The sequence below is a fragment of the Cantharellus anzutake genome (assembly GCF_015039405.1).
Source record: "Cantharellus anzutake strain C23 chromosome Unknown EI90scaffold_15, whole genome shotgun sequence".
NCBI lineage: Eukaryota > Fungi > Basidiomycota > Agaricomycetes > Cantharellales > Hydnaceae > Cantharellus > Cantharellus anzutake.
In genome coordinates, this window is record NW_024066965.1 from 10,103 (window position 1) to 81,113 (window position 71,011).

The 71,011-nt window shown below is 49.4% G+C and overlaps 7 protein-coding genes across 7 annotated transcripts; 1 reads left to right on the forward strand and 6 right to left on the reverse strand.

Moving 5' to 3' along the window:
- Positions 1 to 15,316: 15,316 nt before the first annotated feature.
- On the forward strand, positions 15,317 to 16,396 carry EI90DRAFT_3014871 (uncharacterized protein; the record flags this gene model as incomplete). Its single annotated transcript, XM_039056827.1, has 6 exons — positions 15,317 to 15,340; positions 15,374 to 15,488; positions 15,581 to 15,666; positions 15,832 to 15,884; positions 16,075 to 16,163; positions 16,302 to 16,396. The coding sequence occupies 6 exons, from the start codon at positions 15,317 to 15,319 to the stop codon at positions 16,394 to 16,396; spliced, it is 462 nt and encodes a 153-aa protein (XP_038918089.1).
- Positions 16,397 to 18,260: 1,864 nt separating this feature from the next.
- On the reverse strand, positions 18,261 to 20,126 carry EI90DRAFT_3120975 (uncharacterized protein; the record flags this gene model as incomplete). Its single annotated transcript, XM_039063351.1, has 2 exons — positions 18,261 to 19,097; positions 19,209 to 20,126. 2 exons carry the CDS (start codon positions 20,124 to 20,126, stop codon positions 18,261 to 18,263), a joined length of 1,755 nt encoding a protein of 584 aa, XP_038918090.1.
- Positions 20,127 to 25,684: 5,558 nt separating this feature from the next.
- EI90DRAFT_3014873 (uncharacterized protein) lies at positions 25,685 to 26,431 on the reverse strand (the record flags this gene model as incomplete). Its single annotated transcript, XM_039056828.1, has 4 exons — positions 25,685 to 25,762; positions 25,815 to 25,844; positions 25,896 to 26,053; positions 26,137 to 26,431. 4 exons carry the CDS (start codon positions 26,429 to 26,431, stop codon positions 25,685 to 25,687), a joined length of 561 nt encoding a protein of 186 aa, XP_038918091.1.
- A 902-nt stretch (positions 26,432 to 27,333) lies between these two features.
- On the reverse strand, positions 27,334 to 27,750 carry EI90DRAFT_3120976 (uncharacterized protein; the record flags this gene model as incomplete). Its single annotated transcript, XM_039063352.1, has 1 exon — positions 27,334 to 27,750. The coding sequence occupies one exon, from the start codon at positions 27,748 to 27,750 to the stop codon at positions 27,334 to 27,336; it is 417 nt and encodes a 138-aa protein (XP_038918092.1).
- Positions 27,751 to 30,098: 2,348 nt separating this feature from the next.
- On the reverse strand, positions 30,099 to 30,950 carry EI90DRAFT_3120978 (uncharacterized protein; the record flags this gene model as incomplete). Its single annotated transcript, XM_039063353.1, has 7 exons — positions 30,099 to 30,193; positions 30,248 to 30,327; positions 30,406 to 30,488; positions 30,541 to 30,552; positions 30,609 to 30,720; positions 30,772 to 30,838; positions 30,890 to 30,950. The coding sequence occupies 7 exons, from the start codon at positions 30,948 to 30,950 to the stop codon at positions 30,099 to 30,101; spliced, it is 510 nt and encodes a 169-aa protein (XP_038918093.1).
- A 1,003-nt stretch (positions 30,951 to 31,953) lies between these two features.
- EI90DRAFT_3120979 (uncharacterized protein) lies at positions 31,954 to 32,832 on the reverse strand (the record flags this gene model as incomplete). Its single annotated transcript, XM_039063354.1, has 3 exons — positions 31,954 to 32,025; positions 32,078 to 32,597; positions 32,663 to 32,832. The coding sequence occupies 3 exons, from the start codon at positions 32,830 to 32,832 to the stop codon at positions 31,954 to 31,956; spliced, it is 762 nt and encodes a 253-aa protein (XP_038918094.1).
- Positions 32,833 to 34,449: 1,617 nt separating this feature from the next.
- Positions 34,450 to 36,313, reverse strand: EI90DRAFT_3014876 (uncharacterized protein; the record flags this gene model as incomplete). Its single annotated transcript, XM_039056829.1, has 8 exons — positions 34,450 to 34,574; positions 34,627 to 34,879; positions 34,954 to 35,001; positions 35,052 to 35,195; positions 35,251 to 35,885; positions 35,968 to 36,103; positions 36,145 to 36,165; positions 36,218 to 36,313. 8 exons carry the CDS (start codon positions 36,311 to 36,313, stop codon positions 34,450 to 34,452), a joined length of 1,458 nt encoding a protein of 485 aa, XP_038918095.1.
- Positions 36,314 to 71,011: the final 34,698 nt, after the last annotated feature.

Below are 71,011 nucleotides of genomic sequence, written 5' to 3' on the forward strand. Positions count from 1 at the left end.
TTACATTGAAAAATTTGGATTTCATGACAGTTCATGACAAATTGTCATGAACTGTCACCAAATTTCATGAACCGTCATGAACCGTCATGTGCTGACAAGGTTCATGACTGCTGGTGACACAATATGACATGATGCCTCATGGAGGTTCATGAATGGTCATGATATTCATGAGTGTTCATGAACCTTCATGACCTTTCATGACAGGTCATGAAAGGTCATGGAGTGTCATATGTTTATTTTGACCTTTCCCCATCATGTAAAATGCTATAATGTCCCATGATGCATCATGGACATTCATAATGCTCCATGTGTCAGGGACCAGTCCGGGGTCGAGAGCGTCCGGGTATATCGCCTGGCACTGAGGGCCTGGTAGGTATGAAGCGAGTGCGTGCAGCAGCGGGTCCAGCGCAGGCAGATGTCCCTGAAGTGGGAATAGTGAGAAGAAGACTGCTTCTCTGGTTCCCACCTGTCAGGGACGCGTCCGGGGTAGAGGGGGTCCGGATGTATCGCCCGGCAGAAGGGCCCTCGCGGGGTGCGAACCGGGCATGTGTGCTGGCGGGTCCGGGAAGGGACAGCAGTCCCTGGCCACTTAGACTGAAGTGGAGAATGTGTTATTGTTATTAAAAGGGAAAACTATACTACTTACCTGAAGTGGAGAATGTGAGAAGAAGGTTACTTCTTTGGTTCCCACTTCAGGTACATTTATGTACATGCGGCTTGAGTCACATGACGAGTGCCACGTCACCCTCGGAGACAGCCGCAGGCATCCGGGTATCCCCGTGGGGGATCCCGAGAGCGTCCGCTGCATGCGCACGTGCTGGGCACAGCGGGGAGCCGTCCGGGGTGTGTGGGCCGGACGGGTCAATAGTACATTGATACAAAGGAGGGTGGTCCATGTAGATAGAAGGAAATAAACAAGAAAAGGAAGATGAGAGGAATGAGATAAAGAAGGGGAAGAAAGAGAGAAAGGAAAGAGGAGGAGAGACAGAGGAAGGAAGAGGGAGAGGGTTGGACAGCGGGGAGCGGGTGTGGTGTGGCCGGGTGGGTCCGGGTGGACCTGGGTCAGGCGGGTGTGCCCTGACACCACCCCAGGTATGTTTATATACATGGCGCTTGGGTCACATGAGGATTGCCACGTCATCCTCATGCACAGCCCCAGCCATCTGGGTATCCCCATGGGGGATCCCGAGGGGATCTGCTGCAGGTGCGCATGCTGGGTACACCCAGGGGTCATCCAGAGTATCCAGGGCTGGGCGTGTTGTGCATGGACTGTGGGTGGGTCAATGGTACATTGATCAAGGAAAGTCGTCCGTGTAAATAGAAATAGAAAGAATAAAGAATGATACAGAGGAAGGATGGAAAGAGGGGGGAAGTAGAAGGAGGAGGAAATAGGAAGGGGGAGAAGGGGGTAGCGGGTGGAGTGGAACCGGGTGGAGCTGGGTGGAGCCGGGTGGGGCGGGTGTGCCCTAACACCATGAACATGTATGATGAGTCATCAGCATGCATGAATATGCATGAGATGTCACAAGCACTTATGTGACAGACCTTCAGCACTGACTGATCAACCTCCAACTGATGGACTTGTGTTGGCACTGCACTGAACTCCACTTTTCCTCCAGCCACCTTTGCTGCTTGGTGTCAGAGACAGTGTTCAAGGGTATTCATGGGAAGTGGAGTGGAGTAAGGCATTGTGAGTGATCACTTAGCTGATAGGTTACTCCATTGCCAGGTGTCAGGGGGTTGGGATGTTGGTCCCAATGACTCAGTGGGAGCATTGTGCCACATGCTCCAGGCTATCCTGTATTTCAGGTGTAGTGGGGGGAACCTGGTGTAAGTACCTAATACATTTATCTATTCACTTAACTCACCAATATTGGCACTTGATTTGTTTACTTATTCATTTTTCACTTCCCATTACCTGGGTTCTTGTCCTTGATTCAATTTAACAATCCCCACTCATTTCTGCACTGGACCAACTGGCCCTTCCCATGATTTCTCTCCCTTATTTATACCTTGTAAATACTTTCAGGGACCTTAGTCTGAAATCAACTAGAGCAACCCCCCCTGTTTGGACAGAGTCTCAACTTCTCCAAAAAGGGGGCTTCCCCCCCTCTGAGTCTGTCCCTGTCAGGGCTTGGCCTTGGACTCAGGGGCTCCCTGACCTCCTCACACTATGTGGGGCATGAGATGAGAAGAAGGGTAAAGGTCTCATCTCCCCACATGGTTACTATATAAAGGGATGGGTCACATGCCCACAACTATACAGTTCCTAGAGTTGTATAATATGACCTGGAGGGAACATCCAGGTGGCAGTGCCCAGAGTGTGGGAAGATTCTGGGCAAGCTGCTTGCTCAGAAAGTTCCCACACTACCCATGTGCATGGATACACAACACACAGAAGCAACAACAGGGCAACAATGAAGGAATGGGAGGAAGGGAGTGGTTGGGGAGTCTGGGGCACCCTAGGGCAGGGTGCTGAACCCTGACAGTCCCCACTGAGTTTTGCCCTATCTCCAACAGGCCTGCTCCATCCACAAGTTTGCTCAAAGTCCACTGTAAGTCTCTGCTCCACAAATAAGGGAACTCCCCCAGATGTCAAGCTCAGGGCACAGCACTCCCCTTGAGTTGCTGAGGCTGCAATCCCATTCCGCCAACACTGAACAGCACTTCCAGACACACCACTTGCTTCCACCCATACCTCTGCACGTGCACACTCTGACAGATGGGATTCATGACTTTCTTATGTGATGCTTTCATATCACTTTCAACTTAAGGGTAACATGTAATTACCCATTATGCCCCCAATTGTCATTGTTGTACCAAGAATCCTAATTTATGATCAATCACAATGATTCTTGGGAAGACTCATAGTGATTCATGAAGGTCCATGAGGGTCCATGAGGGTCCATGATCCTTTATGAAGCCCCATGAGGGCTCATGACACTTCATGACACTTCATAGACAGGCATGTAACCACTCAACACCTGCCTGGAAGAACCACTTAAGTCATGAGCAATCATGACCCCCCATGCAGGTTCATGACATCTCATGAAATTCCATGATGGTTTGTCATGAACCAGCATGACTGTGTATGACACTTCATGCTGCTTCATGAAGTTTGGTGACCATTCATGAAATGTCATGACTTCCATGACAGTTCATGAACCACCATTACACTTTTTGCAAGTTACTGGCATTCCGCACCCTCTGCCCACTCCGTGCCCTCTGCCCATCTCTGCACCCTCTGGCCACTTCTGGTTGCCCTTGACACCTCTGGTCAGGTCAACACTCCCACTCCCCTCTGTACCTCTGTTGGCCTTCATGCTGTCCTTGTGTGATGGTGCTGACAGATCAACCTCTGTTCGCGGACTTGTGTTGGCACCGCACCAACCCCGCTTATTTGCGGACTTGTATCGGCGCCATGCGCTGACCTCTGCTTTTGTCCTCTGGCCATTTTTGTCACTTGGCAACATAACATTCATTCCTTGCCGAGTGCCTATTATGTTCACCCCAATATTGGCATTTGATCCGTGTGCTATTGCACTTTCCTATTCATTCATTTAATCTGTCAATATTGGTACTTGATCCGCTTTGACTTTATTCATTCCTTGCCTCCCATTTCCCAGGTTCTTGTCCTTGGTTTAGTTTGACAAGTCCCCACTCATTTCCGCTTATTTCCGCACCGGACCAACTGGTCCCTCTTTTGATTTCTCTTATTTACTTATACCTTGTAAATACTTTTGGGGACCTCAGTCTGAAATCACCTAGAGCACCCCCCCTGTCTGGTCTGAGTCTCTCCTTCTGCAAAGGGGGCTTCCCCCCTCTGAGTCCATGCTCGCGGAGTCCGCGCTCCTCCTACAGGTCCGCTCCGCCTGCAAGTCTTGTTTGAAGTCCGCTGTGAGTGTCAATCCGTAAATATGGGATCTCCCCCAAACGTCAAGCTCAGGGCACAGCGCTCCACCTGAGTCGCTGAGGCCGTGATCCCAACTCTGCTAACCTTGAACAGCGCTTCCGGATGCGCTGCATATTTCCACCCGCATATCCGCGTGCGCACTCCAACAGACCTCTGCATCACCTCTGACCTCAACTCAGACAGAACCCAATCCGCCTTCTATCCACCTTCTGACAGTGTTCCGACTCTGACAGTACTTCCGACTCCGACAATAATCCCATCTCTGACAGAAGGTTACTTCTTCAGTTCCCACCCCAGGTACTTTTATTATAGGTTAAAAACACCCACTGGTTCAGGTTGGGGGGGACCCTCAGGGCCCTCTCAAAATCCCCCCTATCATACACAACTTTGAGCTATTGAAACGACAGAAGCCAAACCAAACAACATGTATCATTGGATTTCTGTCAGGGCACACACCCTGACTAGCCCGGACCCGGACCCGCGTCCGGACCCGCTTCCACCTGCTGTGCTTCCCGCATGCGCGCACGCTCCGCGCGCCGCATGCTCCGGGCCCGGTTCCTACCCCTTCATGTGACTTCCAGGTATCCCTGGTGTAGGAGAAATAATATTCAAAGAATAAAACAATGATCTATCAGAATAGTCAACGAACAGGTGACAAGTTCAGACGTTTAACAGATCTCATGATCTTTATGAGACTGGACAGACATTAGATCATTATAAATTATCTACACCCATGTAGTATGAGATTTAATCTACTACAATCATGCCTAGAACTTGGCATAGGTGTAATATTCAAAGAATATAACCCTACAACAAGAAAATAGCACATAGACGGCAGAATAAGAAGGAACATTGGGAAAGAAATGTGAATATCTCGGGAACCAGTAAACTTTTGACTGTAATCTTTTTACCATCTGAAAGGACTGTTTCTTAACTTTATCCACGGTTTTGTTTCATTCTAAAAGCTTCAAAACTGACGGAGATATCGCTCAAACGGCGAAACACCTTATAATTCATATATATTTATTTGCTAATTCTTACAAAAAGTAATGTGACTCAAGGGAAATATATTGGCGCCCGGAAGTCTGGCGGACCGAATACCATATGATAGAGTATTCCCCGGCGCGGGCGGACAGTTTTTGATCGCATCAGAAGAGGAGAAAATGCTAAAAAAACGGATCTTGTATATTTTCCCATGATTCATCAAAACTTTTTGATTTTAAGCTCAAATAAATCGGAACAAAGGAATGATTGATGATCTGGATCTCGGATCATAAGCATAAAGTGATTCAGAAGTCCGCGGATCAGTTAATTAATTGGGAAGGCTCTAGAACATTAGTAATGATGCGGCTTCACAAAAAGGGGTCAATTAGAGAACAGCCTAGAAAGTTCCTTTATAGCCGAGTCATTTCTAAAGATAACCGTTCGTAATTAAGGCGGTGTAGAGCATAGCTTCAGCGCTACAATATCCCGCTGAGATCGGCCCAAAAGACAAAGAAATGAATTACTTATTGCTGAGTCATGTCCTAAGTCCATTATTAAGCTTACACAGCCCAAGCCCCTATATCATTCTAGAACTATCTATAATACAAATGTAGCACATGTAACTAGTGCGAGGCGTGGGAGTAGAGAGGCCTCTGAAAAGCATAAAAGGCCACCGCTTCTGCCCCCTCTCAAACCTCAGGTAGAAATAAAAGTTTAATTCTCCTCACCAGTGGTTGGTTCGTTTGCTCCAAAAGATAAAAGCAAATATTAGTTGTTAGCTAATATAAAACTAACACGTCACTCTAAGCGTGAGTTAGGGTCAGTTAGACACAGCTGAACAAAAGTGTCATAGTGAGAATTAGTGAGAATTTGGTGGAGGGACTTCTTAATTGAATAATCTCTCAGCAATTTTTGGTTATCACACCACAGGAGAAAAGTGAGCGATCCTGAACCTGCTAGATAACTAGCACGCACTCTAAGCGATAGAACGAGCAGTTTGGTCACTCCTGTATTGAGTAACATTTATTGCGGAATTATTTTATTAGCAGTTTTCCTTCAGTAAATTATCAGGAAAATCACATCCTACTGAAAAGTGGTAAATATAGGTGTAATATTGACTAGAAATCATAGTAAAGTCAATATAGAATGTTATCCGTAGACGATCTATACGTCAGGTGAGATCGTTGGGGGTGTTTATTGTTGTTTAGACAGTGAACAATCATATATTTGGCAACCAAAACACGGTCAGTACGCAAATCAGCACAAAACTCTAATATCGTTATTGGACGTAGGAAACTGGTTACATAAGGTGATCCAGCTCCGCTCCTTCACCGGGGAGCAAGGCTCCCCAGAACAACAACAACACCAGGCGCAGATAAGTACCATGGACTACATGACGCACGCAGCACAAATGAGTGCTGTGAACCAACAACCATCCGCGTTGCTAACAGGCACCGCATACCCTCAGCCTCCTCAGAGGGGCTTCCAACCATATGTGGTGCAAACTGCACCGATGGTGCAACAAGCGCCATTCCAGGGGCAGCATTTGCTGCTGCAGCCCCAGGCATACTCCCCAGGGAACTTCCCTGGCCAGATTAACCCCTGGATCGGCCAATTCGGCCCAGGTCCAACAACACCCCAGCCAAATGCAGGCTGGGAATCAGCCATCGCGTCAGTGGTAGCTGCTCAGACAGGTCAGCTCCACGAGGAGCTGAAAGAAATGAAGTCCCTCATAGGAGGGAGACGAGGGAGCGACAGCGGCTCCTCGTCCGGGCCGTCCAAATGGGCATGGTCTGATAACTCGAGGGCGTCAGAAGATGCCTGTGACCATTGCACCCACTGGAGGTGCGAATACAACAGAGCACGAAGAGATGCTGAGGGCATCTTTGACTCTCTGAAAGACACAGAGAGAGAAGTCGATCTCCAAAAAAGGGAGATCGAATTACTGAAACGCGAGCTCAGAGAGGCACGCGCACTGGCAGACCTCGCTGCCAAACCCATCATGATGGGGGCCTCCCAGGTCAGGGGGAGGGGATACGGTGCCGGGGCACCAACTATCCTGCCACCCCATGGACAGGCGACCCTGTCTGGGTTGCATAAGGGCCCACCCTCAGAAGGGCAAACCCATGTCGAGGGGAAGAGGGAGAGCGGTAGGCAACCGACGGCAGACCCTAAAACGGGGACCACTGCCAGAGGTGGCGGGCCGCTGAGTACCTCAGCACCCTATGGGCAAGCTACCCTGCAGGGAAGTGTCCACATGCTATACGAGACCGCCGAACTCAATGAGTTCGGCAAAGTCGAAGCTCCAGTCGACGTAACATTCGACCCCAACTTCCCCATGAGGAGAATAGCGGGGTCAGAAGCGGCGCACGATGCCACATACGCTTGGTGGACAAGCGTGAGTGGGAAAGAATTCGTACACTGGTACGAACAGGCCGAAGCCGCCTTCAAAAGCGGCAAGGTACACAGAACCCTTCGCGATAAAGCGAAGGAAACTGAGAAATACTTCTTGGGACTCCCGAGTATTGCAAGACTCGCGGAGGAGTATAATTCCCCGGAGAATAAGGGAAAAATCTCCTGGGAAAGTCTAGGCAAAGCCGCCTATCTAAAGTCCCAGTTCAAACCACTCAGGACTCCTGAGGAACGTGCCGCAAGAACTGCGGAACGGGAAGCGAAAGCTTCCAAATACTGGGAAAGAGACGCAAGTCTCCGCGCTGGACAACCAGCCCAACGACCACCCTTCCCCACAGGAAGAACGGTAGACCTACCATACTCCACACCTGAGACAAGTAGCTCAGGAACACAACAACACACTCCCACCCAGGGAGCGCCCACTTCGTCGAGCCCACAGCCTGACAATGTAGCCCAGGCTACGTCATCGCATCCGACGCAGCAATCGGATGTCCAGATGAACAACCCGGAGGAAAACCCTCCTCCGGGGCAATGACTCCACCCTTGAGAAAAGGGAAAGTGACACGGTAATACGCCATCGAGGCACCCGTGAAAACACCTTCCCCCAACTTGAGGCCCCGCACACAATACTGTATGCGAGGAACCGCAAGTAACAATTGCGGAAATCTCCACTCCACCAAAAGACCCACATCCACCACCGCTCATGTGTAAACACCACTTACACACGAACCCTCACGGAACAAGTGAGGAACACCAAAGACATACAACCTTTGGGTCGAAATTCACTTTCGACAAACTCCACTATTTTTCTCCCTGCGATACCCATGTATCGCCGTTCACTTCAAAGTAACGGCCCACACTCATTTATTTCTTAAACCCTCCCTCTCTCCTTCACCGACATGTATAAAATCGCCCACTTTAAAGTGGTGACAACAAAAAACACTCATTGACAATTCCAAACTCAAGTAAATCAATTATTAAAAATTTGTTTTATTTCACTATCAACCTTGTATGCATTGCAAATGCAACGCAAGGGGGGAGAATGTCAGGGCAATAGCCCCGAACCCCGAGTCATATGTAAATTAGATACATATAGTCACGTTGTAACGGGTCTATCCAACTAGACTCGCAACAGGAAAGAGGGGGGGATAAGGATCTCACTGAGGGTCAGGGCTGAAGTGGGGTATATTGGTCCTCTAGAGTGTGGTGCTGATACTCTCTACCAAACTGTACAGCAGGTCACGGAAGAGTCCGATAGATAAATAAGGAAAGAGTATCACATGACAATAAGAAAATGGAAACATCTGGCTCTAGACACCGGAAATGAAATCAGAAAAATTAGGAAAAATAGGAAATATGTGTAAGGAGTGGACATGGGTTACATGTGATGGATGTGAGGTGCTTGCTGAGGGTAGTAGAATCGCGGGATTTGGCCCGTTTAGGGTGCACCGGCAAATCCCCGTTACAACGTGGGTAAGCGGGAACCTCCGGGTAACTGCTTACACACCACCGTAAAATACACATACTTGTATCACTTACGGCTTTGTGTGCTGAGCTACCCAAAGACCTCACAAGGTCTTACACAGCAAAGTGCTGACACTGTCAGCCCAGGTCTGACTGCAACCAACCACCCACTATGGAGGTCCTCTGGGCAAAGTGCTGACACTGTCAGCATTTTCTGGACCAGGTCTAACTACACTACCACCCACTATGGAGGTCCACTGGGCAAAGTGCTGACACTGTCAGCACTTTCTGGACCAGGTCTGACTACACTGTCACCCACTATGGAGGTCCAGTGGACAAAGTGCCAACACTGTCAGCACTTTCTGGACCAGGTCTGACTGCACTGCCTCCCACTATGGAGGTCCTCTGGGCAAAGTGCTGACAGTGTCAGCACTTTCTGGACAAGGTTTGACTGCACTGCCACCCACCATGAAGGTCCTCTGGGCAAAGTGCTGACAGTGTTGGCACTTTCTGAACCAGGTTTGACTGCACTGCCACCCAATATAGAGGTCCACTTGGACAAGTGCCGACAGTGTCGGCACTTTCTGAACCAGATCTGACTGCACCACCACCCAATATGGAAGTCCTCTGGACAAAGTGCTGACACTGTCCGCACTTTCTTGACCAGGTCCGATTGCACTGCCACCCAATATGGAGGTCCTGCCAACACTGTCAGCACTTTCCAGACTGGTTTGACTGCAGAATATGGAGGTCCTCTTGGACAAGTGCCAATGCTATCATCACTCTCAGGACTGGCACATGTTAGTTTCCATATCGGGCCACTTTCACAGTATTTTCACCATATCTCCCCCAGTTCTTCTCCGATCCAGATGGATCTAGTATCGTTGGAAAGCTATTGTCAAGGCGAGTCCAACGAGTCCAAGCTTGGGAGATTTAGTACAGCCCTTGTGGAGATGGTCATATTCTATCCATTGTGTTGCTACTCCCATATATCTTTCATATTTACTTTGTTCTTATGTTGTTCTTGTAATAACTGTGCAATGCGATACTTGTATTAGTAAAGTATCGGCTGCCAGAGCAAGTCCCATCCTTATATACATAAATGTGGGCTCTACACCACTGAGGTGAAACCGAGAGTATCAAAGTGTGAAAACAATGGTGAGTAACAACACAAAGGGAAAGAGAAAGGTTGGGTGGTGATCACGCCTCAAAGCGCTCCTGCCTCCCAAAGCAAGTGTGTGCAGCCTGGGTACCTTGCCTTGGCAACCTTTGTGCCAGGCAACCTTCGGCCCTGACCGCAAGTGGCGTTGGGCTGCAGTTTCCAACAGTTCTGTCCATTTCTGTCTGTCCCCAACAGGATCAGATCCCTTGGACATTAGCTTGGATCAGCTTTGGTTATATGTATCTATACAGTGAGTCAACACTGCAGTTTCACTCCCCCTTTGTTGCCTGTGTGTGTGAGGATGGGCTGATGAGCCTCCATTCCCACTATGGAGGTCCTCTTGAACAAGTGCCATTGGGTCATAGTGTCATATCCATACAATCCCGACCTCCGCTCCGGGCTCCCGGAACTCCGAACTCCGACTTCCGGAGCCCTACTTCCCTTCCGTCACCTTCTCCTTGCCGACTCCCAAGAGGTTATCCCACCTCCGGCTCGGACACCACCTTCGGTCCGACTCCGGAACATTCCGGGTCCGACCCCAACCTCGACACCTTCCAGACGAGTACGCAAAACCTATGCTCCCGACTCCGGACCTCCGCTCTGGTATCCCGTTCACGTCTCGTCTCCGGAACCTCTGGTCTTAGCTCCGACCTCGGACTTTGACCCCACCTCCGCTTATACCCATCGTATTGGTTAGCTCATTCCATTTAATTACCTTTGCCAATATTCCGGAGTTTAACCTCCGAGTTTGGACTTTCCGGACTTACTCCGGACCTTGCAACTATTGCATTGTCCATTTCAATTCCGCTATTCTCCCTCATTCCTATTTGGGCTGCTGCTTCCTTTCTATTCAGTCAGCTAGCCATTCCCGACTCCCATCCTCCTTCCTTCCTTCTTGGGCCTTGGCCCTTCATTCCTCCTTTGGGAAACACCATTGAGTCAAACACTTGACCCTCGGTGTTGTTCCTCTTTCCATCTCCCTTTGTCTCCTTTTGTCCTACCCTTGTTCCTTTTGATTCCGGACCCCTCCTTATATACAATGTACCTAGTAACTTGTAACCTCAGTCCGAAATCGACATGAATTCCCCCAAGAGACTTTCCCTCTGCTAGATCCGAAATTAGGGACCCCTAGGACAACCAGCAATGGCACAGCGCTCCGCCTGAGTCGCTGAGGCCGAGGTCCTTCCACGCTAAGTCTCCGATTCCACTCCGGAGTCGTCCGAATCCGCCCATTCTAACACATAGTGTTATAATTGTGGTGTTATAACTTATAATTGCCGCATTGCAGCCTGACCTCTCTCTGAGTGCGATATCACAATGTCAATAGATATCGCACTCAGCTCTACACATCATACTTATATACATCTCTGTGTGGCACAAATGAACAAGGCTAAAGCATTAGGACAACAAAACTTCCCATAAAAATCATAACAACAAGGGCATCCGAATGCCACTTCAACACTTCCCCTCATTCCGATGACCATACATTCCTCCAGTTCTGTTGGCAGGACATATCAAAGTCGCATGCAGCAGTGGTGGCCATGGGTGCATAGATCAGGAAGTGTAGCAGGCATGTTCAGTGGGGGAATGGTGACATCAGCATGTACAGTGATGAGCAGGAATGGGTAGGAAAATGGGTAGTGGCAGACAAGACATCATGTTTCGATTGGAAGAACAAGCAGTGTCAAAACACAGACAGACAGCCAGCAAAATGCAGCTAGCATCGGCAGCCTACAGGGTAATTTTCAGAGATTACACTCAAGTCACCCAACTGGCAAGGCAGGGTGATGTCAACACAGGCAGTGCATGAGCAAGCAGCTAGCAAACACAACTAGCAAGGTGGTGTTGACATCGGCAGTGAAAATCGCAAGCCCAACGGCAGGGCACAGGGCAGTTACAGAGCTTTATCCTCAAGTGCCCAACATTTGATCACAAGCCCACACAGAACAGTCCAATCATCGGTGAGGTTACAGGACACTCCGATCGCTGTAAGCAGGGTGGCATAATACATCAGCGCATCATCTGCAGTGCGTTTCGATTTTCCCTTCAGCAACATTGGGTTTCTACCAACTCTTCCCTCAACACGATGTCCTGGCCTTTCCTACTTCAACAACATCGGGTTGCTACATCAACCCTTCCCCTCAACCCGACATCCATACATCTCACTTTCTCCACTGTGGTGTCAACAGGCACAGGTGATGCGGGTACAGCAACTCGACAATGAGGGGGGAATGGCAAGAGGGACAGTGGAACAACGGGCAGTGACAGTGCTGACACACAGACAGTGGACAGTGGAAACAGCAGGGGGGACAGTGCAGAGAATGGCACAGACAGCGCTTGAGCAACACAGCAATACTTCCCCTTGCTCAAAGTGCCTATAGCGTACAGCGAGTACAGCCCACAGTGACAGCGCTATTACAGCGCATAAACAGGTCTAGATGACTAGATGACAACAGCACAGTGGTGCTTATCGTCAATGGGCCTCCTCAAACACAGGGAAATCATACAGCAAGTATGACACAGATACGAGCGGGGTGATGGCCGACAGCACTGGTGCAGTGTGCATGACCATGGGGATATGCGGGGTTTTTCAAAGCTTCAACAGCAACTGTACGCACTCACAGCAATGTAGGCATGACATGTTGATTGCGCACAATTCACAGACATGGGGCATAGCAGTGCAAGCAGCATGTGTCAAATGGTCGCAGGTGGCCTCAGCATGGATGCACAGCGCATGGAGGGGGGTGGGCAGCAACACTGGAAATGGCAGCGGTAATGTGGGGAATGGGGAGCAGGGAACAGTGGTGGCAGCAACAATGGCTGTGCTTTGAGCACTTGATCAGCTCATAATCTCCCTCCCTTGCTCAAAGTGCCCGTTGGTCCCAAGTGCTCAGCTTTCGCAGTGATGGAGCATATGGAGCACCTGTACATCAGCAATGGCAGCGCTTGTCAATAGCACACAGAGAACATGGGGATCGGTGGCACAGTCAACCCCATACAGTAGCGCGTGGTCAGCATGCTGAAGTTTCACTAACCTCAAGCACCCCAACTGCTAAACAAACAGCAAGTGTGACTAAGCATAAGAAACAGAACACAGAAATGTCTCATCTGCGGGTTTTTACTGAACCCTCAAACAGCATGGGAATGTCTCATCCGCAGGCATCATGGGCAGTGCTTAACAACAGTGTGCAGATGGGGTAGGCAGCGGTTGCATTATCAGATGTGGTCCAGAAGGTATTGTGGGTGAGAATGTTCGCATCAGGAGGCACTTTGGATGCGATCTAGGGGGGTGGTTTGGTTCTGAATGTCACAATGGGGGGTCCTTCGTTTGCTTCGCTCATAACTCCTGAAGTAGTCAGCCGTTCACCTCTACACTCAGTATGTAGATAGCCCTAATCTTCCTCTATCGGACAAGCGCAAAATCGTGTCTGAGTGATTCCTAGATGGCACTCACATTGAGGTTTACTTCTGATCATTAAAAATACACGTTCTCGATGACAATCTCCCCAACTTCTTCACCAATCCCAGCATTATAGGGCTCATTACAATCCTGTGATCAACCCATTCTCTTATTAGGGAAAAACACCATTCAGTAGCGGTGCGTTGTTGTGGGGACAACTCCGTGTACCGCAAAAAGTCGGATTCTGCGGAATTTGGCCACAAACACCCACTACATACCCGCTGACGCTCCCGATGCTCATTCTATCACTATCCAACACTCCATACACTCATTCCTTATTTTTCCTTATTTTCCCCATCATTCCCGACAACCCCAAGCAAAATTCCCACGCCCAACCACGCCACCAATTTCACCCCCTCTCCACATCTCAAGAACCACTGCACCAATTGGGACGAATAAAGGCTCATTGGAAAGCTGGAGACGAGGAGGTTGCTGACGGGAGGATAGGTGGGCGCTGTGGCGAAGTGTTGCGGAGATAACTTTCACAATTTCCATTTCGGACCCGTTATCACATATTCCCCATTCATTCATTTTTCTTTTATTGTTTCTTTGTTCCCAATTGAATATTCATCATTTACGGTTGCCTAACGGCCCGTTTACATCCCCCCATGCCATTCATTCCATTTCAAACATATATAAACTAGATAACAGCTTGTACATAACAAGTTAGTATTGAATAGACCCGTAAAGGGACAAGCAGAAGTTACATCCAAGTGGCAAAGACGCCATCCACGACCCTAACGCCCCCTCTGAGTTAGTTGATAACGTCTAAGACCCCTCTCATCATAATACTCAGCCTTGACGTCCAAGAGAGACATAGGTGAGTGTTTGTTTGAGGTTTTTGCAGACTCATTAGCGCCCATGGACCAAAACCCGGCCCCACGAACCACACCCACGCACACTACCACCCTCCCCCTTCTCTCTGTCTCGAGTCTAGGTGATAGACCTGTTACAGCGTGGCAGGGTGTGCAGGAGCAGGACAACTTCAGTAGCACAAGTGACAGTGCACAGGCAGTTGTTGTCATATCCATCCCCAGCCATCGACTTCCACTCCCTCCGATCCCTCCGGTCTACCTCCACTCCTTCTTCACTAACCTCGGAGCTCCCATATTCCGTAACCACCTCAGTACCTCTCAATGGTCACCACCCCCTCTTTTCAATTTATTACCTACGCCTCCCTAAGTATGGAGCCCTGAAGGCTTCCAGACAGCTCCGATGTCCGCTAGCGCACTCCCGCCTCTGCTGGGCAATACACTCGCTTGCCCTGCAAGCCCACCTTTGGGCCTATCCCTCCTTTCTGTTTCTGGGTTATCGCCTGCCATTCTGTTAACCCTGTAACCCGACTCGTCGGTAATATTCAATCGGCTAATGTCTAACCCTGTTAGCTCCACTCCGCTCGGCTCCACCATTTGCGGGCCCGCTCTCATTGTAACCATATATATACTCAACTTGTACATAGGCTACACCTCAGTAATAAAATCGACTAGAGTTTACCCCCTTCAGTTCTGGTTGCCAGTTAGTAAGTTAGGGCACGGACGTGTTACTTGGCACAGCGCTCCTGGCATAAGTCACTGAGGCCGAAGCCCTCCATCACAGAGACACTCCCTTGTCTCAACCTGGTCTCTGACAGTTGTGGCAACAGGGATGGGACATGGTTGGCAAGGAGCAGAGAGGGTAGTACACATGCAGTACTAGGTCAAATGTCAATGGAAATAGTTCAAGCATCCCAACAACAACATCGATGGCTAATCCACATCAGCAACACATCATTGCATGGATGATCAGGCACCAGACACATTGCATTGGTCAGCGAAGTCAGCTAGGATGTATTGATGGCAGAGCATGTGTGGCAGCCACCAGTCATGGATGTGGCAACAATGATGGTCAGGTGAGCAGTAGGGCAAGGGGGGTTCATCTCAGCATGGCAAGGCAGCCCAAGTGCTGGGTGCGTCATGAGGACAATTCAGGGATCATGTAGGATGGGGTGGAAGAGTCCAATGACAGGGCGGTTCCAATGGCAGGGCAGTTCCAGCAGCAGGATGGCCAAAGAGTGGCGGTGGCAAACAAGCAGGAGATGGCGATGTCAGAGTGGGGTCAGTCAGCACATAACAGCAATGGCTGCACTCAGTGAACATGGAGGTCAATGGCAACACCAGGAACAGCTGCGCTTTGAGCACTTGATCAGCTCACAATCTGCCTCCCTTGCTCAAAGCGCCCAGACATAACGTGCTCGGCAGCAGCAGGGCGAGGGGGATGGCAATGGCAATGATGGTATAAGCAGTTGGGGGGCATCAAGTGCAGCAACAGTAACGATGTGTCAGATGGTGGCAAAGGGGGTGAACATGGGGGGCGATGCGATAGGCACCCAGAGTCATTGTTTACTTCGTTAATAACTCCTGCAATAATGCATCAATCTCCTCCAAACTCGTCATGCAGATAAACCCGATTCTCCTTCATCGAAAGAGCCCAGGATCAAGTCTCGGAGATTCGTAGGTGGCGCTGGCGTCGAGTTTTAAGTTGAATCTTTCCAAAATGCGTCCTTTTGCGTCGATCTCCTTCAGTCTTTCATCAATCCCGACGTTCAAGAGGTCGTTCGAATCCTACAAAAAACCTCTGCAACTTCTCTTATTTCGCCAAATCGTGATTCCTACTCATTGGCATCGAATGCGCGTTGGGAAGGTTGGAGATGGGCAAGTGCCAAGCACAGGCACTTTCAGGGCATTCAGGAGGGGGGGATGACAGGGCAGTTGTGCCCAAGCAGTGGACAGGTGGGTTGGATCACAAGCAGCTGCAGCAGGTGCACTACTCTGTGAGGTCCGTGTCGTGGGGCGGCATGGCAGCCTTCATTGTCGCGAAGCAGTGATGTTGAACAAAACACACGTCAACATCGGTACAATGGGGCACAGTCACCATAGCAGGCATGTGGGCAGTGGAGATAGCGAAAGAACAGCGCAAGCACAACATTCAAAGAGTGGTAGTGTCAAACGAGCAGCGGAGTTGACTGGGGGTTATAATCGCGGTGTTATAACTTATAATTGCAGCATTGCAGCCACATGTAGAAACCCAGATTTGACAGGATTCCATCAAATTTTGTATTGTGGGTCAAGGGAGTAATGAAAACAGGGTGGGACCCACATGAGGCATTGCAGTGTAGGATCTCACAAATCCAATGCACCTTAGTTGGATTTGGTCAAGAAATGAGGGAGAGCATCCACAATAAAGATTGTGTCTCATGCCTGCCAAAATGTGGATTGCCTGCATTCTGCCATGTCAGTGGCTTGACATCCATGTGAAGATAGTTAATTACATGTAGTATCAATGTCATATCCGTGCATACTCGATCCCAAACCGACTCCTGGACCTCCATCTTCACCACTTCCGGAGTCCTACCCTATCTCCGTTCGCTCCGATACTCATCTCGGACTGAACATCACTCCTCTCGCTCCTCCTCCTACTCCTCCTCATGACACCTCCACCCTTCCGTTACTCTTCCTCCCACTCCTCCTCTTCCTCCTCACAACACCTCCACCCTTCCGTCATTCTCCTACCCTTTGCCCGTCCGCTCCGATACTCACCTTCGGACCTGACACCTTTCCTCTCCTCCACTCCACCCCCCTTTCATCTTCTCTCTCTCTTCCCTCTGGCCCTCTTCCACCAACCTTCCACCAAGTTGCGACCTTCCATCGCTGTCCCACACCTCATACTCAGACACCGCTCGTACCTTCACTCCGAGACTCCGTCATAGTTCCTACCTCGGACTTTGACTCCACCTCGGCTTTAGTCCATTGCATTGGTGACCTCATACTACGTAAACACCATTGCCAATATTCCTTGGACTTTCAACCCCGCCTCCATAACCTCCGTAAGCTCCACAACCTCCGAGCTCCACAGATCATCTTTGGCACTTTCGCTGCTTGTAATGTATCTTTCATGTTTCCCCCTCATCCCTATTTGGACTGCTGCTTCTTCCCATTCTAGCCAGTTAGTCATCATCCCCACTTCCCCTCATCCTCCTGCCCCTCTGGGCTTCGCCCTCCTTATCTCCTTTCGGATGTACCACAGGTTCAGCCCTATGACCTTCGGTACCGCTCCACTTCTGTCATCCCTTTGTTCCGTTTGGACGCCTTCGTTCCGATTCGGACCCCCTTTGTTTCCTTGTGCTTTTGCCCTCTCCATATATATATTGGCGCTTGTACATACTTGTTTTAGGCCTTAGTCTAAAATCGACCTGAAATTCCCCCTAGAGACTTCCTGCCCGCTGCCTATGAAATTAAGGACCAAATGGACAAACAGCAATGGCACAGCGCTCCACTTGAGTCGCTGAGGCCAAGGTCCCTCCTTGCTAAGTCTCCGGTTCCCCTCCGGAATCGTCCGCCCTCGCCCAGTTCTAACAATCAAGCCAAATCAGTCTCATCTTGTAGGATGGGAGATTTCCACACCCCCCTCCTAATCAGATTCCCATCCCACATAGCCTTGTCATCCACCAAGGGATTGAGAATGAGCACAGGGAGCCTTGTTCCAGCCCTGTCAGCAGGGAAAGTGTCTGAACTCCGAGGGTTGGCTGTAGTGTACCACATTCGTGAAAGATCTGAATATGGTACCCAAATGAGTTTGGAGTATACTGTCTCCCAAATTTTCTCTCTGATACGATTACCACCAGTATGGTCAAACTTTATGATGAATTCCCACCAAGAGACGTGAAATGGATGCCTCTTCCATCCTTTGCCCCCATCTTTGAACTGAATACGCCCCCCCTGTCTCCTGTCCCGATTGTATTTGCCCCGCATTCTTGGTGGTTCCCATTGGAGGTCTGGAGGTGGGAAAGTGAGTTGGAATGCAACATGAAACTCAGAAGGGTTGCACCTTCAGAGGTGAGCTCCAATGAAACCACTTTTATGCAGATCTGGTTCCTCAAAGTACTCCATACCAGGATGATCGATAAGGTTGTCTGGATCACAGACGATGTGATAGAACACATCAGAAGATGGGGTCTGTGGTACTGGGATGGTCTGCAGGACGTTGGAATAGAAATACTGGATAATCTGGTGGAGAGACTTTGTGTAGATTATTGAGGTGGTCCCTTGAACAAGCTGAGGTACAGAATGGTGGTCTTCAACAGAGTAGGCAGTCCTCAGGTGCTTGATATGGTGCTTCTTGAGTTTGACATGAAGATCAGCTGGAAGCTCATGTTCTGGTTCGAGTACAGGGGGGGCTTCTGTATGGTGAGGTCTGGGGAGACGGAAAGGGGCTCTTACTGCAGTGTAGAGGGTGGCTGAGAGCAGTGTTTTGATCTCCTCGACAGAATAGCCCAGGAGGTGGTTAAAATGGTCCTCATCCAGTGGCCACCATCGTACCAGTCCAAGTGTGGTATGTGCCCTGAATGAAGGGGCGATTCGCCCACAATTGGAGGGGCCACCATAACTGATGTCCCTGAACCAGAGAACATTTCCAGGTGCAAATGGGCGACATTGTTCACCCTCAGCCTGGTCTCTGTGAGGGTTTCTGTCACGTCCATCCAGGACATCTGGGTGTAAGAAGTTATTGGTCACTGGGAGGGAAGCACACATGAGTGCATGCTCTGAGGAGCCTGTGGCAGGCCTGCTGTTGAGCATGTTGATGTGCCATAGGAGTGCTGCAGTGAGCTCCAATGCATAAGGCTGCACCCTGGACTTGGGGGTGGCATTCTGCTGAGCTGCTATGAGCTGACGACATGCATGGGCAGTCAGGAGTTTGAACAACCTAGATTGAATGGTTAACCACAGCGCAGATATAATTTAACCTTTCTTGACTTACCACCACTGTCAAGCAGGTACAGAGATGGTGCATTCCTCGATAAACTCCCTGGTTATGCCCCTCCTCAATGCATTCCTTGCTTTCCCCAGTGGCACACAAATCTCCATTCTGGCTGTTCCCTCTGTGCACTCCTCGTTGGCTAAACTCCACACTTGATCCAGGTTATCGAATTCTCGCTGGAGTTTCTTTTGGTTCTTCTCCAGGAGGACGTTTTTCTTGCTAATCTCCAGCATGGGATGGAATTTGTCTGCCCTTCTGGCCACTGCCTTCTCAGAAGCATACCACTGTGCATAAACAGGCAACCGTGCACGATGGGGTAATGCACAATGGCCACCAGCCAAAGATAGGATGCCTGCTTGAACATCACAAAAGTACCCTTCTCGTCCTGGTGTGGTCCAACCTCTTTCAACCTCTCCCTGATACCCATGGGCAAGGACCTGAAGGACATCATGATGCTTGGATGCATCCCAGTGGAGGACGAATTCCCTCCTGTGGATTTCCAGCCCCACATCCACCCATGTGCTTCTCTGCTCCTCTGCCGATAATTGATGGTTGAAGAGCCCAAGGATTTGTGTCCATGCTGTCTCTTCTTCAGGAGAATGGGCATGGGCATCCTCCAAGGGAATTGGATGTGTGGTGCTAAGTTTTATGCCCTTGATCTCTAAGCCAAAGAAAAAGCTGCATGCCCATTTAAGCCTTTCTGCCTTTATCTGGAGGCAGTGCCTCATCTGGAGGACCAAGTCATGAAGGAGAGATGAGGCAAAGAGTCGTTTTCCACCAACCACCTTCCCATCCTTAGTGTGGGAAAGGATACCATCTAGTAGGTGGTAGGGGGGATATGAAGGGGCAGAATGGGGGATTATGTGAATGATGGCAGGACGCAAGACTTCATCATAAAACTCAGCAATATGCACCTCATCCACCCGGTTGTTGACCATGTTTGTCAGGTATGGAAAAAAACATCCTGATAAGGCCGTTGTTGGAATATCTTCCTAGGCAGTAGTTTGGTATTTTATTTGCCTCTGTTGCATTGGGCCCCACAGTACAATCCTAGATAACAGTCAATCGCAAGAGACATGTATATGAAACTCAGGCTTACAATGGAAAAGAGGTGTTCAGGAATTTTCACATGGAGGCTGCTTGAACTTGGCAGGACATCCATTGGACGAGGAACCAGGCCAAATTCCACACTTTCAAACAGTGGCAACCGAGCATAGAATCCAATGAGAGAGTCATAGTCTCTGTGAAGAGAGACATCATCTGTGCCCAGTCTGGTTCTCATGTTCGAAGTATTGAGTCTCAAGTAACAGCCCCTTTCATCCTTGCCTTCTAAAAGAAGTTGCTCAAATCCTTCATGCAAGACCCCAGCAATTTTGCTTCTCTCCAGTCGGAAAGCCGTTCTGACATATGTGTCAGGGCGTGGGAAAACGTTACTGTGACTTGCCGTCGGCGACCATTAAGGTCCGCTACTCCAGCGTAACAGCCCGTTAAGGGCGGGGATGACAATTGCGGCAAAACAGGGTTTCAGCTTCAATGACTCCTTTGTGAGCGTTGCGCCTTGTACTTGATGTGGCCCCGATATTTCAGAGGGCAGAGGGTGCGACTGAGTCAGACAGGGAGTGCAGGGGGTAACCCTAGTTGATTTTCGAACTGAAGTACGAGGTAGTATACAACCGGTATTTAAGTGTAATGGAATGAATAGAAATAAGTTGCCAGATCTCACGGAGATTGCGGGCAGGCTTAAGAAGGAACGAAAACAAACAAAGAGCGTGGGAGAAGGATGGCCGTGCATGGCTGTCAAGAAAACAAGTGTGATAAGGAATGACTCATAGGCCCATGACGGGCCATGGAACAGGTAGCAGTAACGGGGAGGGGTGATGGGCTTGTCCAGGCAGCGTCGGGCGGGCAGCGGAGTTGATGGGGTCGAAGCGGAGAAGGGAGAAGGTGTGGGGAGTGGTCACCTGACTGTGGGAATTGCTGGGTCGTGACAATATGTTGAGAAGTCAATGTCTAAGAGATCTTCAGGGTCAAAGTCTGATGGGGTTGTTTCCCTGGAGTCCATTAGCACTGTCATCAGGTGAGGAGAAAAAGTGATGGAGAAAAAGTGATTGGCAACTCCCATTGGCCATCATAACCACCAGGATACAGCTGTCCCCACTGCAACTTTTGCTTTGGGATTACACACCAGCATCAGGTTATAGGTACAGATTGTAGAAAGCGCCCTGAGGAAGCACACAAAGAAGCGCCATTCACCAAAATAACTGCTCAGAGTAGGGATCAATGTACTTGTAGAATTAAAGTGCACATCTTTATTAACAATGTATAACATTTGTATTGACATTTTGTAGTTCATAGTCCCTGGAAGTGTTCTACCGTATTGTTCGGGTCTGGGACCTCCATGATCTTGGAGGTGTATCTAGGAGATCTGTTGTCATCATTGCTATATATCCATGATGCTTAGGCTGCAGTCTAGTCCCATGTGCCATAGGGCTTCGTTGTTGATCCGGATTTTCGGTTTTCCATTTGGAGTTTCTCTCTGGATGAGATGATTAGGCATCCATGCAGCGTGGTTTCTGTCTGAGGGTTGTGAGGGGGCATGGGATGGTGGGATGTGTGTTCTGGTATATTTTTAGTGGGGGGACGTTGTTACCATTGGTCTGGGTTGCCTGTGCATATGTGTACATAGGTTTGGGTGCTTGGAAAGAGTCTACAACTGTAGGGAAGCCTTGTTGGTAGTCTGGTGATTGGTGTACCATGTTGGTTGTGGTTGTGGTTGTGGTTGTATTGGGGACTGGTATGTTGATCCTTGCTATTTCCAGTTGTTTTACTAGTGAAGCATTTGTATCGGCAAGTTGTTTGGCGATGGTGACTGCATCTGCTAGGGCCTTCTGGCATTCCCAGTAGTAGCTCATCGTGCATGTGTTGATGTTGAGGTCTGTGGGGAGGTTGTCCAGTTTGGACTTAATTGCTTCTGGGAAGCCCTCCATTTTGTACTTGTCAGTGATGTAACTAGATATGTTTTTGAGGAGGTGGTTGACATTGTTACAAAAATGGGGCTGGAGGCGCCCATTTTCGTCTGTTCTTGGCACAGGAAAGTGGAAAAGGGTAGAAGTTGAGCTCATATGATTTTACAATAGATATGGCAGGTGTTGTTATAGATGTTTTCACAGAGACATTACTCTCGGGTTTTTGGTTGATTATTGATTTGTTAAACTTAATTACTATACAAATCATGTGATACAGAACCCATAAGAGTCTAAAATGGGAAATTCCCATTTCCATAACAGACATGCTGATGTACTCCATGTTTTTTTGATTGGGGGTGTGTCTACTGCATCCCAGTTCATGTCGGAGGGGGTCCCATGTGCTGCCCTTGGGGTTGCTGGTGAGGAGCCTGGGGAGTTACCAGGGGAGTGCACCCTTTTCCTCCTTTTGGTCATGGACAGGATGGTCAGGGCTAGGGCAGATTCTCCCTGGTGACTTGTTTTGGCTTGTGGTCACGATTCTGTTACTTTCATGTACCACATTGTGTGACACAAACAAGTGTCACACACAGTGTTACAAAATGGTGTCACCCATTATGCACTGTGTTATTGTTTCTCCTCTGTGCCATTGATTCATGGCCCACACCTACCAAATCACCCCACCCACCCCACCCAGTGTTGTTACTGGAACTGTTCATTCCTGGTAAATTCTTATGCCCCCAGGCGCCCCCAAGTACTGGACCGAATTTGGTATGAATAAGTTACTCATGCACAGTTACAGCCCCCAGTGCACTGAGCTAAAAGGAAATAAAAACATGACATGCATACAAAACAAAGTGAGGAACTTGAACAGAGAAAGGAGATTCAACAGTAACATGTACAAGTACAAAGCAAAGTGAGGAACGTAAACAAAGAGATGAAATTCAACAGTACAGATGGAGTAACTACAAATCAGAGGTTCATTCAGAGAACAACAAAAGATAAGGTGGAGAGGGGAGGAGATGGGAAGTGCAAAAAAGGCAGAGATTACTGGGCAGGTGTGGCAGTGATGGTTCACCAGTAAAAGTTTGGGAAAGAGCGGCAGGAGGACGTACTCACTGAGAGAGACATGAGTTCAGTTGACAGGGAAGACGGTTGATGCAAGCACCCTTTTATATGCATAGCCTGAACTAGTCGTGAGCACTCTCATGGTGATGGAGGTTCAGTACACACCTCTGGTGTGGTCTGTTCCATGCAGCGGCCCATCAAGTGGCAAAGACTGTGTGTGGTGCTAAGACAGGTGCAGCAGAGTAGGGTTGAGCAGGAGAAGCCTCTGTGTCAGCTGGGCTGGGTCTAATCGTAACCCTGTGATTAGTCTCATGAAATGAAATGATTAAACAACAACTAATCAGGTGTGACTAGGGTTGTAGCGGGAGATGGCCAAAGTGGCCCAGGATGTATTGGCAATGTGCAGCAAACCTGACATGACCTGCATCTCATCAGGTCTATCCAGGTGGCAGGAGGATTGGATGGTGGTTGTAAAGGGATCAACGTAAACATGTCTGCTCACCAAAACTATTAATTGGAACTGGCATCAAATGCTAATCTCCCCAAAAGAGTTCCTTGGATAAGAATCGGGTTTTGGTCAATGTAGATTAGAAAAGCTTCAGAAGACCAGCATCCAATTGCTTGGATGCGAGGCAGCAGCATTCCAGCAAGTGCAAGTGCAGTAGCACCTCCTGAGGTGTCTGTCATGGCCGTGCATTCCGGCCCATTAGCTGCCCATCCTGATGCTGCCCGAGCCCATTCCCGCTACGCGAGCGTGAGTGCGAGCCCCAACCTCAGCCCTATCCTCCCTGAGGACTCCCTGCTCACTCCCCCGCTTGCCCCTAGGCTCCCCTGCACCTGGCCGACTCCCCCACAGCCACACCAACCTTCCCACCCTGAGTCCGCCTCCAGCACCATGCCCAGCACAACTCCTCTACCCCCCCCACTTGGCCCCTACGGGGCCGCTACCATTCCTGCACCCGACTCTGGCCCAACTCCGAGTCCAGCGCCGCTATGATACCATCGCCGCTATCGCAGCCCTACGCTCCTTCCTTTATTTATCTGTTATTGTTTGTTTTGACCCTCGGTCATTGCCAGCCGCTATGCGGCCAACCCTGCTCCTTATTCTTGTTTGCTTCCGGACCCTTCGGCCTTTGGCCCGGGTCCGCTTCCATTCATTCTTTCTCCCTATATATATCCTGTATGTTACTTTATTGTACCTTAGCTCTAATATCAATTTGACCACGACCCCTCAAGTCCTGACCCCAACAAGGCAACCCCAGTGAGTCTGAAATGAGGGCCAAGAGACAGCTAGGGGGCACAGCACTCCCTTTAGAGTTGCTGAGGCCAAATGCCCTACCCTCGGGCCTTGTTCACGGCATCACGGCCATTGCAGCCTATAGCGGCCCGCTAATGGCGACCTTCAGTGCCGACCCCGGACCAGTGTCTAACAGTGTCCACTGACATTAACATCTGGAACCACCGTGTGCAGTTGATTCAAGAACCATGAGTGTATCAGCACAGTTCCCTTCTTGGCCAGCCAGAGCTTGGGTAGATGGGAAAATTTATGGTCGCGAGTTATTAAGTACCAAGCAAGTGCTGACAGTGGGTCCAGCCCATTTTCACCACCATCTAGAATGATTGTAGACACTTCAAAAAAATGGTTTGCTTTGCGCATTGGCAAGATAAAATGAGATGTGTGGCCAAGGTGATCTGTTAAAATACACTGAGCAATGGCAGATGGTCTTGTGGAAATCGGTGGAGTCTGGGTCCATGTGTTCCCCCAGCCTCATTAAGCAAAGCCAGCAGGTGAAAACAATTGCAATGAATAAAGTATCGTCATAGGAGGCAGGTTGTGCCAAGCAGTCTCAGAAACAAATGAGGCATCTTCTGTTAGAGCCCTTTTCTGAATGCTCAGGGTGTTGTGTAGCTTCATACAACCACTAAGGCAACATGAAACAAACAACCGGTTCCTGATTGTGCAAATCTCTGGCCAGGCCCCTTCTAGTTCCACACAGATCCCCCACAGATAACTCTTGATGGAGGATGGCTGGATGTAGTGGCACATATATACAAGGTAAAACTGGGCGTGAATTCCCTAATTGAAAGTTTTAGCATATACAAGCATCCGACAGTGAGAGCCTGCCACAGATTTTCACTGATGCCATGATGATTGGATTGTAAATATTGAATGCATGCAGGAGTTGAATATCGAAAAAGAAGTAGTGGAGTCGGTGTGAATAGCCAAGTGCTTCATCAGTGGCGGTGTTCTAGAAGCAGCCTGGCAAATATCTGGAGGCAAACAAAAACAAAGCAGATCACTGTTATCCTGCATATTCCCTCCTGAGCTTGCATCCACATGATACATGTATCTCTAGAGTCTAGCAAGAGCCCATTTGATGACATTATTTGCCTTCAACTGCTTCGCTCTTCACCAGAACAAGTCGTGACCCTGACTGGTGCAGGGATTTCATGTGCCTCAGGAATCAAGGTTCGCAATTTCCCACTTCATTGAAAAGAAGCAGAACCCAGCTGGCCCAGGACTTCCGTTCCAGCACAGGTCTCTACAAGAGTGGTAGTCTCAGGAATGCATTTTGCACTCGCATGCAATCTCACATTCCACATGCCAAGGAACAGCTCCAGATGCTGGGCACCTTGTCAGAGCTTTGCCTACATGCACAACCCAATGCAACACACCACCTCCTCGTCCACCTCTTCCAGCTCAAACTCCTTTGCCGCTCTTATACACAAAATGTGGATGATCTTGATGCCAAGGCAGGCCTTCCTCAAATGGATGATAATGGCAGGTGGGCTCATGTTACTCTTCATGGCTCTCTCAAGTATGGTCTTCATATCTGGTGTTCTATCAAGACATGCTCAGGTCATTATACAACCGCACCTTAATGTGTGACATATGTTCCAAGACATGCATGCTTACTCTGGATCATATCACCATGTTCAAAGATGGCATGTACCCTGAATGCACCAGATGCATAGAAGAAGGTGAGACCAGAATCATTTCCCCATTCAAAATTGTGTTCTAAGTTACCCTCACATAGCTGCAAGGAAGAAGAGCGATGGACAGAGATGTCAACAGCGAACAGGTGTACTTCGCCACCAAATAGTGTATGTTGAGGACAGCCCAGAAGAGGACCCTCTTGCTGAAGAGAAAGGTGTTTTATTGGATCGAAATGCTGCTGCCTCACCATGAGTGTTCCTGATACTGGGGACATCACTGGCATTGTCTGGAATCCAGTCCTTTGTGCAAAAGATGAGCAGCTCCATGTGTCGATCAACAGACATCCAACCTCCATGCCCTGATGGCATTCGCCATTATAATTATCTCGACTTGCTCAAACTCAGAGCCTCAGATGCACTAGTCGTATATGTCAATTTCGAGCAACCCCCTCGTAAGTTGATGGGCTGCATTGATGTTTGGCTCCAGGAAGATGTCAAGTCCTGGTCAGAATGGATCACCTGGGAGCTTAGGAGAAGGCATGTTATTTAGAAACATCAGTTATTGAGCTCCTTTTACATTTTTTGTCTTTCGCTTGTTTGTGGAAATGCAACATGGAAATTTTTGACATGCATTGCCATGAGTGGTCTCAGTGAGAAGGAGAGATGGTCGGACCTCATTGAGATTTTCAAACAGTGTAGGATGGGCTGTGAGGAAGGAATGAATCCAGGTCCAGAATCACAGCGATTGGGAGGTGCAATGTGAGAAAACAATAGAGAGCACATCTGCTCCCGACTGAGAGAGGCCAAAGTTCAGATAGGGAATAAATATAGAGTACATAGGTCCAAATAAGAGAGATCGTAACCTTGTAACCACACAGCAGTATAAGTAGCCAGACTAATAATATGATGAGACAAAACTAATAAAGGAATAAGATGAGTGGAAGCGCTGCATGTGGAACACGATAAGCAGTGAAATGGTGAGAGGGGGAGAAAAAAACATAGGACCTGCTATGGAGAGCGGGAATTAATGGCTGGAGGGGAGGTGAAAAGTATGGAAATTGGGAGGTGAGTTTGAGCAAGTGGGCTTCAGAAGCCAACGTATAATATAAGGGTCCAACAATAAATAGGTTTTTTTTTAGCAAGAATGGAAAAGGAATATGAATTACACACACACCCATCAAAATAGCCTGCCACAACCAGGTGAAGGACACTGGTGTTTGATGTAGACCCCAGATTCCTCAGGTTCCAACTCTTGAAAGAATGCATCATAAGTCCCTCCTAGAAAGGCACTTGCTGCATTCTCCAAATTTTCCCCCAGATTCACCAGCTTCTCCAATTCATCCACTGCCAACAAAATACACCTTTTCTTCAGGTGGAACACTTGCAACTCTTTTTTCAAGTCCCAATCCTGTCCATTGGGTGCACCAAAGAGTTTGAGGTCGCTGCAAGCAACCCTTGCGATCCGGTGAATGTTGGGATGCTCCCCAAAATCCAGGTCCTTGTAGGCTTCAGCACATCCCTCATGCAGGACAGACTGAAGGACATCAGTGAGGGTGTATGATTGGGAGGGTAGCTGGCAATGATCACTACCCATCAATGTAAACCAGTGTGGAATAACCTCTTTGCAGCAAAATTTGAGAGGCTGGGAGTAAGCATCCCAGGGTTTGCTACATGGTGGGAAAATTTCACACAGGTTCTGAAGGGACTAAGTGATAGATTGGTAAGATGTTGGGATAACATGGATGCATGCTTACATAGAACTCATTGACCCCTTCTTGGAAGAAACGGCTATGAAAATCACATAAAATCCCTTCATCACTCCAGTAGGCTTGGGGTTACTTACAGGCAAAACCAACCCTTGTCATATCCATGCATACCCGACCCCTACCCGACTTCCGGACCTCCACCCTCTTCACCTCCGGAGTCATACCCTACCGCTGCCGTTCCGATACTCACCTCCGGTCCTGGCAACACACCTCCTTCTACCCTCCCGTCACCCTCCTATGCTTCCCCCGTCCGCTCCGATACTCACCTTCGGACCTGACAACTCTCCTCTCCGCCACTCCTCCTCCCTTACCTTTCCCCTCTCTCCTCCCTCTGGTACTCCTCCACCACCCTCCCGCCAAGTTATGACCTTCCACCGCTGTCCCGTACTTCGTACTCGGACACCTCTCGTACCTTTGCTCCGAGTGTTATGGATACGGAGTCTCCAACGACCATATCCGTCGCATGGTCAAAGACTTCCCCTCTCTATCGCTCCTCCCCCTTTCTTCTTTCCGTCCTCAATCCCGCTACCCTATCCTCCTTACCCGTTCTACCCCTTTCCCCCCCCCCTCGTGCAAAGCTTTCCCCATTGGGGTTTTGGTGCTGGCCGAGGTTGTTTGTGTTTCGCGGGATTTCCCGCGACCTTACCATTTGTAGATAGTCACGCGTCATGTACGGAAACCGCCGAAGGCGGTTCCCGCTAACTAACAACTGCTCTACAACTGTCTCGTGTACCGTCTTCTGTAACAACCCTCCCTGTGACTCAACTGAACCCGTGTGACTGTACAACTCTCAATATGTCTTATAAGTCTGGTTATATCGAGTCCTCTAACGGCCCTCGCCGCGAGAACTCGAGGTCGAGAGTCGAAGACTCTCGACATGTGTATCGTCCTACTGAATCTGTACCCTATGGGTCTTCATCACTCCGCTCTCCCCCCAGTACTCAACATACGACGTCACCTCACGATCTTGGAGATCGTGAATACTTTGAGGCCCATCTTCCCGTGATGCCGGCACGTTCGCTACACGAACGCCAAGTCGCCGCCCATCCACCGTCTGTTCCCTCCTTCGCCAGTCATCATGTTTCCCCGCCAACGGTACGTTCCCTTTGGGAACGCCAAGTCACCGAAGGCCCTACTAGTCAGTCCTCATTGTACGCTTATGACATCAACCTGCTACCGGCACATTCGCACTGCGAACGCCAAGTACCCGATAGCAACTATATGAAGTTCTCACCCACCTCACAAGTCGCGACCTCGCACACGGTACGCTCCATTGAGGAGCGCCAAGTACCCGTGGCTGACCCGTCCGTCCTGGCATCTCCGACTACCTACCATCAATCCCTTAATAGCTCACTACATCATCAATCGCGATCGATGGGAACTCGATCGTCCACCCCCAGGCAAGACTGGGATCACTCATCGATTTCATATCCTGTTATGGTACAGACCAGATATGACCTCACTCATTCCACTATAAGAATGGATCGAGGAATGGGGAATTTTCCCCATCCCCGTAACACCGAGCCTCCATCATAGTCCCTACCTCGGACTTTGACTCCACCTCGGTCTTAGTCCATTGCATTGGTGACCTCATACTACGTAAACATCATTGCCAATATCCCTCGGACTTTCAACCCCGCCTCCGTAACCTCCGTAAGCTCCGCAACCCCCGAGCTTTGCGGATCGCCTTCGGCACTTTCGCCGCTTGTAATGTATCTCTCGTCTTTACCCCCCATCCCTATTTGGACTACTGCTTCTTCCCATTCTAGCCAGTTAGTCATCATCCCCACTTCTCCTCATCCTCCTGCCCCTCTGGGCCTCGCCCTCCCTACCTCCTTTCAGACGTATCACAGGTCCTACCTTATGACCTTCGGTACCGCTCCGCTTCTTCTACCCTTTGTTCCCGTTCGGACGTCTTCGTTCCGATTCGGTACCCTTTGTTTTCCTTGTGCTTTTGCCCCCTCCATTATATATATCGGCACTTGTACATACTCGTTTTGGTTCAGTCCGAAATCGACCTGAAATGCCCCCTAGAGACTTCCTGCTCACCTACTGTGAAATTAAGGACCAAATGGACAAACAGCAATGGCACAGCGCTCCGCTTGAGTCGCTGAGGCCAAGGTCCCTCCACGCTAAGTCTCCGATTCCACTCTGGAGTCGTCTGTATCCGCCCATTCTAACAACCCTCATAAAAATCGGGAACAACATCCCCAGCTGCAGCTGCAGAGAAGGCAGCTTCGTCAAAAACAGAATTTATCACAGGACATGAATCTATTTAAGGGCTTCATCCTATGTGATGCAGAAAACAAGAGTGAATAAACATACACTTTATGTCCACAGAAGGCCTAACAACAGTGATCCCTTTGAGCCGGATCAGCTCATGAGGGTAGACTTTCAAAGATGAACTGCAAGGAAGAAGGGAAATTTTAATAAAAGGGCCGGCACTGCAGGCGCTAGACCTCAGCAATGTGCTTGAGACTTACAGGAGGTGTTGGTGGAGTTCCTCCGAAATCCTGTTAGCAATGGCTGGGATAGTAGCATCCCAGTAGACCTCCAGGGTCACTTTCTGTTGATAGCATGAGCAGGTGAGAACCAATGAGACATGTCATAGTTCTTACCTCCTCATTGAACTGGACGAGACACAATGTCAACTCTGAGCACTGCAGGATTAACTCTAATTACTTACAGGTGGTAGTTTGGGCCCAATATGGGTTATTTTGCCCTTCCCCGCTTTCTGCACCAGGGTGTTGGCAAAGTCCAGGTCCTCACCTAACTTGGAGTTGTCCATCCAGTAGACACTAAGGAATGCTCAACTACAACCTCCAGTATACCAGGGAGAGTGGACACACAAATCACCATGGAAATACTCGCTTTCCTTTTCACTGCCCTCACCGGCAACCTTCCACCATACCCAACCTGAAAGCGCATATCAGTTGCATACCTTTCCCAAAGCTTGTTCATTTTTACCCTGGAATGACTCTTTGCTGCCAGATGGCACTGAGCTAGTGTGAGGAACTGTACGTGACATTGTGGGCATCGGTGGCTGTGGCTGTGTCTCTTGATGGTGGCGTAATCACAGGTTAGCAGTCTGCCTGGCTGCGCCCAGTCGCGACCGCTTTTGCATTCACATGCCTTCCCTCACCGATCGCGGTTTTCTCATGATTTATCATGCAACTTAGCCTGAACGGATCAAATCATGCTGCCTCAGTCATACGCTGAATGTTTTCGGTGCAGATGTGCGAAGTGGACCATTCAGTGGAGGTACATACTGAACTTTCACTGTTGAGGAGAGGTTTCATACTACCTAAGTCGTGCCTATAAAGGGGCCCTGATGGCTCCCCTTTCCCCTCTCCCTATCGCCTGGTATCTCGCGCTCCCCTGGTGAGTGAGATCCAATTTGCCACTTGCTTTTCCGGGCTCATGCTTTTGACCCGCTGCCACTGCTTCCACCTGCGTATTTCTCTATTCCCGATTTGCTGCTGCCAATACCGCAATTCTCGACTACATTCCCATCTGCTCCAGCTCCTAGCTTATTTTCTTGTCTCCCTCCTCCTCTCCGATACTCCTCCTTTGCCATCTCTTCTTTTCAAACTTTTTTACATCATCTGTTACTCTTTTTCTTCATTGTACTAGTAACTTTCGTGCTTTCCCTTTGTATGTATGAGAACATGGGTCACACGTCGTGCGCATGTGGCTAATTTCACATGGGCCCTTTGTGGCTGTTGCCCACTACCAGCATTTGTTAGCCCTGATTAGATGGAGGTACGAGATTAAATAAGACTTATGTGGTATTCCAGATAAAAGAATATAAACGTACAAGAAAGTTTTGAGGGAAAACAAAAGAATAGCCGATGTCAGAGAAGAGCACATACCAGTAATACATGCAAACTCGGAAGCAGTTAGAAATCAGGAAAGGATACCAAAGCTGATACATGCAAAATGGGAAACGGTTAGAAATACGAAGAAAAGGAAAAGCCAAAGGGCCCAGAATGTATTGGCAGCAAGCATGGCGAGACATGTGTGATCCATATCTAATCCAGTCCTATTCTGGAACCATACGCTTCACCCCTTTGCTCAGCTTCCAAGCTACTTGTCGTCACAATCTGAATTGCATGAGTATATAAACTACATAACCCAAGAATCAACAGGAAAAACATTGTTTTGCTGAAGCATCAAGTCAATGCTGCTGGCAAAGCGGCGATATTTGGATACCAATTTTGTGTCCTTTAGAAAGTCATCTGCTGCATGACAAAAGTGGCCAAATGAGCAGTCATTGGTCACTGCTGAGAAGTGAAACTTCTTGTGCTCAAGGACCAGGTATACCAGCGACAAACCTGACCTGACTGGAATGGTTGGAGGTAGGGATGGGGGATGAAGAAGCTTTGCCTGGAGGTGCATCAGCAACAGCATCCGGCCATGGACCATGATGCTGTCAGTCTCTTCCTGATTGGACCACTTTGGCCTTATGCACTGAAGCAAGAAGGCTCGAAGTGTAAGGTCCATGGTACCAAAGTTGTAGAAATGGTGCCCCACCATCAAGACACCAGGACTTGTATGACCAGAGGGCTCAAAATCATGCACCTCTTCAACCAATCCCTTGCCTCCTTTTGATGATCTCTTACTTGAGGCATTAATCACCGAAAGAACAGCGTGAGGAGTCCCTGGTGGCAAGACACTACAAATAACAAGAAGAAACTCTATTAGTATGTGAGCGTTCACGTACTGAATAAAGGAGCTCACAGGGAAAACCCAGGTTCCAACACTATTAATTGTGTTGATGGATCATTCCGATATGCCAGAGCAAACAAGTCTTCAGAAGCATCCTCAGTGCCAAAGAGCCTCTTGTTGTCACTACTAACAATGATCCACTTTGCACCAGAAACAACCTGGAGAACAGTACCATAACCCATGCCATCTATGTGGGGAGGGTGGCTAGTCCTACATGATGACAGGATGGACCAAGCGCTAGAGGGGTGTAGGCAGGCACAGCCGGTACTGCACAAACAAACCGAATATCGCGATTTCCCCATCCCTGCACATCCCCACTTCACGAAACACATCACACACGTCCTCATATACTATTCCTACCCTTCCATGATTTTTCCCTATTTTTTTGGACACATTCCCAGTCCCCACAGACCAAATTCCCACGCCCACCCAGCAGCGCGGCCACACTCAGACTGGATTTCACTTATCTCAGCAACCACTGCACCGATTTGGACGATATTGGTACCGTTGAAAACGCGTCATTTAGAAGTATTAGGATCCATGATTAGCGGGAGTTGATTGGTGATGGATAGAGTTGGATATTTTTTGGTCGGATACCATTTATTGCTTCATTATTTCCTTGATTATTGTTTTCCCTTCCTCTTTCCGATATTGATTGTTGCCCATATGGTCCACCTAAGCACATGGGGCACTTCGGATATTTTTATCATTTTTTCCTGATCATTTCTCATATATACTGTACATGAGGATGTATCTACTTTTTCCTTTGGACTAGAAACCACCGAGTTTGCCCCTCCCAAGCTAGTAGGGAGTAGTACGACATAGAAGACGACCAAGAAGCCTCTAGATTAGTCCTTGCCTTAGTGTCACCCAGAGAGGTGGGGTAAGAGATTGATTGGAGTACACCACACACCGTACCACACCTGTCAGAGACCAGATTCGAGACGAGGGAGTGTCTCCGTGGCGGAGGGCTTCGGCCTCAGCGACTTCTGCCAAGAGCGCTGTGCCTAGTGACACGTCCGTGCCCTAACTTACTGACTGGCAATCAGAACCTAAGGGGGGGTAACTCTAGTTGATTTTATTACTGGGGTGTAACCTATGTACAAGTGGGATATATATATGGTTACAGCGAAGATGGGTCCGCAATTGGCGGAGCCGAACGGAGCGGAGCTAACGGGGTTTAAACATTAGCTGACTGAATATTACCGACGAGTCGGGTCGCGGGGTTAGTGGAAAGGCAGGCGATAACCCAGAAATGGAAAGGAGAAGGTGGGCTCTGCAGGGCAGGCGAGTGTATTGCCCAGCGGAGGCGGGGGTGCACTAGCGGACGTCGGAGCTGTCCGGAAGTCTTCGGGGCTCCGTACTTAGGGAGGCATAGGTAATAAATTGAAATGAGGGGGTGGTGACCATCGAGGGGTACCGAGAGGATTGCGGAATACGGGGGCTCCGAGGTTAGTGAGGGAGGAGCGGAGTTAGACCGGAGGGATCGGAGGAACCGGAAGTCGATGGCCGGGGATGGATATGACAACACCGGACCATATCACCATTACCATTACCCCTTTTCCCTGACCTGTTGGATACCTATCCAGTCCCCATCCTTTCCTGTTTGCTTGCTGGGTTAGATCCTAGCCCGCTTACAGGGGACAAGCTGTGATTGGCTATGCATGTAGTTGCTTGATGACATAGAATTTATTGCCAAATAGTCATCTGCAAGAAGGCTAAAATCAAGATGTCAACTTGGGACACATCCACTTTAACACTTTGGACGCACCTGCTCACACTCCCAGGTGGTGAGCTTCTCATACTAGGCAGAGATAGCACATTAGTATCTGGCCTTTCATCAGGTCCTCCATCTGAGCACATGCACTGGAGAGTGTGGTGGAGTAGATGCGGTTTTCTGCATGTGGATCGGGGTCATCCATATCTAAACATATTAAATGAGCCAACTGGCATTTTTTACTCAAGATCCAACACACCATGCACCTGAACAGGGGTGCATCGGTCAAGTTCTGCGACACGCAGCACAGTGGAAAGCAGGAATGGTTCCTTTTCCCCGCCTTCCACAAGGAACAGCTCTCTAATAACCTGACAGAACTCAGAGGGTTCAGAGGATCGGAGTATTTTGAGTTCCCCCTTTTTAAAAGTTGAGAGGTTGGGCATGGAAGATGGACAGACAAAGTAAGCCAGGTCCTCAATATAGTCCTTGCCTCTAGCAGCAGTAATGGCCATCTTTGTGTCATTGTATGGCTACTCATTCTCATTCTGTCAGTCCATGTGTCAAATACGTAACAATAACAACCCACCAAACCACAAAATGCTGTCAATTTGAACCTCTTTGGAGTGAGTCCTGACTGCAGAAGTACATCAGAAATCACACCATGAAGCACTTTTACCGCCCTACCATGACAGCAGGTGAAATCTCTACTGCCCTTGGCTGTGAACTTGGAGCATTTTCCGACATGTCAGGAGAAACTTCAGGATGAGGCGCCAATGGCGACTCATCCTGGGGATTGCCCCGTGCACCGCCCTTCTTCCTTGAGCTTGCCTTCTCACAAATACATGATGAAATAAGTTGTGATTTTGCATAATATCGTTCTCACCTGTCTTGGAGCAGCTACCTTTCTGGGTTGTTTTCCCTTGATCTGCGCTTCCTCAGTATCATAACTCTTCCTTGACCTCTTCCTGGGTGGATTCCTCCTGGTTGGGCTAGATGCTGAGGCTGTCAGCCCAATGAGGCTGGCATCATCATGTGTGGAGAGCTCTGAATTGGACTGCCTCTCCAGGGGAGGCGATAAGGACTCCTTACTAGGTTGTCTCCTGCGCCGTGAGCAGGATATGGATATGGAAGGTGGTGGGCTCTGAGGGAGAGGAGAGTGTGAAGGCTGGGGGCTCATGGGTGCTAAAGAGCTGGATGAGGGGACAGGATTTACTGATGGAGGAAGTGACAAAGGACCCCATGATGCAGGGGTCATGGCTATTAACCCTGATTGATCCAGGATACTCTTGTTGAGAGTTTTGGGAACAAGAATGATGGGGCTTGGCAGTCGGGGGGGTTGGGGTTGGGGATTTTCTTGTTGCTTTGGCCTTATGGTTGTGGCCACCTTTTTAAAAGCAAATGCTATGTGGCTGCTGAACTCCGTAAAGTGGTTCTTTGCCTCGCTAAAATAGACAAGTGCTGAAATGATGGTTCCCTCCAGTTCCTCCATTCCTGTGTCCACCTGGCCCATGGATGCAACTGGTGGGCATGTGTGTAGTGCCTTGAGTCTAGTTAGAGGCCAGTTCATTGCATACAAGGGGGGACTGTACTTTGATAATACAGTGGGGACTCATGCTGTCCACAATTTTGAGGTTACTGAGAACAAGGATGGGGGACGTCCCCACCAGGACAGTAAGGATCTTGGGTAGTTCCATTGCCTCATGTATCAATTTATTGACATCAGGCCGCCTGGTGCTCTGTGCAGAGCAGGTGAAAGCACATAGAATAGTTGACATACCCAATTGTTATAGGAATGGACCTAGAATCTTATGGTCCATGACTATGAACAATCAAGCCTTTGGTCCCTTCACCTTTATTTCACTGTCAAACCCCATGCCAAGCTTTCCCACTGGGTTTTGGTGCTGGCTGGGGAATTTGTTGAGTTTCAAGGGACTTCCCTTGACCATTGTGACTTTTATATTAGATAGTTAGAAGTCATATGATGTGTAAGGCAGATGCCGAAAAATGTCTTTCTTCATCTAATAGATAACCCACAAAACCTTGTACCATGATTGTAACTGCCACACCATTGTGCCACCACTGTAAGCCTCCTCTGTAATATCTGACTTGGTCCATATCGATGTCTACATCGATATTCTTACAATCTGTGAGAAAACCTCAATGGCCTGGTGAGTGCTCAGACACCGGACCTCACCCTTCCTGCTCCCACCCCCCCACTGGGTGGTTGAGCTCCCATTCCTACCCTTCCTGTAGTACCCTACTGGGTCCTACAACCCTTCCTCCCTTCTTGGGAGGGAGAAGTGACTCAGGCAGCCCCAGGATGCCTGGCCACGTACCCGCGGGCCCAAATTCCCACAGTCACTCACTACCGTGCGCTGGTCAACCAACCTGCCTGTCCCAACAAATCCCACTACCGGTATGCTCCCCTGAGCACCAAGTAACCGATAGTCGACCACTGGGCTACTCCCTCAAGGAGTGCCAACTACCCACGCTACCGGTACGCTCACATGAGCGCCAAGTCACCGCTAGCCGACTGTTAGGTGGCTCCCTCAAGGAGCCCCCATTATACTCGCTGCCGGTACGCTCCTCGGAGTGCCAAGTTACCGTTAGTGTTACAGGAATGGGTTCCGGGGAACCCAACCTGAGCCGTTCGGCTCACTAATGGAGGTGGCTGCGTAGCCATCGGAGGGAGAGCGGAATGGGATGAGTGTCTGGAAGTACAACCTGTGGGTTGGCCAACGGTAACTTGGTGCTCCTGGGAGCGTACCGGTAGCGAGTATGATGTGGGCTCCTTGAGGGAGCCACCTGGCTGTCTGCTAACGGGGACTTGGCGCTCCTGGGAGCGTGCCGGTAGCGGGTGTGCTGGGAGTGGTTGGCTAGCGGTGACTTGGCGCTCAATGGAGCGTACCGGTAGCGTGGGATACTGGGACTCCCAAAGGGAGTCTCACCCAGTTGGTGGTTATCGGTGACTTGGCGCTCATGGGAGCGTATCGGTAGCGGGAGTTGTTGGGGAAAGCAGGCTGGTGGACCAGTGCACGGTAGTGGGTGACCGTGGGAAGTGGGACCCGCGGGTGCGTGGCCAGGCATCCTGGAGCTGCCTGGACCATATCCCTCTCCTAAGGAGGTGGGATAGGCTACAGTTCCTGATAGGGAACTTCTGGTTGGATGGGAGTGACTGCTCAACCACCCAGTGGACTGGTGGGAGCAGGCAGCAGGAGGTTGGGTGTGGGAATGCCCTCCTCGTTGCGGTTTTGTCATGGAGAGGATGAATAGGGAGGTGGACATGGTTCTGAGGTTACAGGTTGAGTTTACAGTGGTGGCTCTAGCTGTACTGCCACTGCACTGCCACCTACTATGGAGGCTCTCAATGAGAAGTGCTGACAGTGTCGGCACTCTAGACACTAGGATTACTGGGGTTGGGTAGGGTTGCACTGCACTGCCACTCACTATGCAGCCTCTCAAGCAGAAGGGCTGACACTGTCAGAGACCAGACTCGAGACGAGGAGATGTCTCCGTAATGGAGGGCTTCGGCCTCAGCGACTTCTGCCAAGAGCGCTGTGCCTAGTGACACGTCCGTGCCCTAGACTGGCAATTAGAACCTGGGGGGGTAACTCTAGTTGATTTTTCTACTGGGGCGTAACCTATGTACAAGTGGGATATATATATGGTTACAGCGGAGACGGTTCCGCAATTGGCGGAGCCGAACGGAGCGGAGCTAACGGGGTTTAACCATTAGCCGACTGAATATTACCGACGAGTCGGTTCACGGGGTTAGTGGAAAGGCAGGCGATAACCCAGAAATGGAAAGGAGGGATAGGCCCGAAGGTGGGCTCTGCAGGGCAGGCAAGTGTATTGCCCAATGGAGGCGGGGGTGCGCTAGCGGACGTCGGAGCTGTCCGGAAGTCTTCAGGGCTCCGTACTTAGGGAGGCGTAGGTAATAAATTGAAATGAGGGGGTGGTGACCATCGAGGGGCGCCGAGAGGATTGCGGAATACGGGGGCTCCGAGGTTAGTGAGGGAGGAGCAGAGTTGGAACGGAGGGATCGGAGGGACCGGAAGTCGATGGCCGGGGATGGATATGACAGTATCCCCTTCTTAGGCCTGAACCCTTGAAGGCCCAGAATTAGTAAGACGAGGGGAGCTGCACTTACAGGAAGAAAAGCAAATGAGAAAATAAAAATGAAAACGGAAGTGAGGAGCGGAGGGGAAAGGAGAAATGGGAGAGGAGTCGGGGTTCCTAAGGAGCTTCGGGTCCAGGCTTCGCTGGGTACCGAGAGTGGAACGCTTCGACGAGGTCGGAGGCGTGATCGAGTTCACCGGCAAGGAGCCATTGTGTCTCCTCGTCGGTCCCTTCATAGCCTAGCCACTTGACCAAGTAGAGCAACTTGTTGCGTCTACATCGGTCGATCTTGGAGTCGAGTATCTCCTCGATCTCGAACTCCATTTCGCCTTCGATCTCTATGGGAGGCGGAGGTGGCTGGTGGCGGTTCGGAATGGTGTTCGGGACGGATGGTTCGATCTGCGAGACATGGAATACCGGGTGAATGGCTCGCATGTTTTCCGGCAGGCGGAGAGTGAGGGAGTGGGTTCCAACGTGGGCGATGATCTCGAATGGGCCGAGGTTTTTCTCGGAGAGCTTTTTGGAAGGTCGAGTGGAACGGAAGTACTTGGCCTTTACGTAGACCGAGGTTCCTACTTCGAAAGCTGGGGCAGGGCTCCGGCGAGAGTCTGCCGGGCCCTGATAACGGATCTGAGTGAGATGCATTTCCTCACGAAGGAAGTGGTGGAGGGAGTCGAGATCGACGGAGTACTCTTGGGCGCGTACCGATGTCAGGTCTCGCTCCGGGTGAACGGTGATGTTCGGATGGTAGCCTTTGTTGGCGAAGAACGGGGAGACGCCCGTGGTGGCATTCGGAGCGTTGTTGTATGCGAACTCTGCGAGAGGCAGGAGTTCGGACCAATTGTCCTGCTGGTAGTTACTGTAAATACGCAGGTACTGCTCGAGCGTCTGGTTCATCCATTCGGTCTGACCGTCTCCTTCCGGGTGATAACCGGAGGTGAAGTGGAGGCGGATGTCGAGGGCCTTACCAAGTGAACGGAAGAAATGAGAGACGAACTCCGGACCCCTGTCGGAGGTGACGTGGGATGGAACCCCGTGCTTGGAGAACACGTGGAGGAGGAAAAGCTTGGCCAGTTCCGGAGAGGTGATGGTATCGTGGGTAGGGATAAAAATGCACTGTTTGGACAGGCGGTCCACGACGACCAAGATGGAAGTGAATCCGGAAGAGGAGGGTAGCTGTTCGATAAAATCCATGGAGATGGAGTTCCAAGGACGTTCGGGGATGGGGAGTTGTTTGAGTAAGCCGTAAGGCTTATGACGGGGGACCTTGGCGCGGGCACAAGAAGTGCAGGAGGATACGTAACTCTTGACGAAGTTACGGATGCCCGGCCAGGTATACTCACGACGCACTAGGTCCAGAGTCCGGTTTTGCCCGAAGTGTCCGGAAAGTTGGTGGTCGTGTTTGTCTCGCAAAACGCGAAGACGGAGATCGTTAGAATCCGGCACGTAAATGCGATTGTCCAGCCTTAAGAGGCCTTCGGCATCAACGGACCAGCGGGAGTTGGGGAGGTTGGGGGAAGCGAGATGAGAAGAGATTGAGGTGTCGGAGGAGAGGGAGGTCAGGATGTCTCGATGAAGAGCCTCTGTGTCGACGAGTACGGCTGCTCGGATTACTGTGGCAGCTAGGAACGTAGCTCGTAAGGACGCAGTGAGCTGCTCCGAAGTGAAGACCGGTCGGAAGTTCTGCGGATTGACGCGAGCGTAGTCCATATCCCCTTCTTTGGGATAGACGTCCCAGCGTCTTGTCAGCGCATCTGGTTTAACTCCGAGTCTTCCGGGACGGAATCGGACTGTCATGTGGAATTGGGAGAGGAACTCTGACCAGCGGGCTTGCCGCCGGGTCAAGAGTTTGGTGGTGGAGAAGTACTCGAGGTTCTTGTGGTCGGTGACGACGTCGATTGGGGTTCCTGAACCTTCGAGGTAATGACGCCATGATCGGAACGCGTCATGAATGGCGAGGAGTTCCTTGTCATGGGTGTCGTAATTGAGCTCCGGCGCCGAGAGTGTTCTTGAGCGGAAAGCGACGGGGCGAATTTCTCCGTCATCACAGCGAATGGAAAGGATTCCGGAGATCGCGTAATCGGAAGCGTTGGTTTCTACAATGAGGGGGGCGTCGGGTAGCCAATGTGTGAGGATAGGAGCGGAAGTGAAGGCCTCTTTCAAGGTGTTGAAAGCAGCGCGACAATCGTCGGAGAATAGCCAGGGGGCTCCTTTACGTGTGAGGCGCGTCAAGGGGACCACAATGTCGGAGTATTGGTGAATGAAACGCCGATAGAAGTTAGCGAAGCCAAGGAAGGATTGGACATCCTTGACTTTACGGGGCTCGGGCCAATCTTGGACAGCTTTGACTTTCTCGATGGACATGGTGAGTCCGGAAGGAGAGAGGCAGTAACCGAGATATTCCATAGTGTCCATATGGAACTCGCATTTCTTCGGATTGGCGTATAGGCCGTGTTTGCGGAGTCTCTTAAGAACTTCTCGGACATGCTCCTGATGTGAAGCCATGTCTTTCGAGTAGGTAAGTATGTCGTCTAGGTAGACTACCACAGAAACGTCCAGGAGGTCGGCAAAGATCGTGTTGACGAATCGCTGGAAAGCCGCAGGTGCATTCGTGAGACCGAATGGCATGACAAGCCACTCATAGGAACCATAGCGCGTGCGGAAGGAAGTCTTCCATTCGTCGCCTGCTGCAATGCGAACCAGGTGGTAAGCATGCCGGAGGTCGAGTCTGGTATAGACCGTGGCACGGCTAGGTGCGTCGAGGAGGTCGGAGATGCGGGGAAGTGGGTAGCAATCCTTCTTGGTGATCTTGTTCAGCCCTCGGAAGTCGACGCATAGACGGAGGGATCCGTCCTTCTTGCGGACGAAGAGGACCGGTGCCGCGTGAGCGGAAGTAGCGGGACGAATGAAACCGGAGGCCAGGTGTTCATCTAAGAACGCCCGGAGGGCCTCGAGTTCCGAAGGAGAGAGAGAGTACATAGTACCCAAGGGTGGGGAGATGCCTTCCTCAAGGTCGATCTTCAGGTCGTGCTCACGGTGCGGTGCCAGCGTCGAGGCTTTGCTCTTACTGAACACATCCGCGAACTCGTGATACTCCTTCGGAACGGCCGAGAGGTCAATGGAATCGGTGTGGGATGAGGCAGCCCTCAAGCGGCTTTCCTCGGAAGGGATAGTTAGGCTGAAGGATACCGATCCTTCAAGTCGGCAAGCCTTCGCGAATGCGGAACGGCTGACGAACTCGATAGATGGTAATGGGGGAGTAACAGCCTGTGACTGAGGTGCTGGCAAAACATCAGATGGTTGGATGTCGGACGACGGCAGTGTTGCCGGAGATGACGGGGGAGAGCTCGGAGTGACTGTCTTGGTAGGTTCGGAAGTTCGGAACGTGATACTGCTTGAGACCCAGTCAATCAACGGATTGTAGCGGGTAAGCCAGTTGTGTCCTAGGACTAGGGAACATGATCCATCCAGCGATGTGACAAAGAAAGTCATGGGGGTGATGTTTCCGGAAGCGAAGCGGAGGGGAATATCAACGGCACGGGTTATGATTGAGTTGGTGCTACCGTCGAATAGGCGTAGTTGTAGGGGTTTGATCTGGTATGTCTTCAAGGCCAGCTTTTTTACGAAGGTGTCGTCGATGAAGCAGTCCGAAGACCCAGAATCTACGAGTGCGGGTACGTTCTCATAGGAGCGGAAAAGTTTATTTTGTGTCCTACTATTGGACGGAGGAGAAACAGGAAGAGAGGAAGAAGAGAAGCGGAGAGAGGTGGATCGATCTACGGAAGTAGTCGGAGGGGGTGGAGGAGAGAGTGGTACATCAGCAACACTATCTACAACAGGTAGAACATTGCCCGAAGGGTCAACATTGAAAGGAGAAAATAGACCATTTGAAAGAGAAAAGGAAACGGGAATGTGGAGGGAGGATAAGTCGGAAATGGAAGACGCGTTTAAACGCACTTCTTTGAGCGCACGGAAGGAAGGATCGCAACCCCCGGTCCGTGCGGAGTCCACGGGGGTGCGGACTAATTTTTTGCTTCTGCGGAAGCGGATCCTTGCTCCTCGGTCTGGGCCGAACGGGCCTTAGACGCGCGAGAAGAAGACTTGGGACAGTCCTTGACCATGTGGCCAGACTGACCGCAGAACATACACAGTTTCTCGTCGAGACGACGCTTACGCTCTTGTGGCGTGAGCTTGCCGTTGTCTCCGAGTTTAGACGAGAGGTCCGGTTTAGCGGAGCTGGCCTCGGACTTCTTATTGTCCTTCGGAGGCCTACTACCGGAAGCAGAGTTGAAAGAGGAGGAGGAAGGGACGGGGTCGGAACGAGAAGCGGCGGTGGACTTGTCGAAAACGTTAGAGGAAGAGGGTTTCGCATGACGTGTAACTTCCGATTTACGCTCCCAATAGCGTGCATCGAGAGTTTGGGAAAGGGTGCGAAGCTCAGAGAGAGTAGAGGGTTTACCTACTCTGGCAATATCATCCTTGATACGTTCCGGCAATCCGTTATAGAAGAAACGACGAAGCGCGGCTTCTCCGTAACCATGAAGTTGGGAGGCGTGTCGATTGAACTCGACGACGTATTTGTTGATGTGGTGCCCGTCCTTCATGTCCAGTGTCATCAGTTGAACCTCGGCGTCGCCCACAGGATCGTGAGGGCCGAAGTTAGTTTGAAGTTCATTAACGAACTCTTGATAGTCGTTCATCCATCGCGGACGAAGCGTGGAATTCTGGTCGAATAACAGGTCCGGCTCGAACCAATCGAGGGCCATTCCCTTGAGGTAGGACTGTGCAAATATGACTTTGGCGCGGTCGCTAGCGAAAGCGAGGGGACGGTCCTGGAAGTTGAGCTCGCATTGGACCAAGAATACTCGGAGTTCTCGGGGATCCTTTCCGTCGAACTGTTCGGGTTCGCGGACCTTGGTCCGGAGAGCAGAAGATGGTGGTGGTCGTCATCGTCCGGTGTGACGAGCCAGACTGGCAATGGCTTGGGCCAATTGTGTAATGGCCACGTTGGAGGTGGGTTCGGGATCGTCGGTGGTTGGGACAGTGGGAATGGGAGGATCAGCAGGAGGAGGGTCGACGAAGTCGGGGACCTCGGAACCGAGTCCAAAGAAGTGGGCGGGATCTATGGGTTGTTCCGTGGTGTCTCCGAAGTCGGAGTCTGCGACTGGTGATCGATTCCTAACGGGGTGCATGATCGGAGTCGATGGGAGAGGGGTTTCAAGGTTAGAAAAGCTTCGAAACTCAACTGGGTTTCTCGCCAATCGACTAGGACCAGGCTGAGAGGGTTCTGGGGAAGGTGAAGCGGAGTTGGGGACTAATGTGTGTAGTTGCGAACGAGTGCGAAGGACTTTTGGTGCCATACAAGACGTGTACTAGTCAGGGAGTAGAAAAATACTGTCAGAGACCAGACTCGAGACGAGGAGATGTCTCCGTAATGGAGGGCTTCGGCCTCAGCGACTTCTGCCAAGAGCGCTGTGCCTAGTGACACGTCCGTGCCCTAACTTACTGACTGGCAATTAGAACCTGGGGGGGTAACTCTAGTTGATTTTTCTACTGGGGTGTAACCTATGTACAAGTGGGATATATATATGGTTACAGCGGAGACGGTTCCGCAATTGGCGGAGCCGAACGGAGCGGAGCTAACGGGGTTTAACCATTAGCCAACTGAATATTACTGACGAGTCGGTTCACGGGGTTAGCGGAAAGGCAGGCGATAACCCAGAAACGGAAAGGAGGGATAGGCCCGAAGGTGGGCTCTGCAGGGCAGGCGAGTGTATTGCCCAACGGAGGTGGGGGTGCGCTAGCGGACGTCGGAGCTGTCCGGAAGTCTTCGGGGCTCCGTACTTAGGGAGGCGTAGGTAATAAATTGAAATGAGGGGGTGGTGACCATTGAGGGGCGCCAAGAGGATTGCGGAATACGGGGGCTCCGAGGTTAGTGAGGGAGGAGTGGAGTTGGAACGGAGGGATCGGAGGGACCGGAAGTCGATGGCCAGGGATGGATATGACAGACACTGTCGGCACTCTGGATGCTGGCTCTGACTGCACTGCCACTCAATATGCAGCCTCTCAAGGAGAAGTGCCGACAGTGTCGGCACTCTGAACACTAGGATTGCTAGGGTTGGGTAGGGTTGCACTGCCACCTACTATGAAGAGCCTCAAGCAGAAGTGCTGACACTGTTGGCACTTTGGATGCTAGGTCTGACCTCACTGCCACTGCACTGCCACCTACTATGAAGACCTCAAGCAAAAGTGCTGACACTGTCGGCACTTTGGATGCTGGCTCTGGCTGTACTGCCACTGCACTGCCACTCACTATGCAGCCTCTCATGCAGAAGTGCTGACACTGTCAGCACTTTGGATGCTGGCTCTGACTCCACTGCCACTGCACTCCCACTCAATATGCAGCCTCTCATGGAGAAGTGCTGACACTGTCAGCACTTTGATGCTGGCTCTGGCTGTACTGCCACTGCACTCCCACTCACTACAAGCAAAGGTGCTGACACTGTTGCTACTCTGTACACTAAGTCTGACCTCACTGCCACTGCACTGCCAAATCTTTGCTCTCTCCTCAGTACAAAATTACTCTCAGGGGATGCAAATGGCTCAATAGGCAGCCCCAAATAACAAGTGTCCAATTAGGCACAGAGAGGTAAATATGAATGAATGGGGGAAATTATCATAGTGGATCAAAGATGGGGATTTAGCAAGTAACTAGAATCGCTGCTGTGCCCCCTTGTGATGGGAATTTTTGTATCCAACTAAATTGAATAATGGAAATATTGAGTAGCATTGTAGGAGAAATAACATATGAAGCTATATTATCAACTGGGGAGTAAAGGCTAAAGAGCCAGTCTACCCTCCATGCTACTTTATATACATATGTACAAGTGTATGCTGGAGTGTCAGGAACATGTCGGACACATATCTGGATGATCCACAAGGTGTGCGAAGTCGTTGTAGGAGTGCATAATGGATGTGCTCAAATTCATGGAACCTTCCGCAGCAAATACCTCAAAATTGGGCTCCCACCCTTGTACATTATTAGGAAGAAAGAATGATAGAGGGGAGTAATAGGAAAGAAGAAAGAGGGTTTTCGTACGAACCGAATGAGCCTTTCTGCGAAGGAATTGGTTGAGATTTGGTGGTGAAATTCAACCTGAGATGTCCTCATGAGCAAAGTCCGTGCACTTGACCACGACCATGAGAACAAGGTCAAAAGCTGACAGAAGAGGACAATCTTGGGGTCATTAAATCGAGAAAAATGCCCAAATACTCAGTGTTGAATTTCACCCTAATCGGTTCAGTGGTTGTGGAGATATTCTGATTATCAGGCATGATGGGAGTCACGGGACAATATGAACTATGTGGAAGCTCACATGCAAGCTAGTCTCAGTGAAATTCCAGGAGAATATGGGCTAGTTAAATGATACAAATGCTAAAGAAGACATTGGAGGAGTCTTGGAATTGTGGCATATTATTCGGCCCAAGTTTCCCTGTGCACAGATAATCAAGATATATATTCCGTTTCTGAGAATTCCTGTTCTCAGTCAAATCTCCACCAGACTTCACAAAATCGGTATCGATAGAAAGCTATGGATGAGGAGAGTCGAGTGGGATAAAGGGACGGAGGTTTGATGCAGTGTTTGGAGTGGTATGAGGAAGTTTGTGTTTTTCTTTTCAATTTCCTTTGTTGTTTGGAATTTTATTCTGAGCCAACGGCAGCCGAACCTTACCGCCGTTGTTGGTGGAGGCTTAGCTCAGCCAAACCCATATATTTCGGACTCTTTTCACAGATTGTATGTTTGCTGTATGGGTATATGTACATAGCGATTGAAACAGATCAGAGATTTTCCCCCTCCCGCTATTTTTGAAGTCTGTGTACTTGGGTGCTGTGAGTGGCCACACGATTGGTAAAGGGCTATCATGACCTTTAGGAAAATCCACCACGGAAAGAAGATAAGCAAGAGTTATCAGAGTTATATATATTTCCTCAAAATCCCCCCCCCTCCCGTTGATTATACGGACCTGTTCATACCACAACACCCCTTTTAGCCCCCTTTCTCTTTCTTCCCTAGCTTTTGGGGAGTGAGTTGGAGTGCTACCTTCCGTTTTCTGGAGACAGTAGCAGATTCCCGCTTGCAGCGTCTGCAGCGACCATACAAAAAAACAAGCAGTTTATTAAGAAACTGCAATCTCCCATCATGGGAGATTCAAATCAACAGCCGTCACCAGACGACGATGAGGATCAACACAATCCAAAAAAAGCAACCACCTCAGGGCTGGTCCCTGAAGGTTTTAGAAACTTACATGGAGTAAGTGTGGGGCCCAATACCCCTAGAACTCCACGTCACATCGATCTAACCCAAGCTGGGGAAGATCCCTCACCTCCTCAGGAGGTGATCGACTTGTGCAACAAACGTGTAAGTGCCGAACAATCAGCCCAAAAAGCTGATTGGATAGAGTCGTAGGAAACTCCAGGGCCCCACTATCCCCTGGAGTCCTCCCCCATGTCCCCAAGTCAAGCCCCAAAGGCAGACAAAGGGAAACAGAGGGAAGAACCTCCACGTCGGCTATCTGAAAAACTACTGGACTTGTTCCAGGTTCCGTTGTAGGAGAAATAATATTCAAAGAATAAAACAATGATCTATCAGAATAGTCAACGAACAGGTGACAAGTTCAGACGTTTAACAGATCTCATGATCTTTATGAGACTGGACAGACATTAGATCATTATAAATTATCTACACCCATGTAGTATGAGATTTAATCTACTACAATCATGCCTAGAACTTGGCATAGGTGTAATATTCAAAGAATATAACCCTACAACAAGAAAATAGCACATAGACGGCAGAATAAGAAGGAACATTGGGAAAGAAATGTGAATATCTCGGGAACCAGTAAACTTTTGACTGTAATCTTTTTACCATCTGAAAGGACTGTTTCTTAACTTTATCCACGGTTTTGTTTCATTCTAAAAGCTTCAAAACTGACGGAGATATCGCTCAAACGGCGAAACACCTTATAATTCATATATATTTATTTGCTAATTCTTACAAAAAGTAATGTGACTCAAGGGAAATATATTGGCGCCCGGAAGTCTGGCGGACCGAATACCATATGATAGAGTATTCCCCGGCGCGGGCGGACAGTTTTTGATCGCATCAGAAGAGGAGAAAATGCTAAAAAAACGGATCTTGTATATTTTCCCATGATTCATCAAAACTTTTTGATTTTAAGCTCAAATAAATCGGAACAAAGGAATGATTGATGATCTGGATCTCGGATCATAAGCATAAAGTGATTCAGAAGTCCGCGGATCAGTTAATTAATTGGGAAGGCTCTAGAACATTAGTAATGATGCGGCTTCACAAAAAGGGGTCAATTAGAGAACAGCCTAGAAAGTTCCTTTATAGCCGAGTCATTTCTAAAGATAACCGTTCGTAATTAAGGCGGTGTAGAGCATAGCTTCAGCGCTACAATATCCCGCTGAGATCGGCCCAAAAGACAAAGAAATGAATTACTTATTGCTGAGTCATGTCCTAAGTCCATTATTAAGCTTACACAGCCCAAGCCCCTATATCATTCTAGAACTATCTATAATACAAATGTAGCACATGTAACTAGTGCGAGGCGTGGGAGTAGAGAGGCCTCTGAAAAGCATAAAAGGCCACCGCTTCTGCCCCCTCTCAAACCTCAGGTAGAAATAAAAGTTTAATTCTCCTCACCAGTGGTTGGTTCGTTTGCTCCAAAAGATAAAAGCAAATATTAGTTGTTAGCTAATATAAAACTAACACGTCACTCTAAGCGTGAGTTAGGGTCAGTTAGACACAGCTGAACAAAAGTGTCATAGTGAGAATTAGTGAGAATTTGGTGGAGGGACTTCTTAATTGAATAATCTCTCAGCAATTTTTGGTTATCACACCACAGGAGAAAAGTGAGCGATCCTGAACCTGCTAGATAACTAGCACGCACTCTAAGCGATAGAACGAGCAGTTTGGTCACTCCTGTATTGAGTAACATTTATTGCGGAATTATTTTATTAGCAGTTTTCCTTCAGTAAATTATCAGGAAAATCACATCCTACTGAAAAGTGGTAAATATAGGTGTAATATTGACTAGAAATCATAGTAAAGTCAATATAGAATGTTATCCGTAGACGATCTATACGTCAGGTGAGATCGTTGGGGGGTGTTTATTGTTGTTTAGACAGTGAACAATCATATATTTGGCAACCAAAACACGGTCAGTACGCAAATCAGCACAAAACTCTAATATCGTTATTGGACGTAGGAAACTGGTTACATAAGGTGATCCAGCTCCGCTCCTTCACCGTCCAAATGGAGGACGGAAAACAAAGACCAACTTCTTCTCAGGCTGGAAGCCTGAGAAGGTGCAAAAAACGCCCTAAGAGCAGGATCTCCCAGAGTGTGGAAGCTCCAAAAGAACTTCTGCTGTTCACACTACCCCACGCCATGCCAGACAAGGCAAGGTCGCCAACCTTGGAGGAGGTCTCTGAGATAATGAAGAGGAGGCAAACCGAAATGAGGGAGTTCAATGAGGAAGCCTTATGGAAAAGTAAGGAAAAACCAGCGAACAGACCCCTCTATGAAAGGGAAGCACCCTCCACAACGGCCTTGCCTAAACAAAGCGAGTGTGGAGTTTTTACTCCAAGAACCCCTTCTGGAACCCCCAGAAGCGGCAATGTCAACTGGGGAGAGTCACTGCTCGCCCAGCCAAACTTCCTCCTGGAAAACCAGGAATTGTGCATAATAAACGTGATAAACTTGATCCAAAAAAAGATCAAGGAAAGGAGCCATAATAGCACGGCTCATCTAGAGATAACTCTAGAAAGAATGGCCAACACAATTGACGCATTGACTGACAAAATCAGCAAGCAGACGGACTTGCTGAAGGAGATAAACTTCTCACAAAATAGTGAGGAAACAAAAAAATACCCCTGGGCCATGGGCCAGGACAAAACCAAAACTCATGAAAAATTCACAAAAAGAACAACCAGTGAAAGTACACTGGAGTATCATCAGTGACTTGACAGAGACGCTAAGGAGATCCTTCTCCCAAGGATAGGAGAAGATGATGCCGAAAGAAGGCACCGTTCAGAAATCAGGAGGAGAATCGGCACGTACCAAAGGTTCGGCCAAACATCCACCTTTGACAAACCTCTCGAACAGAGAGGTAACACAACCTCACTCTCTCAAAACAATGAGAGAATCCAGATACAATTTCAGGTGAGTTCACCCGAAACCAAATAAACACTGTGAGGAAAATTCCCCCCAGCGAAAACCCCCCAAAGGAGATATCTCCATTGGATAGCAACCCCATGAAGGCAGGGGAGCAAGAGGAGTACCTGGAGAAATGGTACGAAAAGGCCAATAGAATGGCCAAAGTGACTACCCAGAGGGAGTGAAGCCTGAAGCTCTAGAAAATGGGCCAGCTTTCCCTGACAAGAAATGGTCAGGGGAGAACGACATGGAATCGTTCTGGCAGTGGTTCACAGAACTACTGAGATTCCTTGCCTCGCAAGGATGCAAAGGTCCCCAATTCAACGAAGTCCATCTGGACTGCCTGATTCGTGGATTAGGGGGACCCGCATTCGACCTCAGAATAAGACTCCAAGACAAAACTCTCCTCAGAGGAGATGAGGGCATGTTCCTCGAAGTTCTCAACACACTCATGAGAACCTTCATCAAAGCCTCTGCCACATTGAACGCGACAAAGAAGTACCGCAACGTTAAATACGAAGCAGAAAAAGGCTTCAAACAGTTCTACTTAGAACTGTCTAAAGCAGTGTCCCGGGTGGTGATGCTGCCAGACCAGGCATCTTTTAATTTTAAACAACATTCCCCTCGAATGGAAGAGGGAAATGATCGCTCATGACAGAATCAGAGCAGACTTCTCCTCAAATGAGGAGATGTTAAAAGCAATATCTTGTGTAGACAAGATAATCGATGGGCTGAAGATGTCTTCAGCCTACAAATTGGGATATTATACCCGAACAACCACCACGGCAACCACGAGCTGCAGCAGAGCTCTCCCATCAGGAAAGAAGGCTGAAGAGCCGAAATCCAGATGGAAAGAGGTTACATCCTCGAAAAATTCGAGGAAAACTGACCAAAAGTCAGTCCCAATTTGCGGCAAATGCGGCAAAATAGGGCAAACAAAAGATTGCCCAAAACATAATGCAATGAGCGATGAAAAACCAAGGCGCATAGCCGCCATGGAGATTGTGAACGCATCAGAAGAAGAGTTGGAAGACTCATCAGATGAAAAACCAGAGAACAACTCTGGTAACTCCAGAGCATCAAGCTTCGAAGTAGAGGACCCATATGAGGGACCTCAATACTCACCTGACTCAGAGGGTGAGGAAGTCAACATTGGGACCATAAGGATGGGCCCAACGTCAGTCATTGATCACGACAACATAAATTATAGAATCAAACTGGCAGTAGTGCACCAGTTAGAAAACATGGCAGACGAGAAAATCACTGAAGCCTTGGTGGAAGCACCAAGAAAAGACGCCTTGGAGAAATACACCAAAGTACCCAAGGAAAACAAGGAGAAAGGGAAGAAGGACCAAAAGTCCATTGAAACCCAGACCCCCTTGTTTGATGCAAAATTCTGCATCTCAAAAGATGCGGGAAAATACCCCACAAACAGACCGCTCTCAACAAAGAGAATGCTGACACCTCATATAAAAATAGCAGGCATAAAAGCCTATGCGCTATTTGACAGTGGAGCCAAAACGGATGCTATATCACCGGACTTCATCCATGCAGTCCATATCCCAATTCTCCAATTGGAGAACCTGTTAGATGAACAGGCGGAATGTCTGGAAGCGGAGAAGGGACTCAGGAATGGAGGGACCTTGGCCTCAGTGACTCGGAACGGAGCACTGTGCCACTGCTTGATGTCTAAGGGGGTCCTTAATTTCAGGTTAGCAAGGGGAGTCTCTTGGGGGGAGGACAATCCAGTCGTCATGGTCATCGATTTCAGACTGGGGGTACAGGAAACTATGTACAGAGTGTATATATAATACAGGAGTGGAGTCAGAGGACCAAAGGGAACTGGAAGGAGACAAAGGGGGACTGGATGAGGGAACAACCCCAAGGGCCAAGGGTTGGAACTCTATGGTGCTTCCCAAAAGGGCAAGGCCAAGAGGGGAAGGAGTGGAGGGGATTGTGGGGAATGACAGCTGACTAATATGGAAAGGAAGCAGCTGTCTAAATAAGGAAGAGGCAACAAGAGGATTAAATGACACCATACAGTAGAGACTGCAGGGTCCGGAGTAAGTTCCAGAGGTCCGGAGTTGGAAGTCAAAGTCCGGAATATTGGCTAGACATAATAAATGAAATGTAATAAGGAATACAAGGAGATAAGATGGAGGAGGAGGTCAAAGTCCGGAGGTGGAGATGTGACCGGAGTTCCGGAGGTGGAGGTGCAATGGGGTTCCGGTACAGGAGTCCGGAGCCGGAGGTATGGAGCATTGCAAACTCTGGTCTGGAAGGTATGAAGTTGGGATCGGACCCGGAGTAAACTGGAGTCGGATCGGAGGTAGTGTTGGACATTGTGTTGGAGCCAGAGGTAGAGTGGGCTCTCAACAACCAACAGGGGGAGGTGGTGGTGGAGAGTGTGGAGTTTTGGAGGAGGAGATGGAGGTCCAGAAACAGGAGCGGAGGTCCGGAGTTGTATGGATACGACAGAACCCAGTCATCCTTCAAATGGGGATGAAAGGAACAAGATCACAGATCCTGTTTGGAACAAACATGGACGTTGAGATCAATGGCCATGTAGAAAAACACTACTTTGATGTAATTAACATCGATAGATACGACACCATATTCGGTGCCCCCTGGTTAAACAAAAACCAGGTAAGTTTAGACTTCCGGTCCCACAAAGTGAGAACGGTGAACAAGGGTAACATAGATACCCTTGGAGTCAGTGAAGACCATGCGACGAGATCACACAGATGGAAAGCTCGAGCAAGAGCTTGAGAACAACCAAAAAAGAAGCCCCTCTGACAGGGAGGCGAGATTAAAACACACCTCAGGGTAATCAAAAGAAAGTACCCTGAAGGTTGGCCCAATCCTAGTCCAGAAGGACTAGAACTTCCAGACGTACCACATCTGGAAGGTCTCTCCATGAACAACCCTGAGTTCGAAATACTCAGGGAGTGGTGGAGAGAGAAATTCGAAACTGTCATGGTGCCAGCGCCATTAGAAATGCCTCCCTTGAGGGAGGTGAACCATCGAATCCCATTAAAGGATCCGAACAAGAAATTTCGGGAAAACACCCCGAGATGTCCTGCAGCACTGCAGGAAGCACCAGTGACCAAAATAGATCGCTATGTAAAAGCAGGATGGTGGTATCCCACGAGCAGTGAGTGAGCATGCCCGCTACTGTGTATCCGCAAAGCAGATGGATCTTTGTGCACGGTAATAGATGCGAGGAATCGTAACTCAAACACAATCCTCGATGTCACACCAATGCCAGACATGTGACTGATCCAAGAATCAGTCACCAGAGCAACATACCGATCTAAGATCGATATGTCGGACACATATGAACAAATATGCGTGGATCCAGACAACATCCATAGGACGACATTCTCTACACCCCACGGGACATACAACTCAAACACGATGCAGCAAGGAGACTGCAACGCTCCCTGTACATTCCAGCACACATTGACCTGGGAACTACGAGGAGAAGTAGGCAGATGCCTACACGTCTGGTTCAACGATATATTCACCAGCACAAGCTCAGTGGAGAACCACAATAAAGCATTATTGTGGTTGTTCACTTGCCTCAAAGGGGAAAAGTTTTATATAAGCCGGAAAAAATTCCAGCCATTCGCTCCAATCCTAGATGTTCTAGGAAGCCGCATGGACGAACAAGGCATCCACACTCAAGTGGATAAAATGGAAAAAATCCGCAACTGGTGAGAGCCAGTAGACCACACAGGAGTCCTAAGATTCCTGGAAATGGTAGAATACCTATTGATATTCATGCTGAACGTCAGTGGCTACACAGGGCCACTGCAAACAATCTGCTCAAACAAGCAGACATTCAGGTGGACACCACTCCACCAGAAATGCTTTGACAAGATTAAACGTCTCGCATGCAGGGCTCTGATCCTGAAGCCTGTCCAGTGGAATCCACTGGAAAGCCTCTTGGAAGAAGAGAGGAGCAAACTCCACATCTGGGTCATAACAGACGCATGCCCAGTGGGCATGGGTGCACTAATTGGACAAGGCGAAACGTGGCAGACTTGCTGCCTGGCTGCATTCATGTCCAAAAAGTTCACCAACACACAACATAGGTACTTTGCCTACAAGCTCGAGGCACTGGGCATCCTCAAGGCACTCATGAGATGGCAAGATGATCTCATGGGAGGCCATGAATTCACAGTAATCACGGACCACAAAGCTTTGGAATATTTCAAAGCGAAAAACCACAACTCAGGTAGACACCTGAGATGGCAAGCCTTCTTTGCAAGCTTTAATTGCGAAATAAAATATGTGGAAGGCCACAAGAACAAAGTGGCAGATGCACTTTCACAGTACTACAACTCGTCAACTGATGAGGATCTGCATTTCAACAACTACGTGTCGGCGGATATCCATCTGGATAAAAATGCAGAAGATATTATCCCTGACAGAGTCAAGGAATACGAAGAACTGCTGCTAAGCAGTACTCTGAGTAAAAACTCAGAGAAAAAGAGACTCGCAGCAATACACGCGAGAAATACCCTAGAGGAAGCTCTGGGGGGAGTGCCCAAAACCTGGAAGAAATCATAAGACCTCATTGAGGCAATAAAATCTGGATACTCACAAAGCCAGATCCACTGGGAAATCCTAGAGAACCTGGGGAATTTCAAAACTTCTCCATAAAAGATGGGCTGATAACCCGACTTGGAGAAGGAGGGACGACCCAAATAGTAGTCCTGAAAGGAAACTACAAAAGGAAGTCCATTCAAGGAATAATCCTCAAGAACATCCACAAAACACTTGGACACTTAGGATCCAAGAAAACAGTGGAAACCCTCCGTCGATACTTCTGGTGGAAGTCGATGAGGAAGGACACCCACAAGTTCTGCAGGTCTTGCAGAACTTGTCAAACAACAAAGAAAAGCACCAGGAGAAATCCTGGACTGCTTCACCCACTCCCGACCCCAGAAACACCGTGGTTGTCAATAGCCATGGACTTCACAGGTCCATTCCCAACAAGCTTGGGATATGATTACCTCTGGGTAATCATCTGCAGGTGTCAGGGTCGCATCCGGGGTCGAGGCGGTCCGGGTGTAGCGTCCAGTGCTGAGGACCTCACGGGGGGTGGATCGGGCGTGCGTACTGGCAGCCCCGATGTGGGATGGCGATCCCTGGCCACTTAGACTGAAGTGGGAATGTTGAGTTATTATTAAAAGGGGAACTATGCTACTTACCTGAAGTGGGAATGTTGAGAAGAAGGTTACTTCTTCGGTTCCCACCCCAGGTGTGTTTATATACATGCGGCTTGGGTCACATGAGGTCCGCCACATCACCCCGCATACAGCCGCAGTCACCCGGGTGTCCCCGTGGGGGATCCCAAGGGTGTATGCTGCACGCGCGCGCACTAGGTTGCGCCCTAGAGCCATCCGGGGTCGTCCGGGGCTAGGCATGTCGTGTGCACGTTGTGGGCGGGTCAATAATACATGGATATAAGGGAAAGGTCGTCCGTGTGAAGTAGAAATAGAAATAGAAATAGAAATAGAAATAGAAGTGGGAGTGGGAGAGGGATAGAGGGGGAGGGGGTATGAAGGAGGGGTGCAGGGTGGGAGAAGGGGAACCGGGTGAGGTGGGCCCGGGTGGAGGCGGGTCAAGCGGGTGTGCCCTGACAGCAGGTTGATGTCCAACATCCACCTAATTCCAATAAGAACGACAATGAATGCATTAGAACTAGCATTTGTATTTCTTCATGAAGTTGTAAGACTTCATGGTCTACCTCACTCAATCATATCAGATCGAGACTTGAAATTCACATCAAAATTTTGGCATGAACTACACCGAATACTCGGTGTGCAGTTGAAATTCACAACTGCATTCCACCTGCAAGGCAACAGCCAAGCGGAAAGAATGATACAAAAAGTAGTACAGATACTACGCGTGATGGTCAGACCAGATCAACGCAACTGGGCAGCGAAGCTGTCGATGGCAGAATTCGCAATCAATGCAAGCTCGAACACATCGACAGGATTTGCCCCATTCAAATTAATCTATGGCCACATGCCAAAGATGTGCCTAACAGCACCACCCTCGGACTACCTGGGAGTGAATGACTTCGCCCAAAAGGTGAAGGAAAACCTCATGGCAGCACACGACGCGATAATACACAATCGCGCTGCTCAAACAATCCAGGCGAATAAGAAAAGATGCCCGGACCCACATTTGAGAAAAGGCGAGCTTGCATACTTATCCACAGATAAGTTGAACCTACCCAAAGGGAGGGCAGGCAAACTAAAGCCCCTGTATATAGGGCCTTATGAAATTCTGGAAACATTTCCAGAGACGTCAAACTATGTCCTCAAGTTGCCACCACAACTTGAACAATGCGGAATCCACCCAAGATTCCACGTATCCCAGCTCATGCCTCATGAGCCAAATGACCAAGAAATCTTCCCAAATAGGGAAGTAAACATATTTTACGATTTCGGGGAAGACCCCGATCGCGAAGCAGTAGTTCGCGAAATCTTAAACCACGCATGGGTTCACAATGAACTCTGGTTTAAGGTTAAATGGGAGCTAGGGGACACCACATGGGAACCCCTAGGAAATTGCAATGACCTCGTCCACCTGGACGAGTACCTCACATTACAAAATGTGAGGGAACCAGAAAACCTCCCTATCAAAGAAGATAGGGAACTCTCAGCATCACTATGCCCCCAAAAACGGAGGCGGAAGAAGTAAAGCCGAGGGGCAATTGCCCACAGCCAAGAGCGTGGGAAAATTCTGGGCAAGCAACTCACCCGGACAGCCACACCATGTGCTAGACATCACATGGGCTAGGAGTAACCTACCTAGATCATGTGAACCACAGGCTCACGTGTAAAACCACACACACTTGCGGCAAATCCCATGCATGCAAGAACCTAAACCCCTCCCACCACCATGAGAAACAAAACAACGAAAATGTTGTTCTCGGGGGGAGGCAACCCTCGATTTGACCCAAACAAGCTGCCGGACATCGAGATACGACAACCTGGGGAGCAAGGCTCCCCAGAACAACAACAACACCAGGCACAGATAAGTGCCATGGACTACACAATGCACATGGCACAAATGAGTGCTGCAAACCAACAACCATCCATGTTGCCAACAGGCACCACATACCCCCAGCCTCCTCAAAGGGGCTTCCAACCATATGTGGTGCAAACTGCACCGATGGCGCAACAAGCGCCATTCCAGGGGCAGCATTTGCTGCTGCAGCCCCAGGAGGGAACTTCCCTGGCCAGATCACCCCCTGGATCGGCCAATTCGGCCCAGGACCAACAACACCTCAGCCAAATGCAGGCTGGGAATCAGCTATCGCATCAGCAGTAGCTGCTCAGACAGGTCAGCTCTGCCAGGAGCGGAAAGAGATGAAGTCCCTCATAGGAGGGAGATGAGGGAGCGACAGCGGCTCCTCGTTCAGGCTGTCCAAACGGGCACAGTCTGATAACTCGAGGGTGTCAGATGACACCTGCGATAATTGCGCCCATTGGAGGTGCAAATACAATAGAGCACGAAGAGATGCTGAGGGCATCTTCACCTCTCTGAAAGACACAGAGAGAGAAGTTGATCTCCAAAAGAGGGAGATTGAATTACTAAAACGCGAGCTCAAAGAGGCATGCGCACTGGCAGACCTCACTGCCAAACCCATCATGACGGGGGCCTCCCAGGTCAGGGGGAGGGGATATGGTGCCAGGGCATTGACTATCCCACCACCCCGTGGGCAGGCGACCCTGTCCAGGTTGCATAAGGGCCCGCCTGTCAGGGCACACACCCTGACTAGCCCGGACCCGGACCCGCGTCCGGACCTGCTTCCACCTGCCACGCTTCCTGCATGCGTGCACGCTCCGCATGCCGCATGCTCCGGGCCCGGTTCCTACCCCTTCATGTGACTTCCGGGTATCCCCGGAAGTTTTCCTGATATGGTGGCCACTGTGGGAAGATGAGAAGTTAGCTTCCTTCTCATCTTCTTACCCACAGTAGGATTGTGCCCTGGATAGGGCTGGCCAGACCAGAGACTGTGGACCATAGTGTCAGGGCACACCCGCTTGACCCACCTCCACCCGGGCCCACCTCACCCGGTTCCCCTTCTCCCACCCTGCACCCCTCCTTCATACCCCTTCCCCCTCTATCCCTCTCCCACTTCCACTTCTATTTCTATTTCCATTTCTATTTCTATTTCTACTTCACACGGACGACCTTTCCCTTATATCCATGTATTATTGACCCGCCCACGACGCGCACACGACATGCCTAGCCCCGGACGACCCCGGACGGCTCTAGGGCGCAACCTAGTGCGTGCGCGTGCAGCATACACCCTCGGGATCCCCCATGGGGACACCCGGGTGACTGCGGCTGTATGCGGGGTGACGTGGTGGACCTCATGTGACCCAAGCCGCATGTATATAAACACACCTGGGGTGGGAACCGAAGAAGTAACCTTCTTCTCAACATTCCCACTTCAGTCTAAGTGGCCAGGGATCGCCGTCCCACATCGGGGCTGCCAGTACGCACGCCCGATCCACCCCCCGTGAGGTCCTCAGCACCGGACGCTACGCCCGGACCGCCTCGACCCTGGACGCGACCCTGACACATAGGGGAGGGTCATGGGGACCCAGGAGTCGTCCCCTGACACCGCCCTCAGAAGGGCAAACCCATCTCGAGGGGAAGAGGGAGAGCGGTAGGCAACCGATGGCAGACCCCAAAATGGGGACCACTGCCAGAGTACCTCAGCACCCTATGGGCAAGCTACTGTCAGGGACGCGTCCGGGGTGGAGGGGGCCCGGATGTAGCGCCCGGCAGAGGGACTGTTAGAACTTGCGGATTCGGACGACTCCGGAGTGGAATCGGAGACTTAGCATGGAAGGACCTCGGCCTCAGCGACTCAGGTGGAGCGCTGTGCCATTGCTGGTTGTCCTAGGGGTCCCTAATTTCGGATCTAGCAGAGGGAAAGTCTCTTGGGGGGAATTCATGTCGATTTCGGACTGAGGTTACAAGTTACTAGGTACATTGTATATAAGGAGGGGTCCGGAATCAAAAGGAACAAGGGTAGGACAAAAGGAGACAAAGGGAGATGGAAAGAGGAACAACACCGAGGGTCAAGTGTTTGACTCAATGGTGTTTCCCAAAGGAGGAATGAAGGGCCAAGGCCCAAGAAGGAAGGAAGGAGGATGGGAGTCAGGAATGGCTAGCTGACTGAATAGAAGGAAGCAGCAGCCCAAATAGGAATGAGGGAGAATAGCGGAATTGAAATGGACAATGCAATAGTTGCAAGGTCCGGAGTAAGTCCGGAAAGTCCGACCTCGGAAGTTAAACTCCGGAATATTGGCAAACGTAATTAAATGGAATGAGCTAACCAATACAATGGGTATAAGCGGAGGTGGGGTCAAAGTCCGAGGTCGGAGCTAAGACCGGAGGTTCTGGAGACAGAGACGCAAACAGGATTCCGGAGCAGAGGTCCGGAGTCGGGAGCATAGGTGTTGCATACTCGTCTGGAAGGTGTCATATCCGTGCATACCCGACCCCGACCCGACTTCCGGACCTCCACCCTCTTCACCTCCGGAGTCATAACCTACCGCTGCCGTTCCGATACTCACCCTCGGTCCTGGCAACACACCTCCTCCTTACCTCCCTGACCCTATCTCCGTCCGCTCCGATACTCATCTCGGACCGAACACTGCCCCTCTCGCCACCCTCCTACTACTCCACTCCCCCTTCACAACACCTCCACCCTCCCGTCATCCTCCTACGCTTCCCCCGTCTGCTCCGATACTCACCTTCGGACCTGACTACTCTCCTTCCCTTCGCCACTCCTTCTCCCTTACCTTTCCCCTCTCTCCTCCCTCTGCTACTCCTCTGCCACCCTTCCGCCAAGTTACGACCTTCCACCGTTGTTCCGTACTTCGCACTCGGACACCGCTCGTACCTTACTCCGAGCCTCCGTCATAGTCCCTACCTCGGACTTTGACTCCACCTCGGTCTTAGTCCATTGCATTGGTGACCTCATACTACGTAAACACCATTGCCAATATCCCTCGGACTTTCAACCCCGCCTCCGTAACCTCCGTAAGCTCCGCAACCCCCGAGCTTCGTGGACTGCCTTCGGCACTCTCGCCGCTTGTAATGTATTTCTCGCGTTTTCCCATCACCCCTATTTGGACTACTGCTTCTTCCTATTCTAGCCAGTTAGTCATCATCCCCACTTCCCCTCATCCTCCTGCCCCTCTGGGCCTCGCCCTCCCTACCTCCTTTCGGACGTATCACAGGTCCTGCCTTATGACCTTCGGTACCGCTCCGCTTCTTCTACCCTTTGTTCCCGTTCGGACGTCTTCGTTCCGATTCGGTTACCCTTTGTTCTCCTTGTGCTTTTGCCCCTTCCATTATATATATCGGCGCTTGTACATACTCGTTTTGGTTTAGTCCGAAATCGACCTGAAATGCCCCAAGAGACTTCCTGCTCACCTACTGTGAAATTAAGGACCAAATGGACAAACAGCAATGGCACAGCGCTCCGCTTGAGTCGCTGAGGCCAAGGTCCCTCCACGCTAAGTCTCCGATTCCACTCCGGAGTCGTCTGTTCCTGCCCGGTTCTAACAGAAGGTGTCGAGGTTGGGGTCGGACCCGGAATGTTCCGGAGTCGGACCGAAGGTGGTGTTGGAGCCGGAGGTGGGATAACCTCTTGGGAGTCGGCAAGGAGAAGGTGACAGAAGGGAAGTAGGGCTCCAGAAGTCAGGTTCAGAGTTCCGGGAGCCCGGAGCAGAGGTCGGGATTGTATGGATATGACAGGGACCCTCTCGGGGAGCGAAGCGGGCATGCGTACTGATGGGCCCGATCTGGGACTGTAGTCCCTGGCCACTTAGACTGAAGTGGAAAACGTGAATTGTTATTAAAAGGAAGAACTACACTACTTACCTGAAGGGGAAAACATGAGAAGAAGGTTACTTCTTCAGTTCCCACTTCAGGTACATTTATGTACATGTGGCTTGGGTCACATGACAGGTGCCACATCATCTATGGAGAGAGCCGCAGCCATCCAGGTATCCCTGCGGGGGATCCTGAGGGCATCCACTGCAGGTGCGCGTGCTAGGCATAGCGGGAAGTTGTCTGGGGTGTCCGAGCCGGACAGGTCAACAGTACAATGATACAAGGGAAGGTGGTCCATGTAAATAGAAAGAATAAACAGAAAGGGAGAATGAAATAAAGGAGAAAGAGGAAAGAGGGGAAAGGGAGGAAAGGGAGGGGGGGAAGAGGGAGGAAGGATGGGTAGTGGGGAGCAGGTGAGGTGGGCCCGGGTGGGCCTGGGTGGAACCGGGTCAGGTGGGTGTGCCCTGACAGCTACCCTGCAGGGAAGTGTCCACATGTTATATGAGACCACCAAACTCAATGAGTTCAGCAAAGTCTGTTAGAACTGGGCAAGGGTGGGTGATTCTGGAGGGGAACTGGAGACTTAGCAAGGAGGGACCTTGGCCTCAGCGACTCAAGCGGAGCACTGTGCCATTGCTGTTTGTCCATTTGGTCCTTAATTTCAGAGGTGGCGAGCAGGAAGTCTCTAGGGGGCATTTCAGGTCGATTTTGGACTAAGGGCCTAAAACAAGTATGTACAAGTGCCGGTATATAATGGAGAGGGCGAAAGCATGAGGAAACAAGGAGAGTCTGAATCGGAACAAAGGCATCCGAACAGGACAAAGGGAAGACGAAAGTGGAGCGGTACCAAAGGTCATAGGTCAGAACCTGTGGTACATCCGAAAGGGGATAGGGAGGGCGAAGCCCAGAGGGGCAGGAGGATGAGGTGAAGTGGGGTGATGACTAACTAGCTAGAATGGGAAGAAGCAGCAGTCCAAATAAGGATGAGGGGAAAACGTGAAAGATACATTACAAGTGGTGAAAGCGCCAAGTATGATCCATGGAGCTTGGAGGTTACAGAGCTTATGGAGGTTACGGAGGCAGGGTTGAAAGTCTGAGGAATATTGGCAATGGTGTTTACGTAGTATGAGGTCACCAATGCAATGGACTTAAGCTGAGGTGGAGTCAAAGTCCGAGGTCGGAACTATGATGGGATCTCGGAGCGAAGGCATGAGCGGTGTCCAAGTACAGGGTACGGGGCAGCGGCGGAAGGTCGTAACTTGGCAGAGGGTCAGTGGAAGAGGGTCAGAGGGAAGAGAGAGAAGAGAGGAGCGGGGTGAGGAGTGGAGGAGAGGAAAGGTGTCAGGTCTGAAGGTGAGTATTGGAGCGGACGGGGGAAGGGTAGGAGAGTGACGGAAGGGTGGAGGAGGAGTGAGGGGTAACAGGAGGAGTGAGAGGAGTGAGAGGAGGAGGGTGGTGAGAAGAGTGGTGTTCGGTCTGAGGTGAGTATTGGAACGGACAGCGGTAGGGTAGGACTCCGGAGGTGGTGAAGATGGGGGTCCAGGAGTCGGATTGGGATCGGGTATGTATGGATATGACAAAGTCGAAGCTCCAGTCAACGTAACAATTGACCCCAACTGTTACAAAAATGGGGCCAGAGGCGCCCATTTTCGTCCGTTCTTGACGCAGGAAAGTGGAAAGTGGAGGTGAGGTGGTTCATTAGGGTTTACAGATGGTTTCACAGATGTTGTAACATGAGGTTTAACAGATGTTAGCACAGCGGGTTTTTTGGTAATTGTTGATTGGTTAAACTTAATTACTATACAAATCATGTGATACAGAACCCATAAGAGTCTAAAATGGGAAATTCCCATTTCCATAACACCAACTTCCCCATGAGGAGAATAGCAGGGTCAGAAGCGGTGCACGATGCCACATACGCTTGGTGGACAAGCATAAGTGGAAAAGAATTCGTACACTGGTACGAACAGGCCGAAGCTGCCTTCAAAAGCGGCAAGGTACATAGAGTCCTTCGCAAAAAAGCGAAGGAAACTGAGAAATACTTCTTGGGACTCCCAAGTATTGCAACACTTGCGGAGGAGTACAATTCCCCAGAGAACAAGAAAAAAATCTCCTGGGAAAGTCTAGGCAAAGCTGCCTATATAAAGTCCCAGTTCAAACCACTCAGGACTCCTGAGGAATGTGCTGCAAGAACTGCGGAGTGGGAAGCGAAAGCTTCCAAATACCAGGAAAGAGATGCAAGTCTCCATGCTGGACAACCAGGCCAGCGACCACCCTTCCCCATGGGAAGAACAGTAGACCTACTGTACTCTACACCTGAGCCAAGTAGCTCAGGAACTGTCATATCCCGGATTCCTGACCCCGCACACTCCCACCACACCACACCTTCCTAAGAACTTCACCATCCCCTACACCATGCCTCCACACTCCCCAAGTCACCTCCCTTCCTAACTGTCTCAGCTCCGGTCTGGTTGCGGCACACCGAACCTTGGCCACTCCCACCCTGGAAGCTCGGTCCCGAGTTGGAACATTCAGAGACTCCGGATTTGCTCCGATACCCTGATGGACCTCTGACATCCTGTGACATACCCCTAAACCATTCCTCCACCCATTTCATTTATTGGAGTCACTGTTAGAATGTGCGGATTCAGACGACTCCGGAGTGGAATCGGAGACTTAGCGTGGAAGGACCTCGGCCTCAGCGACTCAGGCGGAGCACTGTGCCATTGCTGGTTATCCTAGGGGTCCCTAATTTCGGATCTAGCAGAGGGAAAGTCTCTTGGGGGGAATTCAAGTCGATTTCGGACTAAACCAAAACGAGTATGTACAAGCGCCGATATATATAATGGAAGGGGCAAAAGCACAAGGAAAACAAAGGGTAACCGAATCGGAATGAAGACGTCCGAACGGGAACAAAGGGTAGAAGGAGCGGAGCGGTACCGAAGGTCATAAGGCAGGACCTGTGATACGTCCGAAAGGAGGTAGGGAGGGCGAGGCCCAGAGGGGCAGGAGGATGAGGGGAAGTGGGGATGATGACTAACTGGCTAGAATAGGAAGAAGCAGTAGTCCAAATAGGGATGAGGGGAAAACGCGAGAAATACATTACAAGCGGCGAGAGTGCCGAAGGCGATCCGCGAAGCTCGGGGGTTGCGGAGCTTATGGAGGTTATGGAGGCGGGGTTGAAAGTCCGAGGGATATTGGCAATGGTGTTTACGTAGTATGAGGTCACCAATGCAATGGACTAAGACCAAGGTGGAGTCAAAGTCCGAGGTAGGGACTATGACGGAGGCTCGGAGCAAGGTACGAGCGGTGTCCGAGTGCGAAGTATGGGACAGCGGTGGAAGGTCGTAACTTGGTGGAAGGGTGGCGGAGGAGTAACAGAGGGAGGAGAGAGGGGAAAGGTAAGGGAGAAGGAGTGGCGGAAAGGAGAGTAGTCAGGTCCGAAGGTGAGTATCGGAGCGGACGGGGAAGCGTAGGAGGATGACGGGAGGGTGGAGGTGTTGTGAAGGGGGAGCGGAGTAGTAGGAGGGTGGCGAGAGGGGCGGTGTTCGGTCTGAGGTGAGTATCGGAGCGGACGGAGATAGGGTCGGAGAGGTAAGGAGGAGGTGTGTTGCCAGGACCGAAGGTGAGTATCGGAACGGCAGCGGTAGGTTATGACTCTGGAGGTGAAGAGGGTGGAGGTCCGGAAGTCGGGTCGGGGTCGGGTATGCACGGATATGACAGTCACCCAACATCCTTTGGATACGCAACTCCGCTTTCGGAGCTACCCGCATCCTTCGGTGACCCCTCTCACGTCATCTCTTATTAGTCACCTTCCATTCTTAGCACGACTATCTTCTTCTTACCATTCAGTCGGCTAACCCCCTCTGACCCATTTCTCGTTCCCATTCATTCTCCGGCCTCTTACTCCACCCTCCTCGATCCACCACCTCGGTTCCCCATTGAAGATATCATTCGGGACCTTTCAGTACCTCTCGGTATCATTCGGCACCTTTCGGTGTTCTTCTATTCATTCGGACTTTGACTAAGTCCTCCCCATTCCCCCTTATAAATACCTGTAGATTAGAACCTGTAGTTTTCCTCAGTTCTAATCTCGACTAAAATGCTACCCCAAGTCCCTCTGAGTGAATCCCAGCCCCTTCCTACAAGATACCTCAGACATAAGAAATACAAGGACTAACTGAGACATAATGGAGGCACAGCGCTCCCTCCGAGTCGCTGAGGCCGCATCCTCCTTAGAGCCTCTTGTACCATCCAGCAGAACCGGGCTTCCTGGGGAAGCTTCGGTCCACTACCAGAGCTCCTGGATCCCATCTAGTTGAGCCCCCGCCTGCATTCGGACTCACGCATTTTCCCCTACGATCCAGGGGGTTTTTGACAAGGAATGCAACAACCCACTCCCACCCAGGGAGTGCCCACTTCGTCGAGCCCACAGCTCGACAATGTAGCCCAGGCTACGTCATTGCATCCAACGCAGCAATCGGATGTCCAGATGAACAACCCAGAGGAAAACCCTCCTCCCAGGCAATAACTCTACCCTTGAGGAAGGAGAAAGTGACACGGTAATACGCCATAAAGGTGCCTGTGAAAACACCTTCCCCCAACTTGAGGCCCTGCACACAATATTGCATGCGAGGAACCGCAAGTAACAATTGCGGAAATGTCTACTTCATCAAAAAACCCACATCCACCACCGCTCGTGTGTAAACACCATTTACACACTGTCAGGGCATACACCCTGACCTAGCCCACACCCGCATCCACACCCGCACTCACACCCGCACCCGTGCCCACACCCGGCTGTTGCACTTCCTGCACACACCCTGTGCCGGACGCTCCATGCAGCCGGATGGCCCGGACCTCGGGTCTCGGGTCTCATGTGACTTCCGGATATCTCCGGAAGTTTTCGATCTATTGTGGCCACTGTGGGAAGATGAGAAGTTAACTTCCTTCTCATCTCTGACCCACAGTAGGATTGTGCCTTGGATTGGGCTAGCCAGACTTGGGGCTGTGGGCCATAGGGGAGGGTCATGGGGACCTGGGAGTCGTCCCCTGACACACACAAATCCTCACAGAACAAGTGAGGAGGAACACCAAAGACATACAATCTTTGGGTCGAAATTCATTTTCGAAAAACCCCTTCTCTTCATTACTTTCCTCTCTGCGATACCCATGTATCACCGTTCACTTCAAAGTGACGGCCCCACACTCATTTATTCCCTCAATTTTTTCACCGACATGTACAAATTGCCCACTTTGAAGTGGTGACAATAAAACACTCATTGATAATCTCAAACTCAATGTAACTCATTTCTTTTAATTTTATTCTCTTCATCATTAACCTTGTGTGCATTGCAAATGCAACGCAAGGGGGGAGAATGTCAGGGCAATAGCCCTGAACCCCGAGCCATATGTAATTACAAGATACATATAGTCACGTGGGTAAGTGGGAACCTCTGGTTAACTGCTTACACACACCATAAAATACACATCTTTGTATCACTTATGGCTCTGTGTGCTGAGCTACCCACTGAGACCTCACAGGAGCATACACTCCTGCAACTCTGCCACCACCCAGGCTGTTAGCGCCAGATGACATGCCGTGACCCCCATCACTTCTGAGCCATCCCTGACAGTCATTACTCTGCACAGAGTCATACACCTGTGGCAATATTACACTTTTTTTGACACTGAAAATTTGTCATTTCTTTCCCCTTTCTTTTCTTATGTTTCAAGGTGTCAATGTGCCCTTTGGTGGTTGTCTATCATATCCATTCCAACTCCACCCAACTGTCAGGGACAGCTCTGAAAGTGGTGAAGTCCCAGCATAGCACCTGGTGCTGGGGGCTTGATGGGACAAGAAGTGGCTGTGCATAGCAGTGGTCCCATTGCAGGGTGAGCATCCCCAACCACTTAGTCTGAAGTGTGTCAGGGGACGTGCATGCTTGCACAGGTTGCTCCAATAACCTAGTTGTGATTAAAGCCTGGGGAAAGGAATGTCCCCATCTTAGAGTCAGCTATATACATGTAGAGTCTGGCAATAAGGAAACCAAACAGATCACTGATAGAATCACATGACCATAGAATGTTCCAGAACAATGCCGGAGATGATCTGGGCTACTGGGGCTTAGGTAATCGGAGTAGACGGGAATTGCCGGCATACTTCCCATGTGCATATGTGCAGCTGGCATAGGGTCCAGGGTCATCACTGATCCCTGACAAAGTGAGAAGGCTACTTCTTCGGTTCCCACTCCAGCTGTTATTATATACATGCAGAATTGGTCATGTGGGACATGCCACATCATCCTCACACACAGCTGTGGCTCTCTGGGTGTCTCCACAGGAGATCCTGAGGGGGTCCACTGTGGGCATGAGGTGAGCATGGCAGCAGTGACAGTGGTGTAAGGGTTGTGGGTACAGGAGGGGCATGTGTGTCAGGGCACACCCGCACACCTGGCTCCACCTGGTGCCCCTTCCCCTCTTCCTGCCTTCTCTTCTTTTCTTTCTTTCCTTTGTTTCTTCCCTTTCCTTTATTTCATTCTTCCCATCACTCTCTTCCTGTTTATTCCTTCTATTTACATGGACCACTTTCCCTTGTATCATTGTACTGTTAACCTGTCTGGCCCAGACACCCCAGATGGCTTCCCGCTGTGCCCAGCACACGCACCTGCAGTGGATGCTCTCTGCTCTCAGGATCCCCCATGGGGACACCCAGATGGCTGCAGCTGTCTCTGAGGATGTCATGGCACCTGTCATGTGACCCAAGCCACATGTACATAAATGTACCTGAAGTGGGAACCAAAGAAGTAACCTTCTTCTCACCTTTTCCACTTCAGTCTAAGTGGCCAGGGACAGCTGTCCCACATCGAGCCTGCCAGTATGCTGTAGGAGAAATAACGGTCACCCTATGAAAACTCATTATGGAAATATGCCAGATAAATCACAAAAACCCCATACAACAAGTAGATATGAGAAAATAGAAGAACCTGAATTTTAACAAATTATTATGACTCCATATGATAAATTGGAAGAAAGGAAATTAGTAAAAATACTTCAAGCTTAGCACCAACAAGACGGAATGCTTGGGGGAATTTATAGCAAATATTAAACAAAGAACTAGGACAATCGAGCAAGATTTGACTATAAAACCAACCAGAGAACCTCCATGGAAACTACTTTCCCACACCTGCACACGTAGCTGAGGCTGGAAGTACCACAGAACAAGGATTCCTTAGGAACCAATGCAAAATTCAAAGTCGTGTTTATGATAGGGAATGTAGATGTCTCCCAAACGGACCCAATGAAAGTAATTTCAGGGAAAACTACCCATGAACAACGGTGATATGACCGAAACTCTTGGAAAATGAGGACAACATTTAAAAGGCAAGTGCAAGGAACAAGCAGTAACGACCGAGACGAGCTTGATAGCCCATTAGAAAGGAAGGGATCTAATATTAATCCACCCAAATTTTCACAATAAAAGGTTCATGCATCAATGAGATATTCAATAACGGGATAAGTGACATCAAAGTCATGGCTCAGGGAAAAGACAACGATCACGCAAGATCTATATTTAAAACACACAACGAAATTCACATTGAAATTATGATAAATTGGAAACTATAGTTATGCAAAGTTTCAGCCCAAACGGTCCAGCCGTTGTGAAGTTACACCAACAACGGGAATATAGAAATCCGCATCATGCTGAAAGACATGTGAGGGTGGCAATGCAAAAGGAACTGGGTGTCAGAACTGAGATCCACGCTTTGGCAGATTGCAAAGACCAATTTCTGTCCAAATAAGGAAGACCCCAGTCAAAACAAAGCATGGAGAGTACAAAAACACCTTAGAACATGAGGGAAAAATCTGAAATAAATCATGGAAGCCTGTATTGAGGATACAAACACCCGCGCATACAATAAATTTCGAACAATTAAACAGAAACAGTGCCTGCATACGAATGAGTATGGGAACAACACACATGATTACCGAATGTGCACACAAACTCTTGCTAACTCAATGAATACCGTAGAAAATAGAGTACAACTTTAGTACCATTGGAAAGGTGGGGATAAATGAAGATTTATGATGCTGAGGATGTGAAAAACCATTCAGAAATGAATGAGATACAAGGACATGAAGTTAGAAACCTGAAAATGCACAGGAAGACAGCTTCTAGAGGTCCAGAGCCCCAAATAAAATACATAGAAATATGATATCTTCGAGGACAACCTATTATAACAACGAACAATACATATGAAGGACTAGGATGCAATAATACAAAGGAGAATCAGGGGAGATGGACAAAATCCACAAAAACCACTAATGAAGCAGAGAGCTATAACACATTCGTTTGAACAATTCTTGACTACTAGCCACTTTTTCTTTTGGTTCTAAACCTGAATATTCACTCATTTATCATTTCAAGTCTCATTTCAACTAAATGTTACTGGATAAAAATAGAATAAATCAGCTGAAGGTCTCAGCACAGCCATACGCATAGTAATGCGAAGTTTGAATTCAGAATGACTGAGTCATAGTGAACTTAATGGTAAATATGAGGAATTTGAAATAGAAAACTGCGACAAATGCAGCGCAGTCAAGTTCTAATTGAACCATTAAAATAGCTTAGGTGAGGAAGGACAATAAGGATTCTAGGCGCAGTCTGACTGCAGTAGAGCCGCAGTTCAGCACAGCTGAGCGCAGTAGAACTATAGTGTGAAAAATTCATTTTTATTCAGTTTGAGGAAAATACACTGTAAATAAATCCTGTAAATACGAGGTAGAGCATGAAAAAGGAAGGCGACCCAAGGAGTATAAAAGGGAGACCCTTTCTGCGACTTTTTGCCCCCCTCAAAGAAGTAAGAAAACAGAGTATTATTTTTCTCAAGCATTTCTGGTTGTCACTCCAGTGCGAAAAAGTGATATACAGTTAAAATTGCCATTGTAGTAAAAGGCAGCAATTAGGGAGAGGAATATGAAGTAAATATTTCAACAGGAGAGCTGGTTAACACTCCAGATTTCAAAGTGTAAACACAAAACAGTTATTTTGCTACTGTTAAAACAAGCAATAAAAATAAGACAAAAATAAGACAAGGTCAAGGGACACTTCGGACACGATCTAAACCCATTAACTGAGTAGAATCTTTGAAAATTCACCAAGTAGAAGATTTAATTCAAGTTAAAATCCAAATTAAACAACCCTACGACAGAATTACACCCAGACAAATTGAGAAATTACACTAGAGGAACAGCTCCATAGGGCTTTGTTTATCTGTAAGTCAATTCTCAGAAACTTTTAGACTAACCCATAAAATAGAATTAGCCAAAACACTCGGATTGGTACTATAATTACAACAAATATTACTAGTACACTTCCCCATCCTAACTAGAGTACCAGGGAACAGCTTGGTGGTGGTCTCGTTTGAACCTCCCAACTGACCTTCCTTCGTTCTCTCCTTCAACATACATATATCCATACAGCAAACATACAATTTGTGAAAAGGGTCCGAAATATATGGGTTTGGCTGAGCTAAGCCTCCACCAACAATGGTGGTAAGGTTCGGCTGCCATTGGCTTAGAATAAAATTCCAAACAACAAAAGAAATTGAACGTCAAACCTCTGTCCCCTTATTCCATCCGACTCTCCTTATCCATAGCTTTCTAACGATACCGATTTTGTGAAATTTGGTGGAGATTTGACCGAGAATGGGAATTCTCAGAAGCGGTATACATATCTCAATTATCCATGCACAGGGAAACTTGGTCCCAATAAAATGCCATAATTCCAAGACTCCTCCAATGACTTCTTCAGCATTTATATTATTTGACTAGCCCATATTTTCATTGAGACTAGCTCGCATGTGAGCATCCAAACAGTTCATATCGTCCTGTGACTCCCATCATGCGCAACAATCAGAATATCTCCACAACCACTGAACCGATTAGGGTGAAATTCAACACTGAGTATTTGGGCATTTTTTTCGATTTAATGACCCCAAGATTGTCCTCTTCCGTCAGCTTTTGACCTTGTTCTCATGGTCGTGGTCAAGTGCACGGACTTTGCTCATGAGGACATCTCAGGTCGAATTTCTCCACCAAATCTCAACCAATTCCTTCGCGAAAAGCCTCTTTCGGTTTGTACGAAAAGCCTCTTTCTTCTTTTTTATTACTCCCTCCTACAATTCCTTTTTCCTAATAATGTACAAGGGTGGGAGCCCAATTTTGACGTATTTGCTGTGTAAGGTTCCATGATATTGAGCACACCCATTATGTACTCCTACATACAGGCCTAGCTCTTCATCGTGGTCCCTCACGATATCACAAATTCCACATTCCGAATACTACACTTCCTAATACAGCATTGCCCTCCCATAAATATATCCCAGTTGCAATGAA